A 72,089-nucleotide genomic window follows, 5' to 3' on the forward strand; every position below is an offset into this window, starting at 1 on the left:
ACACACTGAACAACTGAGCCCCTGCCCCAACCTCATTCCCGAATCTCCAATGCCAGCCCCCTCCCCCGAAGACAAAACAAATCTATTTAGAGAACGCAATCCCAAATGTCAAAGCTAATTTCAGTGTGCAGCCAGTTAAAGACATCAAGTAAGAGAGATGGGTAAAGAGGAGGGAGATGGGCAGTGGGGGGCACTGGGTAGAGAGAGGAGGGAGTTGGGAAGTAGGGTTACATTGGGTATAGAGGAGAGGTTTTATTTTGTGAAAATGTTTTTTAAACCGGGAAATCCCATTGAGACCAAGGTCTCTTTTACAAGGGAGCCCTGCACATAATCATACAAATTCACAATATTTACAATTCCAACGCCTTAAAAACATGCAATTTAAGAAAAGTAACTAACAAAACAGGATCATGAAAAACAAACACATTCCTCAGTAAAAAATAAAGGAAGTCAATCAGCCTAAATAAACACAGATCTACCTAACTCAGTGGAGACCGTATGGATCTCCAGAGTTAGCCATCCCTGTGATCAGGTCTGGTGACTTGTATGTCTGTAATTTAAAAATCAAGGCAGTGTTTCCCTACTCCTTCAAACATCTTTATTGTAGCCCTGGACAAGCACACCTGATTGAACTTGTCAACTAATCATCATGCCCTCGTTAAGTTGAATCAGGTGAGTTTGTCCGGGGCTACGACAAAAATGTGTGCTGTTGGGGGTACTGGAGGACTGGAGTTGGGAAACGCTGAAGCAAGTTATGGTGGAAGTTTGTACAAGAGGGATTTATAAACAAAAAGAGAGCATTGATCAATGAGACTTAAGAGAGGGCCACGCTACTTTCTGATACAGAATGCAGTGATGTGTACTGAACCTATCGCACGTAATAAAGCGTAGTGTGCTATGATAAACTGCATCCAGTGGCTTCAATACAGTGGCAGCTGCATTCATATCCCCTCAAACACAACTCTGGACTTCGAAGCCAGTTCCACCCCTTTTTTTAATTGTTCCCCTCTGATCAGGGATTGATTTAGACCTGGGACACCAGGTGTCTGCAATTGATGATCAGGTAGAAAAGAAAATCAGCAGGCTCCGGACCTCGTAGGTTAAGAGTTGAATACATACATCTTCAATATGCTTTTTGAAAGATAGCTTTTCGTCAATCCAGATAGGGACACTATCAACGTGAGCACCATCCAATGTACATATGCATAAATCATCATAAAACATCAATTTTTGGAAAGTAACATATAATGCATGTATCTGCATTAAGTACCAATTTCAGTTCAACAAAGGCTTTATGTAAAGCAAAAAAAGCAGATTGTAGTTCTGAAAGAGCCTTGGCAACAGAATACAGAACATTATTGTCCGCATACAAGTGGAGGTTACAATTTCTTACAGACAAACCAATATTTTTTATATAGACAGTAAAAAGTACAGGGCCCAAAATCGACTCAAGACCATCAGAAGAAGCACAGTGTCCTGTCGTTCAGTTAGTTTTCAAACCAAATGCAGGCTGCCTGACCCAGGCTAATTTCAGACAGTCTAAGAATTAATAATGAATGGTCAACAGTGTCGAAAGCCTTCGGCAGATCTATAAAAAGGGCAGCACAATGCTGCCTTTTGTCCATGCCATTTACAATGTCATTAACCACCAAAGAAGGAGCAGATATAGTGCTATGACTTGGCCTAAACCTGGCTGATTGACACTTAAAATACATTTTAAAGCTAGTAAAGATCCAAGCTGAGTGTTGATTAAAGATTCAAACATTTTCGCTAGGCAAGTCATTTACATTTACATTTTAGTCATTTAGCAGACGCTCTTATCCAGAGCGACTTACAGTTAGTGCATACATAAAAAAAATTCATACCCCCTGTGGGAATCAAACCCACAACCCTGGCGTTGCAAACGCCATGCTCTATCAACTGAGCTACATCCTTACAGTTTGAGAGATTGGGCGATAATTATTCATGTTAGAGGGGTCACCACCTTTGTGGTGAGGCAGCACATGGGCAGCCTTCCAGACCCTAACGGTAGCACCTGAGATAATTGTCAGGTTAAAAATAAGTGTCAATGATTCCAAAATTATTGACCTCCCGAGTGGCGCAGTGGTCTAAGACACTGCATCGCAGTGCTAGCTGTGCCACTAGAGATCCTGGTTCGAATCCAGGCTCTGTCGTAGCCGGCCGTGATCGGGAGACCCATGGGGTGGCGCACAATTGGCCCAGGGTAGGGGAGGGAATGGCCGGCAGGGATGTAGCTCAGTTGGTAGAGCATGGCGTTTGCAACGCGAGGGTTGTGGGCTCGATTCCCACGGGGGGCCAGTATGAAAAATAAAAAAACTATGTATGCACTCACTAACTGTAAGTCGCTCTGGATAAGAGCGTCTGCTAAATGACATAAATGTAATTAGGGGAGCAGAAAGCTGCAGCAAGAAAGGATCAGCCCAATGGATTTATTTTTTATCTTAAGCAGGGTGTCTAGCACATCACAAGTAGGAAGTTGAAGTGAAAACAAAGACTCACTAGAAGTTTACAGATATTACATCCTGCCAAATAGAGGCATTGGGTAGAGAGGAGGGAGGTGGGCAGTGGGGGACATTGCGTAGAGAGGAGGGAGGTGGGCAGTGGGGGACATTGGGTAGAGAGGAGGGAGGTGGGCAGTGGGGCATTGGCACAGCAGTTTCCCCTATACTCTAAAAATGAATACCAGATCATATAAAGGACTGATCCCTGGTCCCAACTGATCATCTTGAAGCAGATTACCAATAACGATACACATGAGCTCTTTCCGCATTACTTGCAAATAAATATAAAACTGCACTCTAAAATCTTAAGCACTGCGTCTAGCACATCACAAGTAGAAAGTTGAAGTGAAAACAAAGATACACTAGAAGTTGATAGATCTTACATCTTGCCATATAGAGGCAGTGGGGGACATTGGGTAGAAAGGAGGGAGGTGGGCAGTGGGGGACATTGGCACTGTACATTTTATTGTCATTATCATGAATGACATACACAATAAATTAATTTCTAGACGTAGGAAGGATCATTATCAAAGGAATATGGCATGACATTGTAAAAATAAGCATATACAAGAGAGCACAGCCTTATGAACAAAGTTTCCTGGAAATATCGTGTCCAAAATGAGACAAGCAATTTTTTCACCATAGGAGAGTAGTCCTGTAAAAATGTATTTCACATTTTCCATAAAATGTTTAAACTATAGCACTAAAGAGCCACACTAGCCCAACATTATGGGAAAATAGTACCAATTAGCCTATTGCATATTTTATGCGTACCCATGGCCTCTCTTATGTAGAGGGCCCACTGTTTTGCACCTCTGGAGTTCACATCACATTCTGGAGTTAAGTTTACCATCTCACTTCTAAGCAATAAATCACAGCTGTCAGAATTTGTTATGAATAATGCTCCAAACAAATCCAACTGAACAACCAACTTCCCAAAAAACTGAACAATGGATATCAAGTAGCAGTCTTATAATTTGGCTTAGATTTAATGCATTTACAACAAATACCTTCCTCTAATCTTCTACTTAACACTACTGACTACAGTTTAGACACCGCTTAGACTCGAGCAACCAAGTGAAAACAAACACGTGAACAAACATGACCTCTTTCAACTATCTGTCCTCTTTGTCTGTCCTGGTCTGTAGCTCACCATTAAGCTATGAGGCTGGGAGCAGCTGGACATGTGGTTGGCATGGCAGAATGGGAAGTGTTCTAAGTTTCAACTCTCACATTTCTCCTAACATTAACCCGTCTAGGGAGGAGGGCCTGACAGGCTGAAGTAAAGTTTGACAACAGGTGTTCCACTTATTTTACTCCATCAGTTTACATTATGCATCTAGTATAGTGCACATTCTAGCCTAATTCACTCTTGTCCCAAAACTATCCAAAACAAAAGCACATGTAGCCTACTTAAAATATATTTTAAAAAGTGTCACAGAACATCAAGACAAAACTATCAATTCCACAACACTATTTTCAATCTTTATTATTTCTTCAAGGGTGTCACAATGCAAAACCTCAGTCCCAATAATTTTGGCACAGGAGTGAATTAGACTAGAATGTGCACTAGACTAGATACATAATGTAAACTACCCAATTTTATTTGGTGTACAAATGACTAATCTGTTGACTAATGAGACTAAGATTGTGAGTGGAAAAATTCCACAACCTTTGCTCCCCCTTGTGGGGTGACCAAGCTTATATTTCCAACACCATATTTTCAGTTCAAGCTTAATTTGTACAGTATGAGCCATAGAAATAGAATGGATAGAACAAGCGTCCCCATTCAAGTCAAAGATGGCATAATCGGTGGACTGGCGACCACTGGGAGTGTACCCATAGGAGCAAAGCAGGAAGTAAAAGCAGCAAGTGTACCCATCAATCTGTGCTGTGATTTGTTGAATCAACTCAACTAACATTACAAAAAAATACATTCCATTGCATGAGCCACATCTGTTAGCATCATTTGAATGAACAATCTACATTACCATGGAAATTATTGTATCACAATACCAGACAGCCATTGCGAGTGTACCCCATGAGTTTACCAGTCAAATTGCCAGGGTAAGAGGTTCCAAGCCGGTTCTATTGATTCTATTTCTATGGTATGAGCGTCCTATTCAGTTGGTGTTATTGACAGTAATAACATTGATTTAAGAATATCCATTCCCTAGAACATTTAATCAGAGCACTAGTTGGGACAACTTGTCAGGGGCGCTGTGGAAGTAATTTTACAAGTATTTTGCTGTCAAGATTCATGATGAACAAGGGTCAGTAGCTAATGTGGGATTACTGTATTGTTTGACAAGGCTGGAGACTCAAAACCTGAAAAACTATTTGGTCAATTGAAGGCAAATCATTTAACAGTTGTGGAATGTTCCAGATCTTGGCGTACTGGAGCTTTGAACAGTTTACCAGCATGTTTATATATTCCGTTCCGATAGAGATCCCCCTTCCTGTCAGAAAGATACACAAAAACACTCAGAGCCCAAAATATCTCTGACAGTTTACTGATGCAAGTGAACCAATGTTGATAGTATTTGGTTACCTCAAACAAAATAAGTAGCTAAGAGTTCGTCAGCTTGGATTTTCATTTATACCCAAATAAGATTAATGTTGAGTTGTTCTTTACGCAACAATGGCATTTTCAAAATAAATAAATAATACAATGCATACGAAGTAGTCAATTTATCCATTGTATTCAAGTACTGTAAGAGACAAACAAAATGCCAATTTAAGCATAATTATAGCAAACATTCTATAGCAATTTTCACACAGATCAGCCCTCAATCTTTTTTTGCAAGACGAGTGGGATCATAAACTTCCCTGCAGTAGTAGATACCCAAGGGACTTCAAATTGGCCTTACTCACTCCACTGTGCTCCTCACAAGACCGTTTCTATCCCTTTCAGAGCATTGTGCCTTCAGCATAGTGGACGGCTCCCAGCATCGGTTCTAAGAGGTAGGTAGCACATTTTATTAACAGTCTATGTATGTGATATTCTGGCATCGGAACTAACCGATTATTACAATTATCTTGAGCAAATGTCCAACTTCCAACCATCTACTTTTGAAGCCAAATAGGTGAATTATGCTAGCAACTGGATGCTTTGTTCATTGTCTTTGATACCATTTTATTCAACTATTAAGTTTTACCCTCAATATATGAATTGTTTGTTTACCTCCTTGAGTATCATTAGGCATAATTTGAAAATACTGTGAATTCCAACTCGATGATTGCGTTCAACTTACAAATATGTAATTTTGACTGCCCACAAAGCTGGCCAAGACAGTGAGCAGACACTGATTACCGAAAATGGTAATGAGGGTCAATAGTCTGTCTTCACCACTTCCCCTGAGTGTGTGCAGTAAAGGAGGCTCTTACCTAGAGACATCAGCACCTACAGTAATGCTTCATTTTGTTCTCATCCCTTAATTTTCTGAATACAGATTAAGAATGGAGGTTAAGGTATCAGTGGAGGGGGTCCCACGTGTTGTCTGTGGAGTTACTGAGAAAACCACATGCCAGGAAGTAGTCATAGCTTTGGCTCAATCCCTTGGTGAGTACACATCTGGCAGCATTTATATTTTAGGGTCTCATTTCACTGTATACTTTACATGATTTCTAATCCAAATCAATCCTTTCAGGTAATAAATTCATCCCAATTATCTTCCTTTGCTTAGGTCGTCCTGGGCGCTACACACTTCAGGAGAAATTCAAAGAGTTTGAGCGGAATGTGACACCTAATGAACGGATTCTGGAGTCTCTTGCGAAGTACGGACAGCAGGCCAGAGAGATCCAGCTCACCCTGCTGCACAACGGGCCATCCCTCTGGGAAGGGCCTAGCAGAGGGAAAGGCGGCAGATACGAGGCTGGCCCTCAGCTTAGGAGAGCAGATGCTGGGGGCAAAGTACAAAGGGTTAGCGGTGGGCTTAGTTTACACCGTCAAAGCCTACCGCCCTTATCGTGCCTGCGGCAACAAGCCGAACAGCCACATGAAGAAGAACCAAAAAGGACCAAAAGAAAGTCCCTGACCCTGATGGATGAGGCTTGGGGATGGCTGGAGAGCCTAGGAAGGGGCGCAGTGAACCAATCAGGCCGCAAAAAGGGGAGCAGGAAGGACACTGTCAAAAGGGATGGTAGTTCCCTGAACGTTTCTGTCACTGTTGCCAAGGATCCCTCCACTCCTGGGGTTTTGCAGAGCAAATTTAGAGAAAAGAGTGCCAAGTCCACTGAGCACCATCAAATCTCCTGCTGCATGGGAGACCAGGGCAGGGACAGAAAGAAAAGTAACCTATGCATTTCTGATGAGGGTAAGGACATCCAACATGTTAAGAAACACCCAGAGGTTAGCATGGCAAAGATAAAAGCTGAGGGCCAGCAGAATCCAACCAGTGCCCTTAAGATGGTTGATGAAGAAAGGAAGTTAAGAGGACTAGTTGCTCTCCAACAGGCTAGTCTGAAAGAGCTGCAGGTCCAAATAACCTGTACGGATAGCCAGATTCATGAGCTGGAGGAGCAACGAAAGGCCAGGCAAGAGGCCCAGCAAAAAATTGGGGAGGAGGCAGAGCAGCTGGAATTTTGGAAGAATGAGCTGAAGGCCGAAGAGGGATATGAGAAAGACTTGCAGGAACAGTTCCTGGAGATGAAGGTGAAAGCTGTGGAGTGTAAGGCCAAGTTGGAAGAGTACAAATGCAAAATGCAAGGACTTGATTCCTCAAGGGACAGGAGAACTGTTCAAGAGGAGCAAGTGAATGTTCCAAGCCAAGATGCCACATCTCCGGCTGCTGCAGGGTGGACAAGGCTGAATAAGGCCCTGAATCAATCAAGATCTCTTACAGTCCGTGTGGTAAATACTGACAGGAAGTTTGCTCCAAGAGTGGACTCCAATCATCCTCATGCTTTAGTTCCTCCAAACCAGATCAAGGACTGGTGGACATGCTGGTCTGAAGCTCAGAGTCCAAATCCAGAAACACAACCAAGGGTTGTGCATCTCTCCAAAATAATGATACATCTGGGCAGCACCAGAGTTTGAAAAGAGGTAGAGCAAGAACTGAAACTTATCTGTAAAAACCAAACAATATAGCCTGTGTTCATGATACATTATTTGTTCTCAGTTTTACATTTCTATACTGACGGTTCTATGGCTGTAAAAAATTGCAAAATTTGTCCTACCAAGAGTTGCTGAATATCTTTTAATCTTCAGTTTGTTCCACTGTTCAGGCACCTTGGTTTGAAAGAGGTAAGAACAGCATTTCCTTTTTTACTGCACTGAAACCCCCCCCCCCAAAAAATGACATTTTCATGCCTATACAAAGAAAAAGCTTCAAATAACTCTTACTGCCATTGAGTAAAATACATTCTACAAACTATGTATTTAAGGAACAAAGATTGAACTGCCTCGATTTTCTTTTAAATAAAGACAAACGCCATATGTAATTTTCATAAAACTTTAATTCAATTGTTTCATTCAAGACCATTAACAAAAGTACATAGGAGAGCATCTGTGTAGTTCAGGAGGAACCCAGTGATCTCCAGTTTAAATTCATTTAGACTAACTCCCGTATGTGCATTCAGGCACAACAGATCACCCACCAATGCCACTAAAGCACAATAATAGATATCCTGATCCTTAAGATTAATTCTAATACTTTGTTACCTTTTCCCCCTCTTTTACTTAAGTAAAATGTATTTGTTATATTGTGATGTTTGAATCTTTCACTAAGAAAAAAGCACACATTACATACAGTATATTTCCACCCACAGGTATTTGGGATGCAGACCAGTATTATTTCTACTAGAAAAAAAGCCATCCCAAGATTGTTCTTAATATTTTGGCGGTTGGCTGGGGACAGAGGACCTTATTTTTACTTCATTTTATTCATTAGCAGATATTGAGATTCAATGGAACAAAAAAGGAAAGATGTGCAAAAAAAAAATACATTGTATAAAATAACTGCTGGATATAAGATGCCATTAGGAATTCTGCACCTGGGGAAATTGCTTATGGAGCGTGTGAATACCGAAAAGGTATTGAAATGCTCCAGATTTCTCAAAGTAAATCATATAGTGACTTAAACATTCACATACATCACAACACCATGCTTTCACTCCAGCTCTTGGATAAAGTGTTTCAAAACTGCTCAAAAAAACCGAGCAGAGAAATAGCCTCTGTGTTTTAGCCCACACATATGAGAAACAGGATCCTCCTTATGAAGGGAACTTTGCTTTATGCATTTTGTAGGAAAGCATAGTGGAAACCATTGGCAAATGAGAATAATTTAGTTTCCTTAAATGAGGGAGAACAAATGGAGGAAAATAAGCAGGTGAGCTCTAATACATGCCCACACACACACACAACCCACACAAACACATACATACACAACCCACATCCACAACTGGTTTCAGGTGCAGAATTCCAGACATTTAAGCGGATTCAGCAAAGATGGGGACAAGACAATGCCACACAACCATCACTCTGATTTTAAGGGGAACAGAAACCCTTAAAAAAGAAAAAAAAAGGAAACAAATCTAACCTCTACCATTTCTAAAACACCTTATGCACAACAATCACACACACTCAGGAGAGAAACTCCATGTATACTGCAGTATGAAACCGTATCAAGTACATCATACATGGGCGGCAGGGAACAAATGGAATGAGAGGGTTCCATTGCAGGTGATGGAACAGGGAGAGGTGTTACACATGCTTATTTATGTGTGCCTGTCAAGAGTATGTATGTGTGTAAGAGCATGTTTCTGCAAGACAGCAAAATTCCCTTTCCATTGTTGTCCTCCATTCTGGGATTGCATTTCTAAATCTGGGCCCACCTATTCCAGACAGGGTGGGGTATGTACTGTTCAGTCAATGACACCCGGTTGACGGGTCTTCCGCTCCACGTTGAAGCCCTAGGTACAAAACAAAAGAGACCGGTAATTATAAGCAACACGCTTTACACATCTTAAATATCAATCAGAACTTATTATACAGCATTATGCTTTCAAATGTGTGTACCTTTGAGTTGTCAGGGCCACGGGGCTGTCTCACAATGACTAGGCGGGGGGCGCTAGAATCATCCAGGGTGATGCTCTTGAGCCGGTTGACCAAGCGATCGGGACGGGGGGTTGCCACCGGTTTAGGCCCTTCACTGTGGTAGAGAAACAAGACAGCTTTTTAACCAACAATATACCGTCTAGGTTTAGGATAACTGGGTCATAAATGAGACATGACTAGTAAATGTGGAGGCTAGAGGTTCAATTTCACTTATTCAGTTAAATTGACTTTGGCTGCCATCCACGAAACGGACATCCTTATTGGGCAAGTTTAGGTAATACCTCAGTTTCTAAAACATTTTAGCCCACTTCATGGGTACTAGTACAACCCCCTGCGGTCAATACCTGACTCTGCGCACGTTGCAGGCACTACATTTCCCTGTGCGTTGGTTGAGGATGACTGAGAACTCCACCTCATCCCCAGCCTGGAGCTCCAAGCCATCCTGCACCTCTTTGACATGGAAAAACAGCTTCTTACTCTCACCAACTTCATATGTGATGAAACCAAACTGGGGAGACAAGACAGTACAGATTGAATAGGCATAGCACTCAACATGGGTAGCCACACCAAGAAAGTCCAAAAACAAATGATACATCCTTATTACTTCAAGTTAGAGTTCCTTAACAAACTTGAAAAATAAATAAAAGGCTTATTTTTAAAGGCAATTTAATCCTGTCTGCCTGCACCTGTTTCAACAAGCATGAACAGATACCTGATCCTTGACGCACTCCACTAGGGCTTTGCGTTGGGGGACAACGTTGCAGGCCATCTTCTGTCCTGTCTGGGCCACTGTGCACAGCTGGAACTTCACCAGCTCTCCTTTCTGCAGACAGTCTGCCTTGTTTGTCATGCCCACGATGCCAAAGGGGTAATTCTGACCCTTCGTGCCATCTGAATGGTTAGAGGGACAAGATGAATGGTCAATTTAGCCATTTGGTTATTGTAGAGTATGTGCAGAGTAAAACATTGAATTGATGGACATAACCCTCCACTGCCAGTGGAGACGTGCCTTCCTCCGAGAGCTCGATGAGCCCCTGGTACTCTGTCTGGGACGGGTCCACACTGCGCAGAGGGCGCACCACCTTCCCCAGCATCACAGTCTCACCAACATCCTGCCCCACATCATTCACTGCAATAACAGTACACCATTAGCATAGACACTTTGATTACTAATATATAAATGCTTCACTATAGAGCAGACTGTAGTGCAAAATCAAACAAATGACTAGAGCATTGTCTTGCCTACCTGCTGCCACCTTATTAACCTTCTCAGCGCTGACTTTGTTTCCTTTGCCCTTGGACAGGGTGTATTCCACAGTGTCGCCCAGCTCCAGGTTCTCCATGTCTCCACACAGCTCACTGGTACAGACAGATACAGGCAGCATGAAAAACCTGGATAATTATTTTTTGGACACATCTAATGTGATAGCAACCAACATCTTTTACACTGTAGCTTTCCTGCGTTGAATAGTTGTACCTGTAGTGAAAGAAGATCTCTTGATCGTGATTGGCCGTCTCAATGAAGCCAAAGTTGTCTTTCAGGGTGGCGATGTATCCCAGCAGCCTCTTGGTGTTGACGGTGCGGTTGAGGATCTTGATGGTGACCGCGCTCTGCTGGCCCGTCCTCTTTACCTCGTTGATGGAGAACTCCACCTAGAAGACAAGGTTGGATTTACACCAAATAGAAACAGCCAACTCCAGGATATATTTTTGGGGTTGGTATGTTGCCATTTCGACAAAGCACATTTGAGCCAGTGTTGACTTGTTTTACTGGTTTGTTTGTTTTAACTTGTAAACTGGTTTTCAGTACCTTGTCTCCTGCCTGTGGCTGGGCAGCTCCCTCCAGATCTTTGACATGGTACGAGACAGTCAGCTTCACTCCACAGTCCTCATAAGAAATCACTCCCTCTTCTGCTTCCTACAGGAGGACACATCAGCAAACTGATTAGACTGGCAGTTCCAGTCAAAGGTTGGCTAGTGCTCTCCTCTCCAGAACTCAGGCATTGAACTGTAGCACCTTGATGTCACTTCGAGGACCCTCCTGTGGTTCTGAGCATTGGGAAATGTTAAAATACTTCCAGAGAGGAAAAGGCACCCTTCCTGGCAAAGAAATTGAATTACTGATCTGAACAGGCTGGATAGGCGAAAGTAAAAGGGTAGAAAAAAAAAAAAAAAAAAACATTCATCCAAACCGGTGCAGATCAGTGATTACTTCAGAGGAAGGGAGGAATGATGCATCTTTGATATAAGCTTTGGAGTATATCAGATGAACAGCAGTAGCAAGTCCTTGTTAAAAAGCTAAGCGTGCAGATGACTGGCACCAAGATGTGAAACAGCACACATTCCAAAGCACCCCTGTTAGTATTTGGTTAGCATTAGCCTTGACTGTTTGAAATCAACACCTTTGTACGAACAGTGTTAAATGTCATATCTCCTTAGGAACTAGTAAAGCAAATTTCAAGACTTCAAAAGTGAGAACTGTTTTTACAGAGGAAATGATTTAGAGGTTAATTAGTAGGACTGAAACCATGCCGTCAACTCTGGGTTGAGGAGCACATTTAGAGGGCCATAGACCACACCACTGACCTTTACTACTTTATATTAAATATACACATTTAGTCTACCTATTTGGGCGTACATGTCAACTATGCATGTCTGCCGAAATGTGAAGAAGAGCAAAGGTTAGGACATGAGGAGTGTAAGTAAGTGAGCAAAAAACGAAACTTTGTGAATTTAAGGTAACTAGGGCAACTTCTCGCAATTTAGCCAATTTGAGGAGACTTATCCAAAACTTGTGTCAACCCTGTAGGAAAACATTTCAATAGAACAGGCGTATGGGCATAAATAAAGCATTGATCAGGGTGATGGCATCATGCAAAGACAAAACTCCTACCTTGTCTTTTTTCTAATGGAGAGAAGGAGCATGAGGAGGAGAGGGTGAAAGGAGAAAGCAAAGAGGAGAATTAGAACTAAAGAGGGCTCATCAAAAATCAATGGTCTGAAAAATGCGTGATGGTAATGGGAAGTGTGTGTGTGTGGGTCTCGGAGGGGTTTTCAATTTCAATACTGATCAGACGGGGGGGGCTTGGGGGAGAGAAGTCAAAGAAAGATCAGGCAGGGAAGAAAGACAACCAAAAGTGCACTGTAAAAAATTAATCAAGGGACAAAAGTTATTGACAATGTTGCTGTGGGCTTCCTAGTGCTGCCCTGGGTGCTCTCATACCTTCTCTTTGGCCTTGCTGGGGCTGGCGCTCTTGTTGGTGATGGCTGCCGTGGCCTCCTTCTCCACCACACCCACAAAGCGCTGCTCAGACTGGGTGTGGAAGGACACTGTACCCTTGGGCAGCTTCTTGATGCGCACTGCGTGGTTCCTCTGGGCAGACAGCATGTCCTGCACAGGAGAGGGGAGGGAGAAAACACCCCTTTCAATTAGTGTTGGTGTTCGATAATGCTCTCATTGAGATTGTTTGGATTATATTGTGGAGGTAGCCAGAGACCAAAATACATTTGGAACGCAATGCGCCTAGGAAATTTGAATGGGTTCAAAGAGTGAGAATCCCTAATATTTAAAACAATTGACTGCATGTTCATTTCTAAATCAAGAGTTCCCTACTAAACTAACACCCTTGGAAGATCAGGGGTTGCGTTAACGCAGAATTCTGTGTTTTTCACAAGAAAAAAATACAACGCATAAGAAATATTTTGCTGAGTTTTGTGAATGCAGATCTAAAATGCTTCTTATTGTAATTTCTGTTCGACAGACTTAAGTGTAAATCATAATCCAGACGCTAGGACACAATAGACCAGCATACCATTGTGACATAGCTACATGGCTCCAAGACCACCAGCCGCGGGGGACGTAGAGGCCAAACACGCAACTCCCCACAATTCCTAACCAACGCGTCTCCAGTACGCGTCCTCTATTCATTTGAATGTGTTGACAGTTGGAGAAATCGCTTGAGCTGCGCTGAGAATTCGAAAAGCATGAATGCCAATGGTCCAATATTCTAAAACACTGCTGTGCGTACATGTTTGGTACTCCGATAGACCCTTCATTTTGTACTTCAGCTGCACTTCTCCACTTGGATGAGAATTCACGAATGGGCATTCTATCAGCAGACTAACTGATGTGTAGCTACTTTTCTCTGGTACTTTTCTCATTGTAGCCTACTTCTCTCTGGTAAAATGCAAGACTAACTTCAACCAAAACATTAGAAAGAATGTAGCCAGCTACATTTCCTATGATCAGACAAATGACGGCCATTCATAATTTTTTCAAAAAAGACTTGTAAGCTCATTTACTTGTGTGGCTGCTAGCCAAATAGCGCTGCACTTTGTCATCTGATGAAAATTAAGCTTTTTCTGCCAAATGTGTTGCACAAATTTTCTGTGAAGGAAAACTATAGTTGCACGCCCCTGATCACTATTGAAGAGAACAAAAATCTTTCAATATAAAAACGCAGGCGAACTGATTTAAAATGAAGATTTTTTTGATGGTCTGCATTTGTAGATTTCGGAACTCTAACAACCCCTGAAGATGGACAGAAAGGTCAGGCGAGAGGAAAGGAATTAAAAAGACAGCATTTGTATGTTGAAAAACGGACCATGGACGTTTTCTCTGGACTCACGGGCACAACGGTGAACTCGACTTCGTCAGATATGTGCAACTGGCTCTCTTCCAGGACCTCGCTAAAGTGAAAGAACATCCTGGCGTCCCGGTCCACACACTTGATGAAGCCAAAGCCGTCGCGCATGGCAGCGATCACACCCTATAGGACAGAGAGGAGAGGGAGAGACGTTAACACACAGCAGAGATGCCGTTGATTCTATAACATTTAAAGGACAGTGCACTGCAGATACAATGCTGAAAAGTGCCATCCTTCCCTTTCATTCGGGCCTGCAGGTTTCAGCTCATGCATTTTGTAGGATATACACAACAGTATGGACTAAATTTTTGAGGAATGCAAATATCAGAGAATTGAACTAGGTTGCCATATTTCACTGATTAAAACCCCACAAACAAGCTTCCTCAAATGAACTAGAGGGCGTACCATGGATCTCCTCAGGGTCCTTACCATCTCACGGGACTCCTTGGTGAAGTGGAAGGTATCGGGCAGGATGTCGATGTTGGTGGCCCGCTCCAGCTTGTCCCTGCGGTCCGTGGAGATGTTGAACTGCACATGGTCTCCCTCCAGCAGGGTCACCTTGGACTTGGTGTCCTTCTCACCAAACAGGAGCTCCTTGTCCGTGTAACTGATCCTGGCACAGATGCGGCCTGGTAGTGGATCATTCTGAAAGACGTGGAGGAACAATTTTAAAAGTTTGATCATTATCATCATTAAATAATCTATATGATACAGTAAAAAACAAACTCAGGTTACTTGTAAGCATGGAGGCATGGTGTAAGTTTCTGACCTGGTTCTTGGTTGGAACTTTAGGGATGACCTTGGCAACAGTGCCTTCAAACTGCTCGATGCTGATGTCCTCAAATATGACTGTCCCCTGGGCGAGCAGCCTCACGTCAGTGGCCACCTCTTTCCCCTAGAGGAGAGAAAACAAGATGCTTTAGTTACTTCAATGTTGTTTTTTCCCCCTCTATTAGGACATTATTTTGCATCTTTACAGGCTTATGGCAACAAGATGTATTAAGAACATATACATGAGTCATTTCTGTTGAATGGCTTTTCCTATTGAGACATTCTGACTGCCATTAAACCTAAGTCTGCTTTGACAAGTTGAATCGCCAACATCTTAAGAATAACAACTTGATTCCAATGATCCAAATACTGGCCTCGTATTCTATACTTTTGCAATTCACCACAACTTGAGTTGGCTGGCCAGAACGTTTCCATGTGATGCCACCTACGTTTCTCTCTTTGATGGTGAACTCCACGTCGTCGCCGGCCTGCAGGGCCTCCAGGTCGCCCTTGAACTCGCTGTAATGGAAGAAGATCTCCTTCACCACGTCAGCTCTCTCAATGAACCCAAAGGCCTCCTGCCAGACACAACACAAAGGGTTATAGAGCATAATCAGGCACGTAGACTAGCCAATGTCCAGCCAGGGATCCACAAGTGTGTAGTGTGGCTTTACCTTGGTGGCACAGACAACCCCCTGGCACCTCATCTGTTTCTTCTTTACCAGGACAATGTTGTGAGCACTGACTGCACCGGTGCTGAAACACAGAAGATAGGCATGAGGAAACGGCTTCGGTATTGTGCAATCAAACATAGTAAAAAATGGAAACTCAAGATAATTTGTTTGGGAAGCAATAAGACACAAAGAAAAACAACTCACTGCTTGTTGGTTTCCATGTAGAAGCTGACTTTGTCTCCCGTGTCCAGGTGCATGTTGCCCTCTATGTCGTCTGGGGTGTAGGTCAGGTAAAACACCTCCTGCGTGGGAAGGAATCCATACTTTACATTACATTGACTACCAGCCTTGACATGACAAGTCTCTTTCTTTAGGCCATTTGACAGTCTTACCCCATTTCTCTCATAGCATACACTGCCAGTGGGCACCTGCCCTGGAGCAGACTTGCCATCCAGGTGAGTAGGAATCGCTGAGACGACCTAAAGGACAGCAAGAACCACAGGGGGAGGAGATGGTTAAGAATGGCATTTGGGTGAGTCAGACAAACACGAATACCTAACTACAATCAGTGTAATTACAATAATCAGGTAAGTGAAAACGGACAAACTGGTTGATTTCCAAAGGTATATCAAGAAAGCCAAGGGCTACGTACTGTAGACACTACTGCATGAGATGCCAAATAGTCCATTTGAATGAATAAAGGCCATTTGAAGAGAAGGCTAATAGAAAAGACTCCAATGGCTTTCAAAATATCACATCCAATCAAGCTTATTCGATTTACTGACTTTCTGGATAAAGATTTATACTATGTATAATTCTATATTTTCTATTTTGTTTAAACATTAAATCCCACCTCCAGCCAATAAACACCACACAAAATGTATGTCGAGGACAGTTAAGCCCACTGTAAATCTCCATGGAAACAGATGGTATTCCTAGTGTTTCAGACAAGCAGAGATACTAACGATAACACAAATAATGGAAAGACAAATGTGGATTTAGAATCAGATTCAAATCCTTGGGGAGAAAGGTTTAGTATAAAAGAATGTACACATCTATGAAACTATTAAATGAACAAAAATGAGTGAAAAGATTTACAATGAGCTCGAACATACCCGCAACCGACAAACAAACACCAACATTGAGGTGACACGGACAAGAACAGAACCAAAAGTAAAATGGTGTTCCTTAACTGGATGAATATAACCATGCAGCACAGTAAATGGAGAGGCGTGCGAGTCTGGCCCCACCTGGCCCGAGATGCGCTCCTCTGGAAGCACCTCTGGTTTGATCTTAAGCAGCTTCACTGCTATGGGCTTGCCAGTACGCCTGTCTGAGGACACTTCAAACGCCACATCATCTGGAGAGGCAGAGAGAGGAAGAGAGAGAAGGAAGGAAACAGGTTTTGAGAAAATGTGTGTTCCACACCAAATACTAACCGTACATTCATGGCGTTCCATCGACTTAAAGGCTGCCCACCGTATCTTGTGAAGAGACCAAGGCAGAAATCAATTGTCACCACTCAGCTCCCAGGATATCTTAGGGGGATTTTCATTTTTGACCAGATAAACATGAAGTGCAGTTTCCCAAACACAGATTAAGCATAGTCCTTGACTAAAAAACAAACTCAAAAGGAGAATCTCATTTGAAAATGCTTTTTAGTCCAGGATTAGGCTTAATCTGTGTCTGGGAAACCACCCCTAAAAATGTTGTGTTGTTCAGTATATGGCTGGTGGATGAGACTAGACTACTAAAATGACTAGAAGCCCTGGCCTCTCACCTCCTATCTTGAGCTCCTGCAGGTTGCCATTGTATTGGGAGCAGTGAAAGAAGAGGCGCGCCTGCCGCTCCGAGCACTGGATGAACCCGTAGGAGGTGAGCAGCTTCTCCACCACGCCCGTCTCCCTGATGCCCACCGCCGTGCCGTTGGCAAACGCAGTGTGCCCATTGTGGAGCATGCCAGGGTCAAAACTCATCTGAACAGAACAAGAACGGAGAATGTTACTCATTGAACAAATCAAATGTCAGTCAAAACACAGCCCTTAAGCTTTGAGAGCTTATAAGTGGGATTGTGTAAATGTATGATAGAACAATTAACTGACAAATTAAACTCCCACATACACACTGATAGGATCTATTTTACCCAAACATGCATTTAGTAAAACACACATCTACAAATAAATCCCTACCCAAAATGTGCTTCCCGACAGGTGGTTGAACCAAAGTTTGGAGAGACTAACCCAAAGAGCTTTCTAGTGTTATATGACAATTTCCCTCTCATGTGAATACCGGTGAGCACACAGTTGGCCAACCCCAGATGGGTTTTCATGTCGATTCAGACCATTCACTATAGGCTTGGGCAGTATACTGTATATACCCTATACCGGGGTATTTGTAAAAAGCCACAGGTTGGTTTTTCAATACCTTTAAACTATTTCTTAGATTTAAATTATTATTATTTTGAATATTTGAAGCTACTTTTTAAGTAAATACCTGCAGTCAACTTGTGCAATACGTTAGGAGATTTTAAAAAAACATCGCGTTCTTCATTTCACTCGTCACATTATGTAGTTTACGGTAGTCCCCAGTCACATGGTGTTTGTTTACAAGCACACGACTAGAGACTGGAGCCTTGTGCACCAGGTGATCCAATTACAGTATGAAATGTACAACTAAACTGTTTGCCAGCTAGATATATCTTATAACTAGTAACTTGTCTAAAATGTGCTAAATGCTCTGCAGTTGTGCATTTGGTTTGCTAATTTAGTAGCTAGTTCGCTATCTAGCTAAGTGGTTAGCTTCTTCTAAAATCAAGCATTCACTTGGTAACAGCAGAGAATTCCCTCCTGGATCAAGAGCCTTGCTGGCTAATATTTGTTTTATGCGTGCAACAAACTGTGAGTTGCATTTGAGTTACTTCTATAGTTTAGGTTAAACTGTACAAAATGTTCGCAATGTGCTCATTAGCATTTAGTTAGCGTTCTCTATGAGGATTCCTTAAAACTTGTTAGCATTCTGATTAAGTGACTTTTTTAGGTCTTTTTTAACATAAAAAAAATAAAAAATAAAATAACCTTGTATGCACTAGCGGTAATAACATATATGCCGGGATGGCACAGGCACGGTATGAAGGTATGGAAATCTGGATACCACCCAACCCTAATTCACTACCAATAAAGCCCACACTGTATAGTCATTTCTAGTTGGCTCAAGATAATCATGCACTTCTATTCACTCAATTTCTTTAGGTTTGGAACATTATACATGCAAAAACTGTTGGTTATAGAAACCATTGCCATTTTCCATTGACTAGCACATTAAGTCAAGATGAACTGGGTGCTACAATGACTTCAAAAGCACCAGAATCAGTCAAGAGCCACTGCAAAACAATCAAACCATGCGGTTAGCAAACGTCACCAAAGGAGACCACAGGAGCAGACAGGGCAGTCCATCACTGTGACTGTGGGTGCAACCGATGCAATGCCCACACAACATGCCCACTTACTGATCTCTGATACAGGGGTGTCCGCTTGTGTTTTTTGTGGGAGACCGAGAACGAGCGGGGGATAGCCACCGCAGAGGCCGTATTACGTGCCAAAGGGGGTTCAGAATGAACTCTCTCCATATCCGACAGTGGGCTCAGGACTGGGTCACACTGTTGGGATGGTCAAAAGGTTTTTGGAATTCAGAGATACTTGGAGCTGTGGTTTTAACCATGAGCTCAGATTTCATTCCATTACACCTCAGCGTTCTAGTTCTTTAAAATTATATTCTTACGCTTTCTTTAATTGTAAAAGTGAGGGGCAAGTAAAAATACTGATCGATACTGACCCTGAGAATCATAATTATAATAAATAATTATAATAATATGCCATTTAGCAGACGCTTTTATCCAAAGCGACTTACAGTCATGCGTGCATACATTTGTGTATGGGTGGTCCCGGGGATCGAACCCACTACCTTGGCGTTACAAGTGCCGTGCTCTACCAGCTGAGCTACAGAGGACCACATAATTCCATAAGAGAAACCCATAATTTTATTGAGTAATTAGCAGAGACCTAGCATCTCTAGCATTAAGATGGAAATTAATGTGCTGTTTGGCTCTACAACACTAAAATGAAAAAAAAGTGAACGTCCGAGGTCGTTTTTGCAACACCCTACAATGATCAATTTACCCCTATCACAAACTAACTAAAATAATACAAAAACACTTGCCATTCAACATATTTGAAGGAATGGACAGATGGAACAAAGGGTAGAGGAAGGTGGTCATGTAAAATGTTAATTGCTGAAGTGAAATCATGAAATTCTGTTACATCGTTATTGCCTGAAATAAAGTTAAACTGTCCAGTTAAATTCTCACTTTTTAAAAGTTAACAGAATATTAACTCATCCCCAAATAATGTTGTCGACTCGTCCTATACTCGTATGTGGCCAAAGCATAATTTGGAGAAAAAATAATAAAAAACACATCCTCAAATAGACAGTTAAAAAAATGCTTGCCATTTCCTCAGAACATGTCATGTTGGCTAATTGGCTGAGCTGGCCAATCAGCGGTCTACTTGCGTGAATATTTTTTATGACTGGTTAAACAGAAGCGCATCTACACAGTAGGGTAATAGTGGGTTACATGAACTGTCCCAGAGCTGCCTAGTCCCCTTAGGGGGCTTTCACACCGAATAGGTTTGGAGTGGTCTTTCCCCCAAACTCTGGTGTGTTTACCCCCTTAGTTCAGTTCGTTTGGCATGGTGTGAACACCATCTGCACTCGGGGGCGCAATAAACAACGCACTGTGATTCCCTCAAAAAGAGATGACGATTGGGATACAAAAATGATGCTTCTTGAAAATCATAGATGGATTTAACGTGCACATTTTGTCCAGTAAACAAATGACTTGCATGGACTTGTGGTTTTGTTCGTTTCACTAAATTTAAAAACAACCGGACCAAATGAAACAAATACAATGTAACAAATAATCGAACTGATTCGAACTATTGCTTAAAACTGTTCGTAAAAAATGCCCTTCCCAGCAAAGCATCAACGCTAACAGAGTTTAACTTCCTAGTAGTTAGTGGTTCAGGTGGTCCGTCCTAAATATTTTGATTTGCTGGTTTGATACCTAAGATTTCAGATTAAGCGACCTTGTTTCCACGATGGCTGGTGCCATGCAGTTCCAAATCATCTTACAAACTAGACCAAATGTACCTACCTTGGTTATAAATTAGATTAATTTCAGTCTACTTATTACTTGAAGAATGCCAAACAGATTTTGTACCAAGTCTCGTCGAAAATGTCTTCTGTACTATCATCACTAAACAGAAGTAACTGATCAAACAGTTTGTTTATATTGTCTACATAACATGGCAATTACAACACTAACCATATCCCACACCTTTAATCTCAGGGGACGTGGGGAATTGCACAAAGCATTTACGGCGTCATTTACATAAATCGTGGTGGGTAAAACAGAATGAAACAAACCCAAATCCCCAGTAACCTTTAGACCACCCTGTACCTGCTACACTGCACCTGAGCAGAGGCTAGTCTCTGAGTCCAGAGGAATGGAAAGGTTATGCTAGTCAGAGCAGAGAGGGGCAAGGTGGGTGAATGGGTGTTCGATGGGGGGAGAAGACGGGGGGAGGAAGTAGTGGGGATGATGGAACTTACGGATCGGCCGTACGGTGACAGGCTGAGTCCGACGGGGGAGGTGCTGCTCAGGTCAGCTCTAACGAACGCGGCAGGTGGCGACGCGGGCAAGGTAAACTCGACAAAGCCTTTCCAGGGGCTGCCCATATTTTTCCATAAACTTGAGTCAAACTCCCCTTTGTTGTACTTGATTACTGGTTTGCTTGAACGCCTTGATTTTTCTAGTTATTTTTCCTCTCTTTTTTAAAACCACCCAGTGGACGTCTGCAAGGGTGAAAAGGGGAAAGGGACAAAAATAAATAAAAGGAGGCAAAATGTCAGCCAGTGAGCAGAGTCAATCATGGGAAGGGGTCTGTGGGAATGAGGAGACAAGGGAACAGAAGGCTAGATGGGACCAGGTAGAGGGGTAGGATAAAGAGGCAGAGGAAAGACTGCTAAATAACTTCCATAACGAAGTAGGCCTATGGTTACAAAAAAAATACAACTTCACAACTGCGCTAAAATCTCTCTGCTAGAGTTGGTGCAATTAATCTGGCTTGTTACCAATTGACCCAAAGAAAGTTGCAGAACAATGAATCCTTATAAAGTAGATGCAGAGTTCATTCATTATAATTTGAGGTTCCGTACTGGATGGTTTGTCCAAAACTAACAAACAGCATCTGAAATTCAAGTCACTAAAGTGAATGAGCGAATTACGGGAGCTGCTGTGCACGTAGATGTCACACAAAAAAACGAAGGGTTTTCTACAATATCAAATACCACCATCAAGGTATGGGGCAATATTACCATCTTCGTTAAAATTGTAGCACATGCACAAGAGCAGCATATTGTTTAATCAAGATAGATTTCTGGGACATTTAGTGGATTATTTGTTTTCATAGTCATAAATAAATATCTACATTGCTGCCCTATGACTGCCCAGCAGGGAACCAGAGTAGAAATTGGGAGCGTGTGTTTTCCCCTTCTTTGATTTAACATCAAATGACATCTACAGTGAGGGAAAAAAGTATTTGATCCCCTGCTGATTTTGTACGTTTGCCCACTGACAAAGACATGATCAGTCTATAATTTTAATGGTAGATTTATTTGAACAGCGAGACAGAATAACAACAAAAAAATCCAGAAAAACGCATGTCAAAAATGTTAAATTGATTTGCATTTTAATGAGGGAAATAAGTATTTGACCCCTCTGCAAAACATGACTTAGTACTTGGTGGCAAAACCCTTGTTGGCAATCACAGAGGTCAAACGTTTCTTGTAGTTGGCCACCAGGTTTGCACACATCTCAGGAGGGATTTTGTTCCACTCCTCTTTGCAGATCTTCTCCAAGTCATTAAGGTTGAGGCTGACGTTTGGCAACTCGAACCTTCAGCTCCCTCCACAGATTTTCTATGGGATTAAGGTCTGGAGACTGGCTAGGCCACTCCAGGACCTTAACGTGCTTCTTCTTGAGCCACTCCTTTGTTGCCTTGGCCGTGTGTTTTGGGTCATTGTCATGCTGGAATACCCATCCACGACCCATTTTCAATGCCCTGCCTGAGGGAAGGAGGTTCTCACCCAAGATTTGACGGTACATGGCCCCGTCCATCGTCCCTTTGATGCGGTGAAGTTGTCCTGTCCCCTTAGCAGAAAAACACCCCCAAAGCATAATGTTTCCACCTCCATGTTTGACGGTGGGGATGGTGTTCTTGGGGTCATAGGCAGCATTCCTCCTCCTCCAAACACGGCGAGTTGAGTTGATGCCAAAGAGCTCCATTTTGGTCTCATCTGACCACAACACTTTCACCCAGTTCTCCTCTGAATCATTCAGATGTTCATTGGCAAACTTCAGACGGCCCTGTATATGTGCTTTCTTGAGCAGGGGGACCTTGCTGGCGCTGCAGGATTTCAGTCCTTCACAGCGTAGTGTGTTACCAATTGTTTTCTTGGTGACTATGGTCCCAGCTGCCTTGAGATCATTGACAAGATCCTCCCGTGTAGTTCTGGGCTGATTCCTCACCGTTCTCATGATCATTGCAACTCCACAAGGTGAGATCTTGCATGGAGCCCTTGGCCGAGGGAGATTGACAGTTATTTTGTGTTTCTTCCATTTGCGAATAATCGCACCAACTGTTGTCACCTTCTCACCAAGCTGCTTGGCGATGGTCTTGTAGCCCATTCCAGCCTTGTGTAGGTCTACAATCTTGTCCCTGACATCCTTGGAGAGCTCTTTGGTATTGGCCATGGTGGAGAGTTTGGAATCTGATTGATTGCTTCTGTGGACAGGTGTCTTTTATACAGGTAACAAGCTGAGATTAGGAGCACTCCCTTTAAGAGTGTGCTCCTAATCTCAGCTCGTTACCTGTATAAAAGACACCTGGGAGCCAGAATTCTTTCTGATTGAGAGGGGGGGTCAAATACTTATTTCCCTCATTAAAATGCAAATCAATTTATAACATTTTTGACATGCGTTTTTCTGGATTTTGTTGTTGTTATTCTGTCTCTCACTGTTCAAATAAACCTACCATTAAAATTATAGACTGATAATTTCGTCAGTGGGCAAACGTACAAAATCAGCAGGGGATCAAATACTTTTCCCCTCACTGTATATCAAATGTTATTTGATACATGCATTTGTGAACTGCTTTAATAGTGTATCAATTGAGTCCTATCAAAATCAGTCCTTGATATGTGTAGATAAGTAAAAGCCTCATACAGGGTAAAGGATTTTTTTCAGTTTGTGCAAATTTCTTTGGATGGACACGATGTCTGGGCATGTAGAGGATGCCTTTCTAGACCTCGGACACATTCTAACATGCATCATAAAAAACAACTGAAAGACAGTTTTTCAAAATCCTACTAAGCTTGGCAATAGAAATTCAGCTGCCCCAACACATTTATGAATATGTGTAAAAAAAGAAAAATGATGTGCCTACCTTGATTTGGCGTCTTAAAAAGGTGTGGTCTTGAACACTAACGCCTGTGCAGATGTTGCAGATCTTCTCTTCACAAAACACACACACTTATTTGTTGCAGGTTTCTGGCACAAGTTCTGCGTACGAGTTGCATAAAGAAAAAAGAAAAAAAAAAGAGAGAAAGGCAAACGCAGGTGCAATAACACTGCTTGAAATCAACAAAATGAACAGAGCAAGAGGAGATAGAGGAAGGAGATGGGGATACAGTTAAAGGAATGGAAGAAGAAAAAAACTAGCAGACAGCAGCCCTCTAAGCACCCCGGGGTGAGTCGGTGGTGCGGTGAGGTGAGGAGGGCTGGGAGCAGCGTTGGGACGTGTGCTTTGTCAAAGCTGTTGAGTAGGCACAAACTTCTGGTCTCAGATCAGTTATCTTCTCGGTTTTGCAATTTTGCCAAAGGATTGTTTCTCTTGAGCGTGTTTCGATTGGGCAGCTGTGTATCTTGTGTCTTTGGTTGTTTCTTCGTTTGGTTGCGTCTAGATTTTCCTTTGAAGTGATCCTTTCCTTTTATTGAGTTGTTGAGACTTTGTTCATTTTGGGATGTTTCTCTTGAATTTGTTTCTTCGTTGTGATCTGAACTTGAAGAAGCAGTTGCGGATAGTACAAAAAAATTCAGTTCCGTTTCACTTCATACTGTTGAGAAAAAGAGATACACTATTAGAAAATAAATCAGATTATCAATGTAGCCTACATACAGCCTACTGATGTGAATAAACAACTAGCAAATTGGGTGAAGCCTGATAAATGCAACATTTTTGCTTGAGAAATTGCGCTTTGCTAAAAAGCCATTTTCATTTTTTTACCATTTAAAAAAATTGGACACAGTCACGGTATTTGTTACTCAGAAATGATTTGATATATAGATAAAAACAGCTGCATTGGACCTTTAATGTTTTTATCATCACATGAGAAACAGTTACAGCTGCCTGTGGACTAGTGCCCTGGGTCATTTCCTTTTCATGTGAATGCAACTCCAGATGATTTGCCCCCAGGCTAACAGGCCTAAAGATAGACCTTCCTCAGCTGCCCCTGCACACAGCACCAGCTGACTACATGCAAGTCCTGTGGATAAACACGTCCCTGTGCATACCTTTGATCGTATTGATATTTATGGAACAGTTTCTGACCAGGGAGGTCTGTGTAATCATATGAGCTATGTGGATTATGACAGTCTCAGACACTGATCCTAACTGTATGCACAGTAACAAGAAGCAGGAACACACCAAGTTTGGCTTTTGGGACATCCCCCTTGGCTGGGCATTGCTGGTATTATTGACCTCAATGCAGCAGTATGAAAACCAATTGGCTGAACAGGGCCACGTGAAAACTAATCTGACTTGGCTGTGTCGCAATGAGCGTCATCCCACATGGTTTCCAGTGTTCAAAAATAATGTTGTGAAAGGGGTCAAATTTCATCCCAAGGAGTGGATGGGTCTTTATAGGTCCTATTTGACATTCAGGCTAGAGTTGTTTATGGACAGCAGCACTCAGTTGAACCTCTTTGAAGTCAAAGTTTCAGTGAAATGATGCAATCTATGGCTTAAGGTGTTCGCATGCTTCCCAGCCGAAACTCTTCGGAAGAGTTTGTGCAGACATTATGACGACATTTTTGTTCGTTTTGAACTATGGGGGAAAAAATGGCTATTCGCGCACAACATTTTTTCCTCTAGGCAAGCTGAAGTCTACGCACCTTCGTCGGTGATTGGTCAACAGTAGGGATTCTTCAATAAAGTCATTCAACGAGAGTACTTGTTTTCGTGCAAATTTTTTCATTGAGAAATACCAATATAAAGCAAGCAGGTGCCTTTAGTCTATCATAAAGGATCCCTGTATACTAGTTATCTACATAAAATAACAATTATAAACTGGGTGGTTCGAGCCCTGAATGCTGATTGGCTGACAGCTGTGGTATATCATGACAAACACTTTTTTTACTGCTCTAATTACATTGGTAACCAGTTTGTAATAGCAATAAGGCACCTCAGGGATTTGTGGTATATGGCCAATATACCACGGCTAAAGGCTGTATCCAGGCACAACGCGTTGCATCGTGCTTAAGAACAGCCCTTAGCCGTGGTATATTGGCCACATACCACACCATCTCTGGCCTTATTGCTTAATTATAACACCTTGCCATTCGGATGCCAATTGACATCTGCAGTAACATGTGGCTTGATAACACACTTTAGTGACTGTTTGGTTACTCATTGTGTGGTTAGGCTGTCATGATGGGATTAGCACAATTCGACTACCATTTTGCAAGGTGCGTTGAGACATTACACCGATGTAATGTTAAACTGAAGAATGGTCTGCAATTTCACCACCCTTGGGGTAATATGGTCACATTGATTGAAAGGAGTGGGGGAACGCATGTTCACTCCGACAACAACCCTTGCTGAAACCAATGAAGCTGTCCCAGAGAGCCAAGTCTGGGACCAAAATGCTCCTGAACAGCTTCTACCCCCAAGCCACAAGACTGCTGAACAGTTAATGAAATGGCTACCCTGACTATTTGCATTGATCCCCTTTTTATTTGCACTTCTCTTGCACCGGCTCTATGCACACTCACTGGACTCTACCCCAACACACATACATATTGACGCCACACACATACTCTCACACGGTGCTGCTGCTACTCTGTTTATTATCTATCCCGATTGCCTAGTCACTAGGGATGTTAACGGTTCACAGATTAGCCACCCGAAAATACATTTGACCGCTCATGCTTACCGGTCTTTAGGTTAATTTTCTGGAATAAAAATTGGCGCGTGTACTTTCGTTAGTCGTCATGCATTTTATTTATCACACGCACACAGCATACAGAGCCTAGTTTGAGGAACGGAATAGCCTACCACCTGTTAGACAGCGCAAGTGTAACTCCTCAAAAAGCCTGTAGGCTACTGGAGTGAAACAAGCTTTTGTAAGCCGTCATTGCGCCAAAAATAATTCTAAATGCAATCGCGTGTTAAAAACGTTGTTGGCCACGAATAACAAATAGCTATTTTTATTTCTCAATCTCAACTCATAAAGCGCGCCTCCCATTTGGATGCATAGGCTATAGTATGCCTACTGTTGACTATCAGCACATCATCCACCACTTTTCAATTTGAGCTTGAGGCAGTCTAATTGTTTGAAACCTGAACGTTTTACTTTACTTCAAATAATGAGGCATGTCTTACCTTGCTTCAATGTAGCCTTGCGAAAATCCATCCATAGAAATATGGAGAATTTTATGATGACTTCCTCATGCCATTAACCAGCATTTCTCTCCTGTTTTATTGGTTTTCATATCAACTTTATTTCGTTGTCCTGAAGCCAAAGGCACAATCCTAATCATATTAGCAACCCATCATAGTATTTGCTATTAGATCCCCCATCTTTAAGTTTCTAATGGAGATTATCATCTCTGTCACATATGGAATTTCTCGCAATAGGTGCGCTGTTTAGAACTGTGGTTTCAGCTAATTGTATTTTGGCAAATGTTTGAAAATTACGTTTTATTAGCTGCTTCCTTACAGGAGTTGCACGATCAATAATAGTCTATAGCCTTTTGGCTGTAAGACGATAGGCTTGCTATTGTTGCATGTTTCCATTAAGCTCTTAATGACAAATGTCCAGTCCTTGTATGCATGCATAGAATAAGAGGAAGCAAAGCAAGAGGTTTCGCCAAAATCTGTCCAAAATAGGTCCAATGCGTTTCTATGGGCTTATTTTGGGCCTAAGCTTGTCACCTGCCTTGGGCCGACTCCTATTGTTAGGGCGGAAACATAAGCATCTCGTTATACATACAGTGGGGAGAACAAGTATTTGATACACTACCGATTTTGCAGGTTTTCCTACTTACAAAGCATGTAGAGGTCTGTAATTTTTATCATAGGTACACTTCAACTGTGAGAGACGGAATCTAAAACAAAAATCCAGAAAATCACATTATATGATTTTTAAGTAATTAATTTGCATTTTATTGCATGACATAATTATTTGATCACCTACCAACCAGTAAGAATTCCGGCTCTCACAGACCTGTTAGTTTTTCTTTAAGAAGCCCTCCTGTTCTCCACTCATTACCTGTATTAACTGCACCTGTTTGAACTCGTTACCTGTATAAAAGACCTGTCCACACACTCAATCAAACAGACTCCAACCTCTCCACAATGGCCAAGACCAGAGAGCTGTGTAAGGACATCAGGGATAAAATTGTAGACCTGCACAAGGCTGGGATGGGCTACAGGACAATAGGCAAGCAGCTTGGTGAGAAGGCAACAACTGTTGGCGCAATTATTAGAAAATGGAAGAAGTTCAAGATGACGGTCAATCACCCTCGGTCTGGGGCTCCATGCAAGATCTCACCTCGTGGGGCATCAATGATCATGAGGAAGGTGAGGGATCAGCCCAGAACTACACGGCAGGACCTGGTCAATGACCTGAAGAGAGCTGGGACCACAGTCTCAAAGAAAACCATTAGTAACACACTACGCCGTCATGGATTAAAATCCTGCAGCGCACGCAAGGTCCCCCTGCTCAAGCCAGCGCATGTCCCGTCTGAAGTTTGCCAATGACCATCTGGATGATCCAGAGGAGGAATGGGAGAAGGTCATGTGGTCTGATGAGACAAAAATAGAGCTTTTTGGTCTAAACTCCACTCGTCGTGTTTGGAGGAAGAAGAAGGATGAGTACAACCCCAAGAACACCATCCCAACCGTGAAGCATGGAGGTGGAAACATCATTCTTTGGGGATGCTTTTCTGCAAAGGGGACAGGACGACTGCACCGTATTGAGGGGAGGATGGATGGGGCCATGTATCGCGAGATCTTGGCCAACAACCTCCTTCCCTCAGTAAGAGCATTGAAGATGGGTCATGGCTGGGTCTTCCAACATGACAACGACCCGAAACACACAGCCAGGGAAACTAAGGAGTGGCTCCGTAAGAAGCATCTCAAGGTCCTGGAGTGGCCTAGCCAGTCTCCAGACCTGAACCCAATAGAAAATCTTTGGAGGGAGCTGAAAGTCCGTATTGCCCAGCGACAGCCCCGAAACCTGAAGGATCTGGAGAAGGTCTGTATGGAGGAGTGGGCCAAAATCCCTGCTGCAGTGTGTGCAAACCTGGTCAAAACCTACAGGAAACGTATGATCTCTGTAATTGCAAACAAAGGTTTCTGTATCAAATATTAAGTTCTGCTTTTCTGATGTATCAAATACTTATGTCATGCAATAAAATGCAAATTAATTACTTAAAAATCATACAATGTGATTTTCTGGATTTTTGTTTTAGATTCCGTCTCTCACAGTTGAAGTGTACCTATGATAAAAATTACAGACCTCTACATGCTTTGTAAGTAGGAAAACCTGCAAAATCGGTAGTGTATCAAATACTTGTTCTCCCCACTGTATACAGTCAGGTCCATAAGTATTTGGACAGTGACACAATTTGCATAATTTTGGCTCTGTATGCCACCACAATGGACTTGAAAGGAAACAATCAAGATGTGCTTTAAGTGTAGACGTTCATCATTAATTTAAGGGTTTTGTCAAAATGATTGTATGAACCGTGTAGGAATTACAACCATTTTTATACATAGCCCCCCAATTTTAGAGGCTCAAAAGTAAAATTGGACAAACTAACATAATCATAAATTAAATTGTGAGTTAATACTTGGTTGCAAATCCTTTGCAGTCAATGACTGACTGAAGTCTGGAACTCATAGAAATCACCAGCTGCTGGGTTTCTTCCCTGGTGATGCTCTGCCAGGTCTTTACTGCAGCGGTCTTCAGTTCCTGCTTGTTCTTGGAGCGTTTTGCCTTCAGCAAGTGAAATGCAGGCTCAATTGGATTCAGGTCAGGTGATTGACTTGGCCATTGCAGAACATTCCACTTCTTTGCCTTAAAGTATTGGGTTGCTTTCGCAGTATGCTTCAGGTCCATTGTCCATCTGCACTGTGAAGCGCCGTCCAATGAGTTTTGAAGCCTTTGGCTGAATCTGAGCAGATAATATAGCCCTAAACATTACATAATTAATCGTGCTGCTTTTGTCAGCAGTTACATCATCAATAAATACAAGGGAACCCGTTCCATTGGCAGCCATACATGCCCACGCCATAAAACTACCTCCACCATGCTTCACAGATGAGGTGGTATACTTCTGATCATGAGCAGTTCCTTCCCTTCTCCATACGCTTCTCTTCCCATCATTCTGGTACAAGTTGATCTTTGTCTCATCTGTCCATAGGATGTTGTTCCAGAACGGTACAGGCTGTTTTAGATGTTTTTTGGAAAACTCTAATCTGGTCTTCCTATTTCTGAGGCTTACCAATGGTTTACATCTTGTGATAAACCCTCTGTATTTACTCTGGTGAAGTCTTCTCTTGATTGTTGACTGACACAGATACACCTACTTCCTGGAGGGTGTTCTTGATCTGGCCAACTGTTGTGAAGGGTATTTTCTTCACCAGGGAAAGAATTCTTCTGTCATCCACCACAATTGTTTTCCGGGCCTTTTGGTGTTCCTGAGCTCACCAGTGCGTTCTTTCTTTTTAAGAATGTACCAAATAGTTCATTTGGCCACACCTAATGTTGTTGCTATCTCTGATGGGTTTGTTTTGATTTTTCAGCCTAATGATGGCTTGCTTCACTGGCAGTGACAGCTCTTTGGACTTCATATTGAGGGTTAACAGCAACATATTCCAAACGCCACACTTGTGTCTCCCGAGTGGCGCAGTGGTCTAAGGCACTGCATCGCAGTGCTAGCTGTGCCACTAGAGATCCTGGTTCGAATCCAGGCTCTGTCGTAGCCGGCCGCGACCGGGAGACCCATGGGGCGGCGCACAATTTGCCCAGCGTCGTCCAGGGTAGGGAATGGCCGGCAGGGATGTAGCTCAGTTGGTAGAGCATGGCATTTGCAACGCCAGGGTTGTGGGTTCGATTCCCATGGGGGGCCAGTATGAAAAATAAAAAAATAATGTATGCACTCACTAACTGTAAGTCGCTTTGGATAAGAGTGTCTGCTAAATGACTAAAATGTAAATGTTGATCAACTCTAGACCTTTTATCTGCTTACTTGTAAATGAACTAATGTGGGAATAACACACACCTGGCCATGGAACAGCTGAGCAGCCAATTGTCCAATTACTTTTGGTCCCTTAAAAAGGGGGGGGGGACCACATATGAAAAGTGCTGTAATTCCTACACCGTTCACCCGATTTGGATGTAAATACCCTCAAATTAAAGCTGAAAGTCTGCACTTTCAGCTCATATTCATTATTTAATTTACACTCCAATATGCTGTGGTAGACAGCTAAAATAATAATAATAACTTGATCAATGTCCAAATATTTATGGACCTGACTGTACATGCATAGATCTCTGATAGTATTTTCTGTTGGTCACGTCATTTTACTGTTTGGAAATGTTTTTACCGTTTGTTGACTGGTTAACGAGGGCCAGTTAGTCGGCAGCAAAATTGACTGAAATGTGCATCCCTACTAGTTACTTTTACCCCTACCTACATGTGTATCAGGGTTTACGTTATGAAAATGTGGCGTCGGATATTTGACTGGCAGCATTTTAAATTTACCAGACCCATATGCATTGGGTGCGTAACCTGATTAGGGCATCCACCCACTGTGCTCAGAATGACAGAAATCACATTTAGCTTATGGTAATTAATCTTAACAGGACACGCAAGTTGAGGATGCAATGACGTGTGTCCTTAGCACGCACTTTGAAGATGTTAGAATAACTGTCCACATTTACTTTTCCTCAGCCAACAAAACGAGTAACGAACAGCAAAATATTTAGCCTATGCATTGGCGGTGCGTGAGTTTCTAGTTTGGGGAAGCTCATTTTCACCATAAATAACACCTTTATGATAAAGCATTCCATGCATCATCACATTTGCAGACTTATTTAAGAGCCTACTATTAGTAATGTGATTAGTAGATTGGATAGTCATAATTTAGGCTAATAATGTAACTCAATCACTGTTTGCAAAAAATACTTCCATACATGGCTTAGCGTGTATAGAGTAGAGGCCTAGGCTATATCAGATACATGTTCTTTCTTTACACAGGAAAAATTGCCTTTCATAAACACATTTCATGCAATTCTACTATAGTTTATATGACTGCAGATATTAGCAGAATATTTTTTTATACGACAATTTACAGGGTAGCCTACCCTGCTGACACTGAGAAACAGATCAATAAAAACGATGTTGTCCATATAATAGGCCTACGAGAAGTGGAGACAAATAGAATATGACGTCCATCTAAACTGGAGGAGGAAATTGTCCAAAAACAAACTTTTAAGTGGCACTGACCCAACAATGATATAGTGAAAATGCGCAGTGCGCACTCACCGGGGATATGCCGATGCGCTCCGATGGTGCCAATAAGATAGGCCTACTGTTTGCTCAATTAAGTTGAGAATTTTGATAACTAAAAGAAAGATTAGAGTCTTTTCACTGTCTTCTCTTTACAGCAATAGCTATTTGCTTTCCAAACTATGTCTTCCCGCGATTTAATTTCAAAATATTGCGATATGCCTGGCTTGGCCTCCTTTCACTGACAGTCGCAACTCAACTATCATCTATTTCCTTCCGACTGTAGGCAATGCAATTTAAAACTTTTGAAGGCTAGGGGAAGCTAATGATCCTCTGTGGCCAAATCATGCTTTAGTAGCCTACTTTGAATGATTTTACTTATTTCTATATTGGACAGGAGCAGGCAAATTAATTTAGTTCGGGAAAGCTTCCCCTAGCCTTATGGACATGCCGTCTATGTCAATCTACTATCCCCCATAGTAGAACGTTTACCTATTCTATTAGTCAGCTTGTCAAGAAATAGCCCAAACAGACACTGGGACAGTTGTGGGACGATAGATCCCAAATTCATACAACCAGTAGGCCTAGGCTACATATATACACAGCTCAAAAAAATAAAAGGGAACACTTAAAACAACACAATGTAACTCCCAAGTCAATCACACTTCTGTGAAATCAAACTGTCAACTTAGGAAGCAACACTGATTGACAAATGTCACATGCTGTTGTGCAAATGGAATAGACAACAGGTGGAAATTATAGGCAATTAGCAAGACACCCCCCAATAAAGGACTGGTTTTGCAGGTGGTGACCACAGACCACTTCTCAGTTCCTGTGCTTCCTGGCTGATGTTTTGGTCACTTTTGAATGCTGGCGGTGCTTTCACTCTAGTGGTAGCATGAGACGGAGTCTACAACCCACACAAGTGGCTCAGGTAGTGCAGCTCATCCAGGATGGCACATCAATGCGAGCTGTGGCAAGAAGGTTTGCTGTGTCTGTAGTAGTGTCCAGAGCGTGGAGGCGCTACCAGGAGACAGGCCAGTACATCAGGAGACGTGGAGGACGCCGTAGGAGGGCAACAACCCAGCAGCAGGACTGCTACCTCCGCCTTTGTGCAAGGAGGAGCAGGAGGAGCACTGCCAGAGCCCTGCAAAATGACCTCCAGCAGGCCACAAATGTGCATGTGTCTGCTCAAACGGTCAGAAACAGACTCCATGAGGGTGGTATGAGGGCCCGACATCCACAGGTGGGGGTTGTGCTTACAGCCAAACACCGTGCAGGACGTTTGGCATTTGCCAGAGAACACCAAGATCGGCAAATTCGCCACTGGCGCCCTGTGCTCTTCACAGATGAAAGCAGGTTCACACTGAGCACGTGACAGAGTCTGGAGACGCCGTGGAGAACGTTCTGCTGCCTGCAACATCCTCCAGCATGACCGGTTTGGCGGTGGGTCAGTCATAGTGTGGGGTGGCATTTCCTTGGGGGGCCGCACAGCCCTCCATGTGCTCGCCAGAGGTAGCCTGACTGCCATTAGGTACCGAGATGAGATCCTCAGACCCCTTGTGAGACCATATGCTGGTGCGGTTGGCCCTGGGTTCCTCCTAATGCAAGACAATGCTAGACCTCATGTGGCTGGAGTGTGTCAGCAGTTCCTGCAAGAGGAAGGCATCGATGCTATGGACTGGCCCGCCCGTTCCCCAGACCTGAATCAAATTGAGCACATCTGGGACATCATGTCTCGCACCATCCACCAACGCCATGTTGCACCACAGACTGTCCAGGAGTTGGCGGATGCTTTAGTCCAGGTCTGGGAGGAGATCCCTCAGGAGACCATCCGCCACCTCATCAGGAGCATGCCCAGGCGTTGTAGGGAGGTCATACAGGAACGTGGAGGCCACACACACTACTGAGCCTCATTTTGACTTGTTTTAAGGACATTACATCAAAGTTGGATCAGCCTGTAGTGTGGTTGTCCACTTTAATTTTGAGGGTGACTCCAAATACAGACCTCCATGGGTTGATAAATTTGATTTCCATTGATAATTGTTGTGTGATTGTTGTCAGCACATTCAACTATGTAAAGAAAAAAGTAGATTATTTCATTCATTCAGATCTAGGATGTGTTATTTTAGTGTTCCCTTTATTTTATTGAGCAGTGTATATTTTTTAAGCAATGAGTCTGATGCAACAGATCACAACGTTTAGCTTAAAATGTTGATAAATGTATTTCTTAACATTATTAACACAGCAATGCACAAGACAGTAGGCTACGTGCAAATGTGCATTTGGCTACCGGACAATGAAAGAAAGTTGAAAACCAATAGCAAATAAGAGAAATAAGCTACTGGTTTCAATGGCATATGGAAGTCTTTATAAAAGAATTGCCTCCACTTGTAAAAGTATTGCTTCCGTACCTGTCCTCGCCCCAACCTGGGCTTGAACCAGAGACCCTCTGCACACATCAACAACAGTCACCCTCGAAGTATCCTCACTAACTGTAAGTCTCTCTGGATAAGAGCGTCTGCTAAATGAGTAAAATGTAAAAATCGTTACCTATTGCACCACAAAAGTTGCGGCCCTTGCCGAGCAAGGAAACAACTACTTCAAGGTCTCAGAGCGAGTGATGTCACCAATTGAAACTCCACTAGCGCATAAGGTCGGATTTTGCCTAAGCTACTTTGAGGCAAGGTAAAACATGCCTCATAATATTTAGTAAAACATTCAGGTTTTAAAAAATTAAGTAGTTTACGTTTTCAAAAGGCATACTGCCCCCAGCTCATTGCAAAGTGGTGTGTGACACGCTGATGAAGCCTGCCTTCCGTTGCCTATGCATTTGAATGCCGAATGGAAAGTGTGCTTCAATTAACAGTTTAAATAAAAAGCCCTTTTTAATCTTGGCCAATTGAACTATTTTTAACATAATAATATAGCCATTTAGCAGACGCTTTTATCCAAAGCGACTTACAGTCATGTGCGCATACATTTTTACGTATGGGTGATCGCGGGGATCGAACCCACTACCCTGGCTTTACAAGCTCCATGCTCTACCAATTGAGCTACAGAGGACCACAATTGAGCTACAGAGGACCACGGATACACTGTCTGACAGATTCTCTGCTCAAAGATTCTGTCTGCTGAGCGCATGTGATAAATAAGATACATAATGAATATACACATGCACCAATTGAATTCCACTAAATTATGCAAATTAACCCAAATGTATTTACATCAATTAGTATTTCTGTCAACGAATAGGCTAAAAATGATTAGTTCGCAATGGGATTCACCCTCCTAATTGTCCAGGGCCAATTTTATTTAAAAACGTCCAAAAGCAGGCTGTTACCTTCTAACAGAAACCCTGACATACATATTACCTCGTACCCCTGCACATTGGTACCGGTACTCCTTCTATAGTCTCGTTATTGTTATTTTATTGTGTTACTATTTCCTTTATTTGTTGCTATTTTCTCTTACTTTTTAACTCTGCATTGTTGGGGAAGTAAGCATTACACGGTAAAAGTCTACACTGTTGTATTCAGCGCATGTGACAAACAGAATGTGATTTGAAGAAAATAGGAACTTGGGAGCGTGTGCTTTTCAGCTGATTATGACGCAGTGATAAAAACAACATTTGCCTAACCGTTACCACCCACTAAAATCACTGGCTGTGATTGGCCCTTTAGCACAGCTTTCCAAAACAAGTGGTCGAACACATTGTCGAGTTCAGAAGCCCCTAACTAGTTTACTTGCTAACGTTACCTAGCTATTGTTTTATGTTTCACCAAAGTATTAATTCATTTCAGTGATGCATGCTGAAGTAGGCAACATGCATACGTATATAGGGCCTAGTCTCTTGCGGCCTTCAAGCTGGTGGTAGCTAGCCAGTTAGGTATTATATCGGCCTTCCGCTAGCTGGCTAGAACTGCGAAGTTCATGAATAACTGCAAAATAGTTAGCCCTCTTAAGTCGTTCATTATAGTACCGAAGTAACGTAGATAACCAACTGCCCCTGTTGGTTGAAACATTATGTTTTACAAGTGAATGGCATAAACATAATTTCATTAGTTACCAGCTATGTACAGCCATGTGATTTGCTATCAAGCGACCACGCTTTGCAATGCAGTAACGTGGCCTACAAGCCAACATTCGTTTGCATAAATAACATGTCGTGGTTTGGTAACTACCTAACTAGCTATTAAACCAAAACAGGGGGATTAGCAAGTCGTCAAATACATCAACAATGTCTAACGTTATCTTTACTTCGCTAATGTTACTTATTACGATCACTTAACTAAATCATACATTAACGTTAATAGTTTCTTCTTAATTCAGGAACTTGTCAAAACGAACATGGCAATTGTGCCAATTTTAACAACCAATTTACTTCACCAGTGCTAAAATGTTAACAGTGCTGGCAGGCGCTGTAACTGAGTAACGTTAGTGTGGCACCGGACAACAAAGGAACTGCGACAGATGAGGCTAAATCCGCTAGCTTGTGGCTAACTAGCCAACACTTGGTAAACTCGTGCCAGTCCAGATAGTTAGGTAGCTAACAAATACAGTCGTCGGGTCAGCTAGTTTACCACTTTAGCAAATTAGTTTACGCCAGATCGTAGCTTCTTATTAATTACGTCGAAACAGTTGCTAAAATAAGATAGCTCCCCAGCTGGATAACGTGTCGGTATGATTTATGACGAGCAAAAACACCGGAGAACACTGCCCCCGCCCAGGCCTAACTTCGCTTTGAAGGATAAGAACTTGGTTCCAGATTATTTTTACAGATATAACTTGAGTACGCGAAACATCATCTCCCATACACATACTAAGGGGTTTTCAACCGTAATTGTTAATTAAACAAAACTCACCCCAACAGCTTTCAGCACTGTCACCAGCGCCGCCAGAAGCAGCACGGCACATTACGTAGTGATCTAAGTGGAGTCCTACCGCGAGATTTCATATGACAGTGGTACAGGAGAAAACTTTGCAAATCATGGTTTTAGGGGTTTGTTCAAGAGCCAGAGCCCAAGTTGAATGGATCACATCAAATCAAACTTTTTTTCGTCACATGCGCCGAATACAACAGGTGTATACTTTACCGTGAAATGCTTACGAGTGGCGCAGTGGTCTAAGGCACTGCATCGCAGTGCTAGCTGTCCCACTAGAGATCCTGGTTCGAGTCCAGGATCTCTAGTGGGACAGCTAGTCCAGGATGTGGGTTCGTTTCCCACGGGGGCCAGTATGAAAAAATAAAATAATAATAATAACACGTATGCATTCACTAACTGTAAGTCGCTCTGGATAAGAGCGTCTGCTAAATTACTAAAATGTAATGTAAAATGTACGTGTCCTTTCCCAACGATGCAGAGTTAAAAAGTAAGAAAATTAGCAAATAAAAATAGACAATAGTAACACAATAAATAACAATAACGAGGCTATATACAAGGACTACCGGTACTGAGTCAATGTGCAGGGGTATGAGGTAGTTGCTACAAGACCATCTGCTACAAGACCATGGTGCTTGCCTACGGAGCTGTGAGGGGAACGGCACCTCCGTACCTTCAGGCTCTGATTAGTCCCTACACCCAAACGAGGGCATTGCGTTCATCCACCTCTGGCCTGCTGGCTCCCCTACCTCTGCGGAAGCACAGTTCCCGCTCAGCCCAGTCAAAACTGTTCGCTTCCCCGGCACCCCAATGGTGGAACAAGCTCCCTCACGACGCCAGGACAGCGGAGACATTTGAAACCCCACCAAAAATACATTGTAAAGTGGTTATCCCACTGGCTATAAGGTGAATGCACCAATTTGTAAGTCGCTCTGGATAAGAGCTTCTGCTAAATGACGTAAATGTAAATGTAAAAGTGACTCGGCAATCAGGATAGATAATAAACAGAGTAGCAGCAGTGTGTGTGTGTGGCATCAATATGTATGTGTGTATGTGTGTGTATTTTGTGAGCATATGTAGTGTGTGTGTGTTGGAGTGTCAGTGTAAGTTTATGTGAGTGTATGGGTAGACTAGAGTCCAGTGAGTGTGCATAGAGTCAGTGTAAGAGAGTCAGTGCAAAAAAGGGTAAATGGGTCTTTCTATAAATAATGGGGCCAATGTGACATCAGGGTCAACATTTCCAAATATATACATTTCAATATGATTTTCTTGCAGCTTCACATGTGTAGTTACAGGAATAAGAGTCTAGATAGGCACAATGAGACCATAACTCCAGCAACAACAAAACATCTACATGCCATTCAAAATGTCGCATGAAACATGGACCATGCATGTTTCTTTGTCATGCCTAGTAGCCAGGTCTGTTTTTGCTTTAGTCAACTTCTCTATCATGTATAGCCATGCTAAACATTCCACAATAATGTAAAAGATAAACAGCATTTCTATATTTTGTAATAGTTTATATTGTAATTTAATACAATAATATAGTACAATGGGTTCTGTCAACAAAATCATTGATAATAATAATAATAACCAATAATGAAATCATTATAATCAGTAAACTCTTCAAGCAGTGTGTGTGTGTGTGTGTGTGTGTGTGTGTGTGAAAACTAGACATCACATTCTTGCTTCCTCTGTCCTTGTTTCCTCCACTCCTTCCCTCTCCTTGTTAAGTGCATTGGAGCCCCAGGGGAGGAACCTTCCCTGCTCTCCCCCAATGTGTTTTGAGAGGGAGGTGAGGAATGGAGGAAACAAGGGGAGAATCTCAATTGCATTTCCTTCATTCCTCATGTCCTCTCTACTCGCCTACAAAACCAATGGGTTTTGAGAAGGAGACGAAGAGAGCGGATGCAGTGAATCAAGGAAATCGTTAAGATAATTTCTGACTCTAATTCAACCTAAGCTTGAATCATTACCAGAGGTAGTAAGGCTCTGGTTTTAATCATCAATGATTCAAGGTCCACAACCAACAAGTATTATCTGTATATTTATTCATGGAGAGAGCTCTGACGCCAAAAACACATACACTCCGTTTTATACCTCCTGAACTTGACTCCACCCACCTTTAGGTGGCTTTTCTAAACAGTTTCCGCCTTTCCCCTTGAATGTTTAGTACCGCCCCCTCTGTTAGTGGGTTGACACTACATGATAATTCTAACATTTATACTGTATTTGGGGTGAAATCCTTTAGTCATTATTCTTAAAATCCAAATTAATCTAACAATCCACCCCTTTGACTAAATATTCCCACATTCAGGATAAATGTATTTTACAAGCATGATTAATCTCAGAGATCACATCAGAACCAATAAACATTTCATCCAATTGCGGTCTTTCAGGGTCCAAATCCTCGTCATCCACCAAGCCTGGAGGATCGTTTTTCACATTCCCCTGGTCAGAGTCCGGAGTCAGTCCATCTCTCATCATTGTTTAGATACTGCATTTCACCAACGCCTGACTCACCAATCCTCGGACACAGGGAACAAGACAACAACCACATAATACAAGAATACCCATACAAACACTGATCGCTCCTAAGATGGTGGCTGCTAGGGTTTTCCATTTACCAAATATTTCATCAAACCACCCTATCCACAATGTACTAACTTCTGAGTTCAGTTCATCCTTCACTTAGTGCAGTTAATTCTGTAAGAGCTCTGGTGACTGTCCCATCCAGTGTGGTGTTGTTAGGGATAAATGTGCAACAATGGCTTATCTTTCTATAGACACCGGCCCTTTCTGCCTGATCTAGAACCAACCTCTACTGAGTTATGAGCGGGATGGCGGATAATCGCTCAGAGATCCCCTTTACTGCATCTCTAGTCTGGTCAATAAATCTTTGTTGGTTGTAATAGATATAATTTATCCAATCCATATTTTTGTTTATTGTCACCCACCAGAAAAATTTTGTAGTAAAACTCTCCCATATTTGATTTATAGCTTTGTATTCGTCTGGAACACCCCTGGGGATGCCTATACCATCTATCCAAATTGGGCTATTTCCTTCCTGACTTATTTCTTTTTCTCCTAATTATTCTTCCTGTCACTGGTCTTTGATGACCAATTCTTACATGTTGGACCAACAATACTGGTGCACAAGTACCCACCCATCCCTCTGGTAATGTCTGCCGAATGCTCCCTTTGTTAGTGCATGCCCACCACACATTAGTCAGAGGGATGGTTAGGCTCCTATTTTTTTCCCCTCCCTTCCTTATCTAAATCAGTCACATTAATTATCTCCTTACAGCCATCAAAATCACCCAAGTTACGGGTGCCATTTCTATGTCTGTAACACTGTTATTCGCCAGGAGTTAAAGTGAATCTAGGTGGGCTGGCCGTGTATGTCAATTTTGCCAGCCCAATCCCTGTGCAATTTGGCTCTTTTTGATTGGACCCCAGGTCTAATACACAGGGAAACATTGCCTTTGGCATTGGGGCGGTCAACATTGTCGGTCGCCCAATGGAGCATGCATAACAATTGGTCTCCCCCAAGGCCCTAGCGGTGTATTTCATCCACTTTAACCAGAGATTCTCATCAGGGACCCCCTCCACTTCCCCATTGTTCCATTCTTGGAGGAGAAAATCTTTCATAGTGGACGGGTTTAGTTGAATTGACTCCGTCATCCCTTGACTGATTTACTCGGTCTATTGCTGTTAGTGGATTAATGACAGTACCTGCTCCCTCTATATCTTTTGACTCCATCAAATGTAATCTTAGACAAGTATCCCGTCCATATACGTCCGCGCAAGCCCAGTAAGTTCTTTTCATGTCCTCTTTAGTGACTTTTACTATCGTTACTACCATTTCCGTGGGGATGTCGTTATACCTTCTTATCCTCCATCTGGACGTCCAGCCCAGTCTCATATCTCCGTCCCCCAGTATGTCTAAATACCTGAGCCCAGGAACAATCCGCTGAGGGAGCTGAACATAAATACAATGGGATTTTATAATCCCACGTTGCTTGCTTATCCGCTCTGATAAGATCCCTAATCCTAATTTTGAATCTTACTCCCCACCCCTCTCTGACTCCTATTTTGTAGATCACTCGCCCTTGACGGTCAGTATGTCGGGTCGCTTCCCTTTTATTTCTTAATAATGGTAAGGCCATAGCGTAATTGGTGCGAGGTGGTGGTGGATCTTGACATACCACGACTATTGCCGAGACTATGATGCAGCTCAGGGTCACCCATATTCCCAAAAACCGCCAACCCTCTCCTGTCTTGAGTCCTTCTGCTCGGTACCACCCCATACTCACACCCTAGGAACACACTACAGTGATGTAGGTCTGGGTAGGAGATCTTCGTTGACAGAGGTGACCCCCGGACCCTGTGGCCCAGTTCCGCTCGTCAACTCTGCGTGTGCTAAGCGTTGCTTGTATGTGGTCTTACCTTCTTGCAGTGGGTAACATGGACCCAGGTTCCTCTCTCTGCTATTCTAATGGCCAAGGTGGTTACCAACATAACCTGATAGGGCCCTTCCCAACAGGCCTGCTTCCAGTTTTCCTTCTAGTGACTGGATGCTCACCAGTCACCTGGTTAGATAGTGGGTCACCTTCTCCTTTAGTTCACCTGTGGGGCACAAAACCTCTGACATACGGGTGTGGTTAATAAACTATCTTCACACATGTTCAGATTAATGTAACAATTTCTGACTGCATTCTCTTTTTAGACTGTATCTAAAAAAATGTAAAAAAAAAAAAAAGTATTTTGTCCTCTCCTTCGTATATTATTTAATCCTACAATTAGCCTCTTCCCCCCTCTTGACACATAGTTCTGCTTATGTGTCAATTTTTTACCACCTTCCTAAACATTCCCTTAGGTAATTTATCAACCAATTGCCATGCCTTTCATTTTTGAGATTGTCTTTTGCTTCTTTATTGCTCCTCCCACTTCCTTTGTCTTTATGGTGGCTAAATTCGACTTTCATTCAGTTCAGAATCAATTAGTAATCCAATCAAACAATCTCTTATCTTGTAAAAACACTTATGTTTAGTTCAACCTCTGTTCTACCCCGGCTCTCCCGGGCTTGACCTGAAGACTGATTGTTGGACCTGACAATTCCATTTTTAGGTCACCTAAGTGTTCTGCCTAGCAACAAAGAATAAAAACCTCTATGTTCGTGATTAACCCAGTTATTTCTAATAGCCCACCAAAAAAAAAAACTCATCTTTAAATCACGACCAATGTCATATCCCTCTTTACTCTCTACCATTTGGGTAACATCCCTGATATATGTATGAAAAGCTAAGACTGTTTGGGAAGAGAGCAACAACATAAACTGTTCTTCCTCCTCAGAGTTCCAAATGATTTTACCATGGGCTGCCATTGCCTTCCCATAGATAAGATCACTTAATTTACCCGTATGTAGTACATAATGGAGTACCCAAGCTTTACAGCAGTCTATCCTTACCAAAAAGCTCATAATTCTTCATCTAATTTAGTTTCAAATATCCCCCAATAAACCGTTCCATCCCACAGCATAGTAAACACCACCTATGAACTGTTGAAAATCCCCTAAATTCAACATAACAACCCTTTATAAACATCATGCTTGGTGTGTTTTTTATTTATTTGAAAAACCCAATTGAAAAATAACAATCAAAGATAGTTAGGCTCAACTTAATTTGGTAACTCCCTCTTATGACCTAAATATTGCCTAACTTCACTACTGCTCCCCCTTGCCCTGAGCAATATTCCAATGAGGTAAGCTAATCTCTTTCTCCTGGTTATACATTTTGTTAACCTTCAATTACCATCCGTAATCTAAAGATGGTAGTACACACAAAACATGATACAGATATCCTCAGTCCTAACCCATGAATAATGTTTGTATCACCTAATTCCTTATAACTAATCCATAAAATCCCTTAAAATTCCTAGAGTATACAATGATTATTTAATTGATTACTCTAAATCTGCTACATGTGATCTCATTTCAAATGATCCATTATCAATTATTTGATCCACCCCCTAAGAAAATCTCTCTCCCCTTCTATTCTGGAGTTCTACCTCTACCAGCTATTTCCCCTAGTGGCCATTAAATACTCAGCTCCCGTATGTTATTTTTCTTACTCTATCCTGTCAACTATTCCGCTCATGATGGATTGCATATCTCTTGACCTCGGCTAACGAAGTAGTTCCCCATCCCACTAAAGTCCTCTTAATATTCCATCTTATTTCTGGTCTCATTCCACTAAGGAATGCTATTTTTTAGCTGCTGATGGTACGGAGTATCATTTCCCTGTCCCTGGGGAGGCTCAGGTATTTCACTTGGCTGATGGTTTCACTCTCTTCCTGTTTACATTCATGTACTTTGGAGAAGTCAGCATGTCGATGGTAAGGTTCCCTTAAATTATTACACAACTCAGTTATTTTCCCAACATATTGCCCATCATTTGCCCATGGTAGGACTGCTCCATTGGCATCCCCTGAAACCACTGCCCCCCCCCCTCTCCTCCTGTCTTAGGGTGCACTACACCCTCTATAGCTCTCACTACATCTCGCTGTGTCCATGCCCTATATACATCCAGTGTCTCTGGTGCATGCTCCTCCCCAGCCCTTGGGTTCGGCAAGGCTATCAAAGGGCACTGGTCATCCCCTTCCTCATCATCTAATCACTCTTTCTTCCCTGGCTTATTGTAGTTTTCTAATCTTTTTAACTCCCTGTTTTTAAACTCTCTGTGTTTACTCTCTCTAGCTTTTCCTGCCTCTTCCCTCTCTACCCTCCTATCATTACTGAATCAATGATAATACATTTACATTCTAGTCACCCAGCAGACGCTCCTATCCAGAGCGACCTACAGTTAGTGAATACATATTTTTTTTTTACTGGCCCCCCCCCCCGTGGGAATTGAACCCACAACCCTGGCGTTGCAAACACCATGCTCTATCAACTGAGCTACATCCCTGCCGGCCATTTTCCCCCCTACCCTGGACGACGCTGGGCCAATTGTGCGCCGCCCATGAGTCTCCCGGTCGCGGCCGGCTGCGACAGAGCCTGGATTCGAACCAGGATCTCTAGTGGCACAGTTAGCACCGCGATGCAGTGCCTTAGACCACTGCGCCACTCAGGATAATAATAACTGCAATAACTATCAATAATAATTATAATAACTATTACGAATTATATTGTCCTTTTTCTGATGTTATAATTGTAGTCTATTCCATCACTTTAGTTTAAAATATAAATTTATTTATAACAAATCCAGAACCCACCACAGGCTGGCGCTATTCCCCCAGCACCACAGCCAATGCCACTTGCTTCCCTGTAACGAAAATAAATTATCGTTTAAAATTTTTCCAACTATTTGTATTTTCCCGCTAACCCATTTCAGTTCGCTATTCAATATCTTTAACAGTTCTCTCTGATTCGGCCCCAATCAATAAAACAAATGCTTGATATCGTTTATCAGCATACACTTAATGACATTCCTACCATCTGAACTTATTTACTGTCTCTCACCCCCCCCCCCTCCTGGTCCTTCCTACATTATGGGATAGGCGCGGGAAACTTCCCTACAATCTTCCTTCTTAGGAAATAATGTCATTCGTACTTATAACATATTTTCATAGACCTATCTAATGCAACTTTTAATACACGTAAAAAAACTCTCTCTCTCCACCCATTCCTTATTGAATAAGTGCGTCTTCCTAGTTACCCCATAACCACGCCTCAAATCTTTTATTCAGCATTTAACCAACCAAATACTAAGTAGTATCCGGTTATCATTTATACCCGCCGTTGAATTCCCTCATACACACATATTTCACCTTATGCCATTCAAATGCCCAACACAACAGAATAGTTCCATGCAAACCTCTATTGGCTCTTCAAGTCGCTCCGGACCAGAGCGTCTGCCAAATGACCAAAAATGCAAATGTAAATATTCTCTACTTTCTCACTCATGACGTACGTCTACGTTTGAGTGAGAAAGTTCATACATATATATCGTTGGAATTTTATAGGTACCTCTCAAATAATCGCTTCGTGGTGTTTTTAGCCAATTCTTAATCGACACGAATCATTTTTTCAAACATTTTACCCGTTGAACCAAAAAATAGACTGTCCTATCTCCGACACTGCCCTTTCCTTTACCCCTGCAGTCATGATGGTTAAATATTCCTTTGTTACCGTTAAAGCACTTCCTCTCTCCTTCGCGCTTAAAAAAGACCCTCGCTGTCTCTAGCCCCTCCCCTCGCTGTTTTTTCAAATCCGTTCCACAGTTTACATGCATCTGCCTAATCATAACTTCTAACTTTTCCACATTTAGATGCCCAATAAATCCATACCTCTTCTCCCAAATGGATCCATAAAACATATTTCTTTGATCTCTTCCTAACATATATCTTTCATCCCCCGTTAATTCTCTGACCTCTTTAGAAGATTTATTTCCCATGGTGGAAAAATAAGAAATCCCCCCCTTTAGTAATAATTCAATCCAGAATTATTCTCCTAGGAGCTATAATTTAGTGCGTCTCTTGAGCCAATGTTATGATCTGCTTTTGTAATTAACCATTTAAAATTATCCACCCGTAACCCAGAGTTTTTTCCATTCTCCAGTTTCATGAAAGGGGTCGATAACCATTTTTTCTCACGCGACTTATTTTTAGCTCCTTCCTTGAAACAATTATCACGTATTCCGATGGATTCTCAAGTCTCACACGTACACAACATTATACAATCATTTGCTAAACCTATTTGTAACCTAGAGGTCGTAACTGCTCCAGTTTCATGAAACAGACAGAGTTATAGCAAATCCCCAGTTGTTTACGCGACTTTTGACCTGTTTAATGTATCCATAGCACACGACAAAAATCATCCCCCTCCCTGTTTATCGTAACACTGTACCCAGTACAATCTCAATAAAAAACTAGTTTACATTGGTGATGGCCATTCACCCCGTGTCATTTCGAACTAGATTATTTTGGTAATAGCTATTTACCTAGGGTCAATTACGGACCCTCCCCATTTAGTAATAATTATTACTTCCTTTGAGATTTTGGTAACTATTCTCTGCCCTCCACAAGAATTACTATTCTTATACAAGTTCAAATCATTTCACCAAAATCCATGAATAAAAATTACTGACCTTTTCCTTGCAGTTTGGATTTAAATGCTTTTTCAAACTCGTTAACGTCTTTATCGTTCATAAGAGTAATCACCGGCCTGTTTATAACCTTAACGTCGAAGGCCAGGACTATTCTCCACGGATGCAATCATCCGCCCGTGCACGGTTTCGGTGTTCTTAGAACGACAAAGACGTATTTAAGCTCCGCTCAAAGGACCACTCTGTTAAGAGAATTTCTATCTCTAATTCAACCTAAGCTTGAATCATTACCATAGGTTGTAAGGCTCTGATTTTAATCATAAATGATTCAAGGTCCACAACCAGCAAAAATGATCTGTATTTTTATTCATGGGGAGCTCTGGCGCCAAAACCCATACACTCCTGTTTTATACCTCTTGACACACAAAGGCACTTTGCTCCGCCCACCTTTAGGAGGCTTTCTTAAACAGTTTCCACCTTTCTCCTTCACCCTGGAATGTTTAGTCCCGCCCCCCTCTGTTAGTGGGTTGATAATTCTAACACAGTTTACACATTTATACTGTATTTGGGGTGAAATCCTTTAGTCATTATTCTTAAAATACAAATTAATCTAACAGAAATGCAATTGAGATTCTCCCAAGGACAGAGGAAGCAAGTATTTGACAGCTATTAACATTTTTTGAGAGTGCCAGACTGACTGAATGACTGAGCTACCATAATACCCATGGCCTGTCCAATCCCTAGCCCCTACTGTCCAGAGTCTAGACACTTGTGGAGATCTGAGAGGGATTGATGGGTGGTGACATGGTGAGAGCTCCACCATACCCTCTGATAGGCTTGGTGGAATTTTGGCTGTATTGCTTACACCTGTCCAATTCTCTCAGATCTCCACAAGTGGGGTGTGTGGTGAATGTACAGCACGACACTTGAGGCATTGGTTGGATGTGTAGCCCATTCCTGCAGTCAAATGACCTTGTGGCCTCATGGGTGGAATGTGGAATGTCATAATTTCATAATTAATCTTTATTTTTAATTTTTTTAACAACACTGAAAATCTGGTATTTCTATGTCAAACAGTTTTGTTATATTTCAGTCTTCTGTGATGTATATAAAGTGTAATATTGGGAAGCGAACTCAAAATTGAATACATTTCAACTCTATATCTGACATGGTACAGGTGTCTTCTTTGTTTAAGCCCATAACCATGTGTGAGGTGTATACTTTTGTTTCAAAGTAGATTTGTTTAAGACTACCAAGAAACACTCTGTATGACCCTGATATAGCCCACTGCAGTAACAGGTTAATTCCATTGCTATACACACACAGATTTGCAAAGGTGTAAGCTGGACACACCCACGGCACTCTATCAGGCTGATCAGATAGGTCTGGGTAGCTGGATACCTGCTATAAACAGTGAAATTGTATATTTACATGTCTACTATTCACACCGTTGCTTCATTCCATCTAGTTAGATGTGCAACCACTGACTATAGCTAGGGCATATCTCTAGTCTAGCAATAGATACTGTTGTTTTGCCTGTATATTATCATTTAATAAGATTACCAATGGTTAGCTAGGTAGCTAGGATATATCAGTCAGCTAACCATTTACAGTAACAGCAGTTCATTAATAAGTCAATGCACACAAAACTTATGCAGAAATTAAGAAATCTTACCTTATCTTGGCACTGTGGCATGGTATGGGCAGCTATTAATTAATAGATAATAGATTCAGAATGGAGTTAGAAGGGTGACCTCCTACTTTGAAAGGACAGGAAGTATTGTCTGTGCACTTGACCAGGCATTCCACATTTATGCAAACACAATAAAAAATGTAAAACTGCAATATGTAACTTTTTGGGTGACCGGACAAAATTCACATAGAAATGTGAGTTATAGATCTGTCATTCTCATTGAAAGCATGTCTAAGAAGCGAAATCTGTTCCTTGAGCTCTATTCTTGTTCTGAGAAATGAAGGCTATTCCATGCGAGAAATTGCCAAGAAATTGAAGATCTTGTACAACGCTGTGTACTACTCCCTTCACAGAACAGCGCAAACTGGCTCTAACCAGAATATAAAGTTTTATTGCTCCTTTAATCAGCATAACAATTTTCCGCTGTGCTAACATAATTGCAAAAGGGTTTTCTAATGATCAATTAGCCTTTTTTAAATGATAAACTTGGATTAGCAAACACAACGTCCCATTGGCTATGTGGTCCTCTGTAGCTCAGCTGGTAGAGCACGGTGCTTGTAACGCCAAGGTAGTGGGTTCGATCCCCAGGACCACCCATACACAAAAAAATGTATGCACGCATGACTGTAAGTCGCTTTGGATAAAAGCGTCTGCTAAATGGCATATTATATTATATTATTGGAACACAGGACTGATGGTTGCTGATAATGGGCCTCTGTACGCCTATATAGATATTCCATTAAAAATCAGCCGTTTCCAGCTACAATAGCCAACATTAACAATGTCTACACTGTATTTCTGATCAATTTGATGTCATTTTAATGGACCAAAAAATTGCTTTTCTTTCGAAAACAAGGAACTTTCTAAGTGACCCCAAACTTTTGAATGGTAGTGTACATTATTTTGGAGATGTGTGCCCATGAAAACTGTTTTCACACCCTAAAATAGGGAGATAGGAAATGTTAGGAGGTTACAGTACACTTCTGAGATCTTCATACAAAAAAAGAGACTGACAGCAATATCCAGGAATTTCACAGGATCAAGGTCAATATGTAATTAAATTGTTAAATGCTTAGTATATGATATAACAACAAACAACAGTACCATACATGCAAGGAAAGAAAGGTAGTGTTTATTGTCACACAATTTTTGCCAAATCTGTGAAGACTCCAAACATGAGAAAGGGTTTAAACATAGGTTTTGATTCAAACTCATGAATTATATTAAATGTGTCTACACTACCGGTCAAAAGTTTTAGAACACCTACTCATTCAAGGGTTTTTCTTTATTTTTACTATTTTCTACATTGTAGAATAATAGTGAAGACATCAAAAGGATGAAATAACACATATGGAATCATATAGTAACCAACAAAGTGTTAAACAAATCAAAATATATTTTACATTTGAGATTCTTCAAATAGCCACCCTTTGCCTTGATGACAGCTTTGCACACTCTTGGCATTCTCTCAACCAGCTTCACCTGGAATGCTTTTCCAACAGTCTTGAAGGAGTTCCCACATATGCTGAGCACTTGTTGGCTGCTTTTCCTTCACTCTGCGGTCCGACTCATTGGGGGATTGCGGAGAACAGGTCATCTGATGCAGCACTCCATCACTTTTCTTCTTGGTAAAATAGCCCTTTCACAGCCTGGAGGTGTGTTGGGTCATTGTCCTGTTGAAAAACAAATGATAGTCCCACTAAGCCCAAACTAGATGGGATGGTGTATCGCTGCAGAATGCTGTGGTAGCCATGCTGGTTAAGTATGCCTTGAATTCTAAATAAATCACAGACAGTGTCACCAGCAAAGCACCCCCACACCATAACACCTCCTCCTCCATGCTTTATGGTGGGAAATATACATGCGGAGATCATCCGTACACCCACACCGCATCTCACAAAGACATGGCGGTTGGAACCAAAAATCTCAAATTTGGAATCCAGACCAAAGGACACATTTCCACCGGTCTAATGTCCATTGCTCGTGTTTCTTGGCACAAGCAAGTCTCTTCTTATTATTGGTGTCAATTAGTAGTGGTTTCTTTGCAGCAATTCGACCATGAAGGCCTGATTCACACTCTGAATAGTTGATGTTGAGATGTGTCTGTTACTTGAACTCTGTGAAGCATTTATTTGGGCTGCAATTTCTGAGGCTGGTAACTTTAATGAACTTATCCTCTGCAGCAGAGGTAACTCTGGGTCTTCCATTCCTGTGGCGGTCCTCATGAGAGCCAGTTTCATCATAGCGCTTGATGGTTTTTGCCACTGCACTTGAAGAAACGTTCAAAGTTCTTGAAATTAAAGGTGACTACGTCATGAAGCTGATTCCATTTACATTCTACCCTGGACGACGCTGGGCCATGAGTCTCCCGGTCGCAGCCGGCTACGACAGAGCCTGGATTCGAACCAGGATCTCTAGTGGCACAGCTAGCACTGCAATGCAGTGCCTTAGACCACTGCGCCACTCGGGTGGTTGAGAGAATGCCAAGAATGTGCAAAGCTGTCATCAAGGCAAAGGGTGGCTATTTGAAGAATCTCAAATATATATATTTTGTTTAACCCTTTTTTGGTTACTACATGATTCCAAAACCCTTGAATGAGTAGGTGTTCTAAAACTTTTGACTGGTAGTGTTTATATCTTAACGTATTCATATGAAAAAAAAGGCTAATTGTTATGAATGACTTTTTAACAGCTCCAAACAGAAATGCTCACCGGTACCCTAGTTCACAGAAATACCCAAATGCAATTGTCCAGGTAGCCATTTGATTTGATAACTGTTCAGCAGTCTTATGGCTTGGGGGTTGAAGCTGTTTAGGTGCCTTTTGGTCCAAGACTCGGCGCTCCGGTACCGCTTGCCGTGCGGTAGCAGAGTGAACAGTCTATGGCTTGGGTGGCTGGGGTTGACAATTTTCCGGGCCTTCCTTTTACACCGCCTCGTATAGAGGTCCTGGATGGCACGGAGCTCGGCCCCAGTGATGTACTGGGCCGTCCGCACCACCCTCTGTAGCGCCTTGCGACCGAGGGTGGTGCAGTTGCCATACCAAGCGGTGATGCAGCCAGTCAAAATGGGCTCATTGGTGAAGCTGTATAACTTTTTGAGGATCTGAGGGTCCATGACAAATCTTTTCAATCTCCTGAGGGGAAAGAGGCGCTTTCGCGCCTTCTTCATGACTGTGCTGGTGTGAGAGGACCATATTAAGTCCTTTTTCAGCTTAATATTGCAGATAGATTGTAACTTCCATCAATGTAGTTGTCTGCATCACTTCCAATCCCCCATGTTTTTATATATATATATATATATATATATATATACAATATATATATACAATATATATATATATATATATATATATATATATATATATATACACACATACATATACATATATACACACATACACACATACACACATACATACACACATACATACATACACATACATATCCTTTAAACAAATATATATATTCCCCTTTATTACTTTCCAACCCCACCACCCTTTCCCTACTTGGAGTAAACTAGTGAACAACAATGCTTAGGCCTCTACTTCCAGCTTATACCTACTATCTTCATTTTATGGACACAGTCAATTTTACAATAATTATATTTTGTTTGGTTTTTCTCCTGAACTTCCTCTATTCTCAACCTCTCCGATCATTTTCATGATGTCCATCCGGTTTGCTTCTATATGCCATATCTTTCTAACTGTGCTCTTTCACAAAAGCTCCCAACCTTTTGGGGAAAAAAAGTATTTAGTCAGCCACCAATTGTGAGCCACTTAAAAAGATGAGAGAGGCCTGTAATTTTCATCATAGGTACACGTCAACTATGACAGACAAATTGAGAATTTTTTTTCCAGAAAATCACATTGTAGGATTTTTAATGAATTTATTTGCAAAGTATGGTGGAAAATAAGTATTTGGTCACCTACAAACAAGCAAGATTTCTGGCTCTCACAGACCTGTAACTTCTTCTTTAAGATGCTCCTCTGTCCTCCACTCGTTACCTGTATTAATGGCACCTGTTTGAACTTGTTATCAGTATAAAAGACACCTGTCCACAACCTCAAACAGTCACACTCCAAACTCCACTATGGCCAAGACCAAAGAGCTGTCAAAAGACACCAGAAACAAAATTGTAGACCTGCACCAGGCTGGGAAGACTGAATCTGCAATAGGTAAGCAGCTTGGTTTGAAGAAATCAACTGTGGGAGCAATTATTAGGAAATGGAAGACATACAAGACCACTGATAATCTCCCTCGATCTGGGGCTCCACGCAAGATCTCACCCCGTGGGGTCAAAATGATCACAAGAACGGTGAGCAAAAATCCCAGAACCACACAGGGGGACCTAGTGAATGACCTGCAGAGAGCTGGGACCAAAGTAACAAAGCCTACCATCAGTAACACACTACGCCGCCAGGGACTCAAATCCTGCAGTGCCAGACGTGTCCCACTGCTTAAGCCAGTACATGTCCAGGCCCGTCTGAAGTTTGCTAGAGTGCATTTGGATGATCCAGAAGAGGATTGGGAGAATGTCATATGGTCAGATGAAACCAAAATAGAACTTTTTGGTAAAAACTCAACTCGTCGTGTTTGGAGGACAAAGAATGCTGAGTTGCATCCAAAGAACACCATACCTACTGTGAAGCATGGGGGTGGAAACATCATGCTTTGGGGCTGTTTTTCTGCAAAGGGACCAGGACGACTGATCCGTGTAAAGGAAAGAATGAATGGGGCCATGTATCGTGAGATTTTGAGTGAAAACCTCCTTCCATCAGCAAGGGCATTGAAGATGAAACGTGGCTGGGTCTTTCAGCATGACAATGATCCCAAACACACCGCCCGGGCAACGAAGGAGTGGCTTCGTAAGAAGCATTTCAAGGTCCTGGAGTGGCTTAGCCAGTCTCCAGATCTCAACCCCATAGAAAATCTTTGGAGGGAGTTGAAAGTCTGTGTTGCCCAGCGACAGCCCCAAAACATCACTGCTCTAGAGGAGATCTGCATGGAGGAATGGGCCAAAATACCAGCAACAGTGTGTGAAAACCTTGTGAAGACTTACAGAAAACGTTTGACCTGTGTCATTGCCAACAAAGGGTATATAACAAAAGTATTGAGAAACTTTTGTTATTGACCAAATACTTATTTTCCACCATAATAGTTGACGTGTACCTATGATGAAAATTACAGGCCTCTCTCATCTTTTTAAGTGGGAGAACTTGCACAATTGGTGGCTGACTAAATACTTTTTTCCCCCACTGTACTTATTATGGACACATGTATGCTTACATTATTAGTTATCTTGTTATTATTTGTTGTTAGTTGTTATTAGTCCCATCCTTCAATTCCATTCAACACCTCCCATCTATCTTTTAACACCATCCATATAGGATTTCTATTTGCCATATATATTTCAACTGTATTGTGATGTCTTACAAAAGTTCTGAACCTTTCTATTCTCATTGTTTCTACAGATTGTGAATTGAAAATAAACATTTTTGCTAAAAGTATTATTATATTATTGATTGATTGACTATGACTTTTCAGATCACCCAGTAATGCTATCTGCAAGGTTAGCTCCAGGTAAATATTGCAATCCTTTAGCCATTCCTGGACCTGTGTCCAAAAACAAGCTACAAATGGACAGTACCAAAACAAATGATCTAATGATTCTGTCTGTAACACTCTGGCTCCGGGACTTTTGTATTTGAGCCAGGGTGTATTGTGTTTTGTTGGGTTTTGGGTGATTTTCTATGTTGGTAGTTCTGTTGTGTGTGTTTCTAGGTTTGGTCATTGACTCCCAATCGGAGGTAACGAGTGTCAGCTGTCGGCTCGTTATCTCTGATTGGGAGCCATATTTATACTGCATGTTTTCCTGTGGGCATTGTGGGTTATTGTTCCGTATTTCAGTATTTGTAACTGTGGACTTCACTAGCCGTCTTTGTTTATTGTTTTTGTCGTTCGTGTCTTTACTCAAATAAAGTCATGTTCACTCAACGCGCTGCGCTTTGGTCTGCTCCCTTTGAAGACGGTCGTGACAGAATAACCCACCAGAAAAGGACCAAGCAGCGCGTCCAGGAGCAAAGGGTCTGGACATGGATGGAACTGTTGGACGGTAAAGGGTCCTGGACTTGGGAGGAGATCCTGGATGGTATGGATCGCCGACCATGGAACGAGACGGTGGAGAGGCGACGGCGAGAGGAGCAACGGCATCGGCAGGGCCATCGTCGGAAGGACGAGAGGCAACCCCAAAAAGTTTTTGGGGGGGGGCACATGGCTTGGGCGACTGAGCAGCAGGAGGCTGCCACAAGGCAGATTCAGAAGGCTACCAGGTTAAGGGGGCTGACGGAGGCAGAGAAGGGACGGATTCAGGAGGCTACCAGGTTAAGGGGGCGACTGGGAAAGGCAGGGAAGGAAGGTGTAGAGGCACGGCGAGAGGTACTGGGGTGTGTAACCAGTCCGGTCCGGCCCGTTCCTAATCCCGAGGTACAGCCAGTAGTGTGTGTCCCCAGTACGGTACGGCCTGTTCCGGCCCCTCGCACTAAGTGTACGGTGCGCGTCGCCAGCCCAGCCCGGCCTGTTCCTGAGCCTCATACGAAGCCTACGGTGCGCGTCGCCAGCCCAGCCCGGCCTGTTCCGGCCACTCGCACCAGGGATACGGTGCGCGTCGCCAGCCCAGCCCGGCCTGTTCCTACTCCACGCACCAGGGATACGGTGCGCTTCGCCAGCCCGGCCCGGCCTGTTCCGGCCACTCGCACCAGGGATACGGTGCGCGTCGCCAGCCCAGCCCGGCCTGTTCCTACTCCACGCACCAGGGATACGGTGCGCTTCGCCAGCCCGGCCCGGCCTGTTCCGGCCTCTCGCACCAGAGATACGGTGCGCGTCGCCAGCCCAGCCCGGCCTGTTCCTGCTCTCCGCACTAGGCCTTGTGTGCGTCCCCAGGGTCCAGCATGCCCTGTTGCTGCTCTCCGCACTAGGCCTTATGTGCGTCCCCAGGGCCAAGCATGCCCTGTTGCTTCTCCCCGCACTAGCCCTGAGATGCGTGTCCTCAGCCCGGTACCTCCAGTTCCGGCACCACGCATCAGGCCTACGGTGCGTCCCCAGGGCCAAGCATGCCCTGTTGCTTCTCCCCGCACTAGCCCTGAGATGCGGGTCCTCAGCCCGGTACCTCCAGTTCCGGCACCACGCCCCAGGCCTACGGTGCGCCTCAGACGGCCAGAGTCTGCCGTCTGCCCAACGGGGCCTGAACTGTCCGTCTGCCCAACGCCGCCTGAACTGCCCGTCTGCCTAAAGCCTGCAAAGCCGCCCGTCTGCCATGAGCCATCAGAGCCGTCCGCCAGACCAGAGCCGCTAGAGCCTTCCGCCAGACAGGATCAGCCAGAGCCTTCTGCCAGACAGGATCAGCCAGAGCCTTCTGCCAGACAGGATCAGCCAGAGCCTTCTGCCAGACAGGATCAGCCAGAGCCTTCCGCCAGACAGGATCAGCCAGAGCCTTCCGCCAGCCATGAGCAGCCAGATCCGTCGGCCAGCCATGAGCAGCCAGATCCGTCGGCCAGCCATGAGCAGCCAGATCCGTCGGCCAGCCATGAGCAGCCAGTTCCGTCAGCCAGCCATGAGCAGCCAGATCCGTCAGCCAGCCATGAGCAGCCAGATCCTTCAGCCTGCCATGAGCCGTCCAGCCAGGATCCGCCAGAGCCGGCCAGCCAGGATCCGCCCCTTAGCCAGGTGCTGTCCCTTAGCCCGGTGCTGCCCCTAAATCCAGGTGGAGTAAGTTGGAGGGTGGTCATGTGGAGGAGGCTAGGGAAGCGGGTGGTGACTAAGGTGGGGTGGGGACCACGACCAGGGCCAGAACCGCCACCGTGGACAGACGCCCACCCAGACCCTCCCCGAGACTGTATGCTGGTGCGCCCGGAGTGCGCACCTTTAGGGGGGGGTACTGTAACACTCTGGCTCCGGGACTTTTGTATTTGAGCCAGGGTGTATTGTGTTTTGTTGGGTTTTGGGTGATTTTCTATGTTGGTAGTTCTGTTGTGTGTGTTTCTAGGTTTGGTCATTGACTCCCAATCGGAGGTAACGAGTGTCAGCTGTCGGCTCGTTATCTCTGATTGGGAGCCATATTTATACTGCATGTTTTCCTGTGGGCATTGTGGGTTATTGTTCCGTATTTCAGTATTTGTAACTGTGGACTTCACTAGCCGTCTTTGTTTATTGTTTTTGTCGTTCGTGTCTTTACTCAAATAAAGTCATGTTCACTCAACGCGCTGCGCTTTGGTCTGCTCCCTTTGAAGACGGTCGTGACACTGTCTCTTCGCAGCAGAATCTGCAGAGCTTGGAAGATTGTATCCCCCATATAAATAACATTCTATTGGTAGCAAGAATTTTATATAATAATTTAAATTTAAAGATTCTAAGTTTTGAATCCGGTGTCGTTTTGCGTATCAGTTCATAAACACTATGCCATGGGAGCGGTACGTCAAAAATCTCTTCCCAACTATTTTGCAATCTATATGGGACGGCTGTCAATCCGTTGGTCCTTAAATGAAACTGATATACTTTTTTATTTATCACAGATTTCCTTAACCATATTAAGTCCTTGGTGATGTGGACGCCAAGGAACTTGAAGCTCTCGACCCACTCCAATACAGTTCCGTCGATGTGGATGGGGGCGTGCTCGCCCCTTCCATTTCCTGTAGTCCACGATCAGATCCTTTGTCTTGCTGACGTTGGAGTCGTGCATGGCCACAGTCGTGAGTGAACAGGGAGTACAAGAGGGGACAAAGCACACACCCCCTGAGGGGCCCCCGTGTTGAGGGTCAGCGTGGCAGATGTATTGTTACCTATCCTCACCACCTAGGGGCGGCCCATCAGAAAGTCCAGGATCCAGTTGCAGAGGGAGGTGTTCAGTCCCAGGGTCCCGAGCTTGGTGATGAGCATGGAAGACACTATTGTGTTGAACGCTGAGCTGTTGTCAATGAACAGCATTCTCACATAGGTATTCCTTTTGTCCAAGTGGGAGAGCGCAGTGTGGAGTGCAATAGAGATTGCATCATCTGTGGATCTGTTGGGGCGGTTTGCGTATTGGAGTGGATCTAGGGCAGAGGAGGCTGGTGGGAGGAGCTATAGGAGGATGGGCTCATTGTAATGGCTGGAATGGAACACATAAACACATGAAACAAATGGAAATGACGTTTGACTCCGTTCCATTTATTCCATTCCAGCCATTACAATGAGCCTGTCCTCCTATAGCTCCTCCCACCAGCCTCCTCTGGTCTAGAGTGTCTGGGATGATGGTGTCGATGTATGCCATGACCAGCCTTTCAAAGTATTTCATGGTTACAGATGTGAGTGCTACGGGACGATAGTCAATTAGGCAGGTTACCTTTGAGTTCTTTGGTACAGGGACAATGGTGGTCTGCTTGAAACATTTTGGGATTACAGACTGGGACAAGAAGATGTTGAAAATGTCCGCGAAGACACTTGCCAGGTGGTCTGCGCATGCTCTGAGAACGCACCCTAGTATTCCGTCTGGCCCAGCGGTCTTGCGAGTATTAACCTGTTTAAAAGTCTTACATCGGCCACGGAGAGCGAGATCGTCTGGGACAGCGAGGGCTGTCATTCCTGGCTCAATGTTGTTTGCCTTGAAGCGAGCATAGAAGGCATCACTGGGTAACACACGGCTGGGTTTCCCTTTGTAATCCGAAATTGTCTGTAAACCCTGCCACATCCGACGAGCGTCGTAGCCGGTGTAGCAGGATTCTATCTTAGTCCTCTATTGACCTTTTCCATGTTTGATGGCTTGTCGGAGGTCGTAGCAGGCTTTCTTGTAAATGTCCGTGTCCCGTTAGCTCTAGCCTTTAGCCCGGCGCTCAATGTTATCGGATGAATCCCTGAACATATTCCAGTCTGTACTAGCGTAGCAGTCTTGGAGCTTAGCGTCCGCTTCGTCGGACCACTTCCGTACTGAGTGCATCACTCGTAATTTGAGCAGGAGGATGGAGTCATGGTCTGATTTGCCAAAGGGAGGGCGATGGAGGGCCTTGTATGCATTTCTGTGGGTAGAATAAATGTGAAGAGGTGTTGGTAAAAGTGGGGTAAAACGCATTTCAGTCTCCCCGCGTTGTCTCCGTCCACTAGAAAAGCTGCCTCTGTGTGTGCGTATTCTTGTTTATTTATTGCCCTGTACAAAAGAAGACCATCGCATTCTCCCAGAAGTTTGGTTGGTGCGTAAAACCCATGAATTCAGATAAGCAAAAATATTTGATGGGTCTGCACTTAAAAAGATTTTGCATAAAGCTTACCTCATTTTGATTTATTTTTGTATTTTTTTCACTGCATCAGGGATAGCATACAGAGACATTTTGGCTTTGCAGCCTTCTTTAGTGTGTATGGCCATGTATAGCTCGTTGAGTGCCTGCTTAATGCCATTCTTGTTTTGTGGTGGCAAACCCCTCCCCCTTTGGTTTTGTCCGAGTCCACTGTCCGGTCACGACGAAGCATAAAGAAACCCCTCGAGTTTTATGTCCACCCACATAAAAAATACTACAGTTTACTATAGAATATTATAGTACTTACTTTAGAATTCTATAGAATTCTGTAGTAAACTGTAGTATACTGCAGAGTGCTATACTCCACACTGTAGTATCCCTCGAACGTTTAGTGCTTACTATAGACTTTTGTAGTATACTGTAGAATACTATACTACACACTGTACTATCCCTTGATCATGTGTAGTACTTACTTTAGAATTGTGTAATATACTGTAGTATCTCTCAACCATGTAGTGCCCTCAAACACAACTCTGGACCTCGAAGCCAGTTCCACTGCATTTTTTCATTTTCCCAATCAGGGACTGATTTAGACCTGGGACACCAGGTGTGTGCAATTAGTTATCAGGTAGAACAGAAAACCAGCAGGCTCTGGAGCTTTTAGGGTAATAGGTGGGTACCCCTGATGTAGTGCTTACTTTAGAATTGTGTAGTATATTGTAGAATACTATACTACACACTGTAGTATCCCCCTCGATCATGTAGTGCTTAATATAGAATTTTGAAGCATACTGTAGAATACTATACTACACACTGTTGTATTCCTTGATCATGTAGTGCTTACATTAGAATGTTGTAGTATACTGTGTAGAATACTATACACACTGTAGTATCCCTCAATCAAGTAGTGGTTACTTTATAATTTTTGGATTGATTGGACTGCTATCTAGCTTTACTGCTAGCTTTGTCAGTGCTGTTTTGATTTGACCGTGCCGTACTTGGGGAGCTCATGCCGGGAATTTCCTCTGAGGTTCCCCCTCGATTGTGTATTGCTTACTATAGAATTTTGTAGTATACTGTAGAGAATACTATACTCCACACTGTAGCATCCCTTGATTTGTATTTGACTATTTAAAAATTAAATCAAAATGTGGATACAATGCATTTAGAAATGTATCCAGAATAACAAAAAAAGCTACATTTCCATTGTAGTTCAAACATGTTACACATTTACAGCTAACCCACATGAAAAAAATACTATAGTAAACCATGGTCCAAATACTGTAGTATTACTGTATTTATATACTATAGGAGTCACTAGTGTTTTTGCAGACCTTCCTTTAGTATTCACTGTAGTGTTTTTGCAGACATGACTGTAGTATTTTGCAGTAACATCTGCCGATTAGGGTTAGCTAAAATGGCACAACTACCAGACTACGCCAGTTACTGTTTAATGAGGGGAACACCTCAACCAGAACATAAGACAGGTTCGTGACAGGCCACCTATTGAGTTGGGTCAACAGTTCTGAGCAACGCAACAGACCAGACAACACCTTAGCAAAAATATATTGATTTTATTGCAATTGTAACATCTAAACATTAGACATGTTGGTGCTGTCATCTTCAGGACAGGAATACCGGTTTACTTAACGGAGGAATAAACACACATGTTCATCGTTGGTGTTTTAACCAGAACAGGGGAATGCACTTTCTTTATTTTCACACATGCGCAGTTGTACATCTCTCATAGGGCATGACTGTACCAGTGTAAGAACACAATTTAATAACATATTAGTCTATATGTTAACACCCCCACTTGCTCTTATACTGTACAAGTCGTATTCAACCTAACTTTATCAACACATTTAGCTTACAGTTATACATCTCACAAATGTCAGTTTATATTCCAAACATATAACCCAAGAATTTTTCATTTTTGAACTTCGTTACAGGTTTAGTCAAAACATCTGCAACCATGTCTGCCGTTGGACAATATTCAATACTTATTTTACCATCACTGAATGATATCTGATGTCGACATCTCTGACGACATACTGGGTTCTTTGACAGAGCAATTGCACCTTGGTTATCTTCAAAGATTGTTACTGGTGCATATTGGCACTCACTATCCATCTCGCCCAATAACTGTACAAGGTACAAACTTTCTTGTGTAGTAGCAGCCAGTGCCATGTACTCTGCTTCACATGTAGATAAAGCTACTGTTGGCTGCTTCTTAGACCTCCATGAAATAACAGGTCCACATTTAGTTAAACTAAAACAATACCCTGTTATGCTTCGTCTGTCACTTTGATTTGCTGCCCAATCAGCATCACTATATGCTACGAGGTTGAGTTTTTCCACCCCCTTTTTGTAACACAACTCCTGATTCATTGTCCCCTTCAAGTACCTCAACACATGTTTAGCTGTTATCCAGTGTTGCTCTTTTGGTTCTGATAGGTATTGTGACAGCTTGCTGACAATCCAACTGATATCCGGTCTTGTACATGTCATCACATATATCAAGCTGCCTATGTGGTCCTCTGTAGCTCAGCTGGTAGAGCACGGCGCTTGTAACGCCAGGGTAGTGGGTTCGATCCCCGGGACCACCCATACACAAAAAAAAAAAATTATGCACGCATGACTGTAAGTTGCTTTGGATAAAAGCGTCTGCTAAATGGCATATTATTATTATCACTTCACTTTTGAATCAATAGGTTCACCAAGGGCCTGTTGTCTGGACCTATGGCAGTCTCTATGGGGGTGCCACAGGGTTCAATTCTTGGGCCGACACTTTTCTCCGTGTATATCAATGATGTCGCTCTTGCTGCTGGTGACTCTCAGATCCACCTCTACGCAGACGACACCATTTTGTATACATCTGGCCCTTCATTGGACACTGTGTTAACAAACCTCCAAACGAGCTTCAATGCCATACAACAATCCTTCAGTAGCCTCCAACTGCTCTTAAACACTAGTAAAACTAAATGCATGCTTTTCAATCGAACGCTGCTGGCACCCGCCCACCCGACTAGAATCACCACTCTCGACGGGTCTGACCTAGAGTATGTGGACAACTACAAATACCTAGGTGTCTGGTTAGACTGTAAACTCAACTTCCAGACTCACATAAAGAATCTCCAATCCAAAGTTAAATCTAGAATCGGCTTCCTATTTCGCAACAAAGCCTCCTTCACTCATGCTGCCAAACATGCCCTCGTAAAACTGACTATCCTACCGATCCTTGACTTCGGCGATGTCATTTACAAAATAGCCTCCAACACTCTACTCAGCAAATTGGATGTAGTCTATCACAGTGCCATCCGTTTTGTCTCCAAAGCCCCATACACTACCCACCACTGTGACCTGTACGCTCTTGTTGGCTGGTCCTCACTACATGTTCGTCGTCAAACCCACTGGCTCCAGGCCATCTATAAATCACTGCTAGGCAAATCCCCGCCTTATCTTAGCTCATTGGTCACCATAGCAGCACCCACCCGTAGTCTGCGCTCCAGCAGGTATATCTCACTGGTCATTCCCAAAGCCAACACCTCCTTTGGCCGCCATTCCTTCCAGTTCTTTGCTGCCAATGACTGGAACGAATTGCAAAAATCTCTGAAGCTGGAGACTCTTATCTCCCTCAATAACTTTAAGCATCAGTTGTCAGAGCACCTTACCGATCACTGCACCTGTACACAGCCCATCTGAAATTAGCCCACCCAACTACCTCATCCCTATATTGTTATTTATTTTGCTCTTTTGCACCCCAGTATCTCTATTTGCACATAATCTCTTGCACATCTAGCATTCCAGTGTTAATACTATTGTAATTATTCTGCACTATAGCCTATTTACTGCCTTACCTCCATAACTTGCTACATTTGCACACACTGTATATATATTTTCTGTTGTATTTCTGACTTTATGTTTTTTACCCCATATGTAACTCTGTGTTGTTTTTTTTATTGCACTACTATGCTTTATCTTGGCCAGGTCGCAGTTGTAAATGAGAACCTGTTCTCAACTGGCTTACCTGGTTAAATAAAGGTGAAATAAAAAAAAAAAAAAAAAAAAACCATCACCATCAAAGTTGTGTTTTTGTTCACATGGTGTTGACCTTGTTTTACAGTCTGACATACCAAACCTTTCCAGTATCTTGGTTATGTACCTTGTTTGGTTCATCTTTATTTTCCCTTCAATTTGTGTAAAATCATTGCCTAGGAAATGTCTAAGCCTCCCAAGATCTTTCATCTTAAATGTTTCACTTAACATTTATTTTACACTTGTGAGTGAGTCACTATCACTAGCAGCGATAATTAGATCATCGACCCAAATTATCAAAATGATCCTTTCTGTTGCAGTTTGTTTGTTATAAACACAGTGAACAGCTGGGTTCTGTGTAAAACCATTTTCACTAAGGTGATCATGCAACATTTTGTTCCAGTTCCTTCCTGACTGTTTCAGGCCGTACAGTGACTTGTTCAGTTTGCAGACTAGTTGCTCACCTGTATCTGACCTGACTTCAAAACCCTCTGGTTGCTCCATGTACACTTCACAGTCAATAGGAGCATGTAGATATGCTGTTTTGACATCCATCAGATGTAACTCTAAGTCATACTGAGCTGCTAGCTGCATCAAACAGCGTACTGATGTCATATTTGCAGTTGGAGAAAAAGTCTCCTTATAGTCTATTCCTGCCACTTGACTATACCCCTTTGCAACATATATTGCCTTGTATGTCTCAGTCTCATCTGAATTGTTTTTGACCGCATAGACCCACCTGCCCCCCACTGCATTTTTACCCTCTGGCAGTGTGGTCAATGTGAATGTATCATTTTCCCTAAGGGAATCCATCTCCTCCTTCATATCAGTAGCCCAAATCTCTGATTTTGGTGAAATCATTGCTTCTTTGAAGATTTGTGGTGCATTGCACATTACTCTGTAGCAGTAGTCAACACTAGGTGGTATCTGGTCATCACACTTCACTTTACACTCATAGTCTTTTAAGTACTGGAGTTTCTTCCTCTCTCTGTCTGGATAGCGTGGACTCTGACTATCTGAAGTCTCAATTTTCACATATTGTGTCTCTTCGGAATTTTGATCTGCCATCTTGGCTTTTGGCATGGGGGATTCAAATCTCTCCCCATGAAGATCATCACTCATTTCCAAATCTGTCTGAGTTTGGCGTTCGACTACACCTTTTGTAACGAACTTGACTAATCTGTTTTTAAGAACTTTTTCAGTGTCTGGGTAGTAGACTAGGTATGCTGGACTATTTTTATCATACCCGACAAAAATACCCTTTTCACACCTTGAGTCCAACTTTTTCTTGTTCTGTCTGTATGCATAGCAAATTCTTTGAAAGATCAGGCTTTCTCCCAGTAAACATGTAGTGTGGAGTCTGTCCTACACGCTTATTGTAACACCTATTGCGAATTACTGCAGCAGTCAATACAGCATATGTCCACAATTTCTTTGGTAGGTTGCTCTCAAGTAGCATGCATCTTGCCATTTCAAACAGTGTTCTCCAATTTCTCTCAGCGGTCCCAATTTGATGGGGTGAGTAAGGGGCTGAAGTTTCATGTCTTATGGCATTCTTATTGAGCAGTGACTAGAACTCTTTGGCTGTGAACTCTGTGCCATTATCTGACCTGACACACTTTATTTTCCCATAAGGGGCCACATCAGCAATAAACTTCTCAGTAGCTTTTACAGTATCACTCTTTGCTTTTAGGAAATACACAAAAACTGCCCCTGAATAATCATCCGTAAATGCTAGCTAGCCTCTGGCTCAATAGGGCCAGCCAAATCAGTGTGCACAAGCTCAAGAGCCGCTTTTGCCTTTTCATCAGGCTCTCTGTTTCTGCTCTGAACAAATTTTCCCTGTGTGCAGATTTCACAGTTGAGGGTAGATTTGTCAGTCTTACCTGTGATTTTCAATCCCTCTGTCACATTTTCTAACTTTGACACATCCTCAAAATTACAGTGGCCAATAATTTTGTGCCATGTGTGAATATCATAGCACCCATGACATCCATCATCATTTTCATCACTTACAGTGTTAAGATAGTAAAGTCTATCGTACTCCTCGATGTCAAAAGTGGTACCGTTCTTGTGGATGAGCTTGTTACACCCCTGTCGAAAGTTGACTGAAGCTCCGTTGGCTGTCGCTGCTTTAAGAGAAAATGTCCTGTGGAAACGACGGCACGTACAGCGCCTTCGTCAGCGTTGTTTTCACCCGACGACCCGTGTTGTCTCTCAGGTAAACCTCCGCTGCACCTCTCCTCTCCGCGACACCATTCGTTCTTGTTCCGTCAGCCAGCTCCACGGAATGTTTTTCCGGTTTGAAAGTCTCGTCAAACTCCTTAAACTTCCCGATGCCCGTGACTATATGTGACGTTGCTCCTGTATCAACCATCAGCCCTTTTTGTTTCAGTCCACGAACCTGACAGTCACTTATTCTGAATGCAAATGTGTGGCCTTCAGCATCTGTTGCTTGTTTCACATTGTCTCTTCTTTTTCGTCTGCAATTTGCGTCAGTATGAGTGGAGCTCTTGCAAAAACTACACCACTGTCTCCGTTCTCTGCGCTCTCCAGTAACGGTACATTCCCGGGCCTTGTGCCCTTTCTGGCCACAGTTGAAGCAGGTTCTCGATCCCTTTATCTCTTCCTCTTGGCCAGCTAACTTTAATGTTACTTGCCTTCATCACGTTGTCGTCAGTGGAAATGGCGCTAATCTTCTCAGTGCTTTCATAGCTCCTCAACTTGGTTTTAAACTTGCCAAAAGTTGTCGGCTCGTCACTCTGCGTTATGTGGCTTAAATGATTCGGGCAAACCTTTCAGAATCATTGCAAATCAACAGCCCGTCACTTAAAGTCTCTTCAGCATTCCTCAGTGCTGTAATAGCCGTCTCAGCACGAATGATATAGTCCGTAACACTTTCGCCAGCGGCTTTCTTAAGAGAAGTTAGCTCAGTGTAGAGGCTAATCACACGTGTCTTCCCTTTACCTGCATAATGTTCCCTCAATATCTTCAACGCTTTTCTCCCATCATCTGCTGCTTCTCTCATTATCAGGGAAAGACTTTTATAATCCAAAACCTGTATCAATTCGGCGTAGGCTTCTTCATTTTTCTCTCCGTCTTCTTCATCTTCATCCACGCTCAATATGGCGGCCTTTAGCCCTAGCAAACGCAAGTGCCCAAAAAACTTTGTCTCCCATAACTCAGTTTTTTTCATCTCCGTCGAAACATAATCTATTCCATCGGCTTCCATGTTTCCTTCTGGGCCCATAACCTGTTGGTGCTGTCATCTTCAGGACAGGAATACCGGTTTACTTAACGGAGGAATAAACACACATGTTCATCGTTGGTGTTTTAACCAGAACGGGGGAATGCACTTTCTTTATTTTCGCACATGCGCAGTTGTACATCTCTCATAGGGCATGACTGTACCAGTGTAAGAACACAATTTAATAACATATTAGTCTATATGTTAACAAGACAGGTTCTAGGCCCACTAAAGGGAAACAGTACAGAGGCAGATATAGTATAAAGAACAAGCAATGTTTATTAAAGTTTAGAGGATTAAGTTTGCTTGTTTGACAGATAAACACACATTAACAAGAGTACACCTAAATGAATTCTTAGATCTGTTACTTCCACTAGATAGCTTTCTGAAATACAACAGTGCTTTTACAGGGATTCAGCTGACCAAGTTCACAAGATGACCAAAAATAGTGACAACAGTTAAGCACTGCATTTACATAAACAATAGCCATTTTAGAAATACAAATGACTTTACTTAAAGACAGTCACCTTATTGGAGGGCGCTGCCAATAAACTGCCTGGACCTGCAGATAAGTATTTGAGACAGGGTGTGTTGAGTGGTGGTGTCCCGTCTTTTCAGGCTGTTGGCCTGAGGTAGGACTAGATAGGTTTAAATAGTGGAGTAGGGTGGTATTTCTTATGTTATTTTATTAATTTGTGTACTTTCTACCCCTTTTTCTCTCCAATTTTCGTGGTATCCAATTGGTAGTTATAGTCTTGTCCCATCGCTGCAACTCCCGTACGGAAAGGCGAAGGTCGAGAGCCATGCGTCCTCCGAAACACGACCCGGCCAAACCGCACTGCTTCTTGACACACTGCTCGTTTAACCCGGAAGCCAGCCACACCATTGTGTCGGAGGAAACACGGTACAGCTGGCGACCGAAGTCAGTGTGCATGCGCCCGGCCCGCCACAAGGAGTCAGTAGAGTGCGATGGGACCAGGACATCCCGGCCGGCCAAACACTCCCCTAACCCGGACGACGCTGGGCCAATTGTGCGCCGCCTCATGGGTCCCAGGCTGTGTCGCACCCGGGGCTTTAGTGGCCTCTAGCACTGCCTTAGACCGCTGCGCCACTCGGGAGGCCCGTGTTTTTAATGAGTTTAGGGTTAGATGGTAGGGTGTTTGTTGATTTGTCCTTTATTCAAGCAAAGTATAAGGGAGTTATACTCCAGTCTAGTTGGTGGCGGTAATGCAACATTTATTGGATGCCAACCGCCGTTAAACCTCATTGAAGAAGAAGAAGGTTTATGTGAGGGTTATGGGGATGCCCATCTACTGTGGGACTCCAGTTAAAGAGCAGGCAGAGATGCAGTTCAGTTTAAGAGTCTTTATAGATTCAGGTAATGGAGATGATACATGGCAGGGAATGATTGACATGACTCTTCTTGAATTGAGATGTGGTTGGCTTTGTATGGAGTATGGTTTATCTAAAAGGAGACACAGAAAGTTACAAATAATAACAGGCAATAACAGCAATGAACATGCATAATACAATTTGCTGTTAATGGCGGCAATATTCAATGACAATATGCAAATGCAATAAGCATATAAATGGGTAAAGCTATGCATAAATATAGCAGCAGTTAACATGAATGGCCAGAAAGGGGGTGCAATAGCATGTGGCAAGGTAGGCCGAAGCTATAGCAGGCTAATTTATCAATGGCTACATAGTATAGCATGGCAAGCAAACAAGCAATATAAAACGAACAAAAGTAGCAAGCATCACCATAAAGCAGGCCTAGTTAGCGTAACAAAAGGCAATGCATAAAAAGTGCAACAATTATTAAAATGTTCCATTAACACTACAAGTACCAAAGAGAACAGATCAATAGACTGAAAATGGCTGTTTGACTGAGCCGTAAGCATTTTGCAGCCATTAGCAGCCGATATCAACTATACAAAACAATTGTGAGGGATTCCTCTTCTATAAGAGAAAAGGCTTGTACTTGCAGTTTAATGACGCATACTGGTTGTTGTTTGTCGTGCTCAACTACTCAGCTATGTCTGGGTGAAGGAGCCGGATTGAATGGAGGTGCCCTCGAACCTGCCTGTATAAATACCTTGCTATAGAGTTATATAGACCTGTCACGAGTGCCCTCCGGCCTCACATGACCATAGAGATAGGTAGAGGGCACACTTGATTAAAAAAACAACTACTCAGACAATCATAAATACTTAGGACTTCAAGTGACATATCAAAGAGGATCATTTCAAATACCTAGCATGTTTATGATTGTCTGAGTAGAGCAAGCCACTATCTGGGTATGTATTATTGGTTGTCTGATGATTGTTGATGATTCATACTGGTAAAGCCAAAAGGAACTGCCAGTTGGTTTTGAATCTTTGTACAGAATTCCATGCTCGGTGATGTGGCCTCTACCTATCTCTATGGTCATGTGAGGCCGGAGGGCACTGGTAGCAGGTGTGCCCTCTATATAACTCTATGGCAAGGCATTTGTAGGGGCAGGTTCGAGGCAAGGTTGTTATAGTTTTGTGATTTAATATTAGTTATTTTTATATTTTTATTTGAAATTCAGTTTAGTTTCAGTTCGTTTTCAGACTTGATTTACTAGTTTTGATTTAGTTTCAGTTTGATAACATTTATATTTCATTATTATTTTATTTAGTTTTAGTGTTAGGGACAGAAAGTAGCCTATGCGTGGGAGGTTAGGAGCCATTTATGTGTTGTAGGCCTATAGTTTGCTTTTTTGGGATGTCACTTCTTGCCACTGTGGAAAAGTAATACAAACAGTGCCTTCAGAAAGTATTCATACCCCTTGACTTAATCCACATTTTGTTGTGTTACAGACTGAATTCAAAATGGAGTAAATAGATTATTTTGATCAGCCATCTAAACCCCATAATGACAAAGTTATTTATTTTTAGCAAATTTGTTGAAAATGAAATACAGAAATATCAAATGTACATAAGTATTCACACCCCTTAGCCAATACTTTGTAGAATCAACTTTTGGCAGCGATTAAAGCTGTGAGTCTTTCTGGGTAAGTCTCTAAGAACTTGCAACACCTGGATTGTGCAACATTTTCCCATTATTCTTTTCAAAATTCTTCAAGCTCTGTCAAATTGGTTTTTGATCATTGCTAGAAAATCTTTTTCAGGTCTTGCCATTTAAGTCAAAACTAACTCGCCCACTGTCTTCTTGGTAAGCAACTCCAATGTAGATTTTGCTTTTTGTTTTAGGTTATTGTCCTGCTGAAAACTGAATTTATCTCCCAGTGTCTGGTGGAAAGCAGACTGAACCAGGTTTTCCGGTAGGATTTTGTGCTTAGCTCCATTCTGTTTATTTTTTATCCTGAAAGATTACCCAGTCATTAACGATTACAAGCATACCCATAACATGATGCAGCCACCACTATGCTTGAAAATATGGAGAGTGGTACTCAGTAATACAGTGGGCGAAAAAAAGTATTTAGTCAGCCACCAATTGTGCAAGTTCTCCCACTTAAAAAGATGAGAGAGGCCTGTAATTTTCATCATAGGTACACGTCTACTATGACAGACAAATTGAGGAAAAAAAATCCAGAAAATCACATTGTAGGATTTGTAATGAATTTATTTGCAAATTATGGTGGAAAATAAGTATTTGGTCACCTACAAACAAGCAAGATTTCTGGCTCTCACAGACCTGTAACAACTTCTTTAAGATGCTCCTCTGTCCTCCACTCGTTACCTGTATTAATGGCACCTGTTTGAACTTGTTATCAGTATAAAAGACACCTGTCCACAACCTCAAACAGTCACACTCCAAACTCCACTATGGCCAAGACCAAAGAGCTGTCAAAGGACACCAGAAACAAAATTGTAGACCTGCACCAGGCTGGGAAGACTGAATCTGCAATAGGTAAGCAGCTTGGTTTGAAGAAATCAACTGTGGGAGCAATTATTAGGAAATGGAAGACATACAAGACCACTGACAATCTCCCTCGATCTGGGGCTCCACGCAAGATCTCACCCCGTGGGGTCAAAATGATCACAAGAACGGTGAGCAAAAATCCCAGAACCACACGGGGGGACCTAGTGAATGACCTGCAGAGAGCTGGGACCAAAGTAACAAAGCCTACCATCAGTAACACACTACGCCGCCAGGGACTCAAATCCTGCAGTGCCAGACGTGTCCCCCTGCTTAAGCCAGTACATGTCCAGGCCCATCTGAAGTTTGCTAGAGTGCATTTGGATGATCCAGAAGAGGATTGGGAGAATGTCATATGGTCAGATGAAACCAAAATATAACTTTTTGGTAAAAACTCAACTCGTCGTGTTTGGAGGACAAAGAATGCTGAGTTGCATCCAAAGAACACCATACCTACTGTGAAGCATGGGGGTGGAAACATCATGCGTTGTGGCTGTTTTTCTGCAAAAGGGACCAGGACGACTGATCCGTGTAAAGGAAAGAATGAATGGGGCCATGTATCGTGAGATTTTGAGTGAAAACCTCCTTCCATCAGCAAGGGCATTGAAGATGAAACGTGGCTGGGTCTTTCAGCATGACAATAATCCCAAACACACCGCCCGGGCAACAAAGGAGTGGCTTCGTAAGAAGCATTTCAAGGTCCTAGAGTGGCCTAGCCAGTCTCCAGATCTCAACCCCATAGAAAATCTTTGGAGGGAGTTGAAAGTCTGTGTTGCCCAGCGACAGCCCCAAAACTTCACTGCTCTAGAGGAGATCTGCATGGAGGAATGGGCCAAAATACCAGCAACAGTGTGTGAAAACCTTGTGAAGACTTACAGAAAACGTTTGACCTGTGTCATTGCCAACAAAGGGTATATAACAAAGTATTGAGAAACTTTTGTTATTGACCAAATACTTATTTTCCACCATAATTTGCAAATAAATTAATTCAAAATCCTACAATGTGATTTTCAGGATTTTTTTTTCCTCATTTTGTCTGTCATAGTTGACGTGTACCTATGATGAAAATTACAGGCCTCTCTCATCTTTTTAAGTGGGAGAACTTGCACAATTGGTGGCTGACTAAATACCTTTTTTCCCCACTGTAGTAATACTACAGTATTTAGACCATAGTATACTTTTTTCGCCCATCAGACAAGTTTCTGAAAAGCATGGAATATTACAGCTTTTCACGTCCCGTTGGTAGGAAACTCTCGAATGGAGCTCAACCATCTTGTTCTCAAGTGACTAGACATTTGACAATAAAACTGTACTGGAAGTGACTAGACATTTGACAATGATTATTTTAATAAAACTAAGATTTCTATTGCTTGTTAACTTTATTGGAATATTATTATTTGTAATATTGACTGTAAAAAAATACACCCATTAGCAGCCACATTTTTCACATGATGTATTATGAATAGGCTACATTGGAAATCTCCTCCTCCCTCTCTATTGGCGTCTGCACAGTCAGGTGCCAGGTGGCGTGTCTGCAAAACCATCAAAAAGCTTTACTCACAAGCTCTCACAATAAAAATACAGGAACAATACAAATATTTACAATGTAGTGAAGTCAGAGTTAGTCCTAACTGGGGCTTGAGCCCGGGACCTTGTGACTGTCAACACCTTTGCTGTTACGCCAACATATTCTAACCTCTTGATGAGGTTGCTACACTACCCCCTTCCTTCTCAGAGCACTTCACTCATGTAGATTGCTCACACCTGGTACATGCTCTTGAAGGCCGCAACTGGGGTCCATCCCACTTTTGACAATATTGTAGCAAAGTCAGAGTGCAAAGAACCTTGGCGTGACCCTGGACAACACCCTGTCCTTCTCCGCTAACATCAAAGCGGTGACCCGATCCTGCAGATTCATGCTCTACAACATTTGCAGAGTACGACCCTACCTTACACAGAAAGCGGCACGTCCTAATCCAGGCACTTGTCATCTCCCGTCTGGATTACTGCAACTCGCTGTTGGCTGGGCTCCCTGCCTGTGCCATTAAACCCCTACAATTTATCCAGAACGCTGCAGCCCGTCTGGTGTTCAACCATCCAAAGTTCACTCATGTCACCCCGCTCCTCCGCACACTCCACTGGCTTCCAGTTGAAGCTCACATCTACTACAAAACCATTGTGCTTGCCTACAGAGCTGTGAGGGCAACGGCACCTCCTTACCTTCAGGCTCTGATCAGACCCTACACCCAAACGAGGGCACTATGTTCATCCACCTATGGCCTGCTAGCCCCCCTACCTCTACGGAAGCACAGTTCCCGCTCAGTCCAGTCAAAACTATTCGCTGCTCTGGCACCCCAATGGTGGA

General features: G+C 42.7%; 2 protein-coding genes across 18 annotated transcripts; one reads left to right on the forward strand and one right to left on the reverse strand.

Annotated features, from left to right (window-relative positions):
* Positions 1-5,981: 5,981 nt before the first annotated feature.
* LOC311150368 (ras association domain-containing protein 8-like) lies at positions 5,982-7,560 on the forward strand (the record flags this gene model as incomplete). The annotated part of the gene is made up of 2 exons (XM_084187802.1): positions 5,982-6,084; positions 6,209-7,560. The coding sequence occupies 2 exons, from the start codon at positions 5,982-5,984 to the stop codon at positions 7,558-7,560; spliced, it is 1,455 nt and encodes a 484-aa protein (XP_084043928.1).
* A 401-nt stretch (positions 7,561-7,961) lies between these two features.
* Positions 7,962-37,554, reverse strand: LOC311150361 (cold shock domain-containing protein E1-like). Of its 17 annotated transcripts, none has more exons than XM_084187781.1 (21): positions 37,451-37,554; positions 24,232-24,901; positions 21,338-21,580; positions 17,451-17,646; positions 16,921-17,030; positions 16,063-16,149; positions 15,875-15,972; positions 15,671-15,752; positions 15,446-15,574; positions 14,995-15,120; positions 14,655-14,870; positions 14,208-14,348; positions 12,803-12,970; positions 11,390-11,497; positions 11,057-11,232; positions 10,826-10,938; positions 10,589-10,708; positions 10,292-10,470; positions 9,924-10,087; positions 9,541-9,673; positions 7,962-9,434 (listed from the first exon to the last, which is right to left on the reverse strand). In XM_084187781.1, the coding sequence occupies exons 3-21, from the start codon at positions 21,461-21,463 to the stop codon at positions 9,387-9,389; spliced, it is 2,520 nt and encodes an 839-aa protein (XP_084043907.1). In that variant the 5' UTR covers positions 21,464-21,580; positions 24,232-24,901; positions 37,451-37,554; the 3' UTR covers positions 7,962-9,386. The 17 variants fall into 17 exon arrangements, with proteins under 17 accessions (XP_084043907.1, XP_084043905.1, XP_084043906.1 ...); XM_084187779.1 differs by having other exon boundaries at positions 14,184-14,348; XM_084187780.1 differs by having other exon boundaries at positions 14,631-14,870.
* Positions 37,555-72,089: the final 34,535 nt, after the last annotated feature.

The sequence above is a fragment of the Coregonus lavaretus genome, assembly GCF_964263955.1.
Source record: "Coregonus lavaretus genome assembly, chromosome: 22".
Classification (NCBI taxonomy): Eukaryota; Metazoa; Chordata; class Actinopteri; order Salmoniformes; family Salmonidae; genus Coregonus; species Coregonus lavaretus.

Excerpts from the sequence above, each read along its gene's own strand:
- LOC311150361 (XM_084187778.1), bottom strand. The coding sequence starts at position 21,463 with ATGGGCAGCCCCTGGAAAGGCTTTGTCGAGTTTACCTTGCCCGCGTCG. Across the intron at positions 15,575-15,670 it reads GGGTTGTCTGTGCCACCAAG|GAGGCCTTTGGGTTCATTGA; the intron begins GTAAAGCCACAC and ends TGTGTCTGGCAG. Across the intron at positions 12,971-14,183 it reads GTCCAGAGAAAACGTCCATG|GACATGCTGTCTGCCCAGAG; the intron begins GTCCGTTTTTCA and ends TCTCCTGTGCAG.